This window comes from Calliphora vicina, chromosome 2, assembly GCF_958450345.1.
Source record: "Calliphora vicina chromosome 2, idCalVici1.1, whole genome shotgun sequence".
NCBI lineage: Eukaryota > Metazoa > Arthropoda > Insecta > Diptera > Calliphoridae > Calliphora > Calliphora vicina.
In genome coordinates, this window is record NC_088781.1 from 86787274 (window position 1) to 86859362 (window position 72089).

Below are 72089 nucleotides of genomic sequence, written 5' to 3' on the forward strand. Positions count from 1 at the left end.
TCTGTGATTGCATTCCATTTAATGCCGAGTGTTTTCGTACAGCTGGATTCATGCAAACGAAGAAAATCTTGATCATAAAGATCTTTTTTGGGTAAGTGGGAGAGTAACTGTGGATCGTTTGCTGTGATTTTCTTTAAAGGCAAACTAGCTGATTTTAATGTTTTGATAAGCTGACTCAGAAAAGAAGCAGAAAGAGCTTCTTCAATTGAGTAACCTCCAGAAAGAATGTCATCGACATAAGTTTCGGTGCGCAGAATTGACGCTGCTTTGGGGTATGCGGATTCGTAATCTGAAGCGAGCTGAAGAAGGGTCCGAATCGGCAAATAAGGGGCACAGTTTACTCCGAAAGTTACTGTTTTCAATTGGTAATCTTTTATAGGATTGTCAACTTGAGTTTGGAATAAAATCCTTTGAAAGGGTCTGTCATCAGGGTGCACAAGTATCTGTCGATACATTTTTTGTATATCGCCACTAAATACGTATTTGTATTTTCTCCAATTGAGAATAATGGTAATTAAATCATTATGGAGAGTGGGACCTGTGTAAAGTATATCATTGAGAGAAAATTGTAATTTCGACTTTCTTGAAGCGTTGAATACAACTCTCACTTTTGTCGTTTTGTGCTCTGGGCGAACAACTGCGTGGAGTGGTAAATAAAATGGGTTATATTTGCCTTGGGATACAATTTCATAAGGGAAAGTTTTTTCCATGTGGTCTAGGGTTATATATTCGTTAAGAAAATCTTTGTATTGAGACTGGAGTGTGGAGTCTTTTGATAGAGTTTTCTCCATTCTTGAATATTGGGCTAAGGCAACAAAACGAGACGAACCTAAGAAGACTTTTTCGGGAAATTCAGTTTTAAAAGGTAATCTTACGATGTATCTAACGTTTTCATTTCGTCTGGTTGTTTGGGCATAAAACTTTTCGCAAAAGTTATGTTCAACTGAGTTTGTTCGAGTCATAGGAATTTTTTCCTGTTCCCAAAACTTTTTCAATATATTATTTAGTTCGGAAACTTTGTTTGGGACAACTGAGGTTGTAAAAGACTGAATTGTCTGTGTTTTCATTGGACCACTAAGCACCCACCCAAATATTGTATTGTAGGCAGATGTTTGACCACATATGTTCTTTTTTATTCCTTCGATGTTGAGGAAGTGCTCATAGTCGTTGCCTAGAATTAGATCTATTTGGGAAGCTTTATTAAATGTTGGGTCTGCGAGATCTAATTCTGCGAGTTTAGTTGAGTTAGGAATTTCAAAGGAATGTGATGGTAGCCATTTAGTGACATTGGGCAATATAATGGCTTTAATGGGCACACGTAAATTGTGTTTCTTTGCATATAATGTGAATTCGCACTCTTTGCTTGCGGATTGTTTTTGTCCGCCAATGCCAACGATTTCATAATGAGATTTGCGATATGGGAGCTGTAGACGATTTCTGACCTTTTCGGTTAAGAATGTTCGTTGAGAACCTGGGTCAATTAACGCTCTGACGGTAAATAGTTGACCTTGATGGTCTATTTGTACTAATGCAGTACGTAAAAGAATATTTTCGTTGCTCATTGAGACATTAGACTGAATTTGCCTTGAAGTTGACGGGAGTTCATTTTGAGTCTTGTTTTGATCATATTGGGATATATTTGATAGTGTTTGATGAGAGACAATGTTGTTTTCGCTTGACATCTTGCTAGCTTGAGTGTCCTCATTTGCTTGAGGAGTATTTTGAAACTTTTGTTTCATGTGAAGCAAAGTGTGGTGTGATTGAAGGCAAGTGTTCTTACTTTTGCAATTTGCCTTGAGATGGTTTGAAGACAAACAGTTATTGCAAAATTTACTTTTGAATACATAATCGACTCTTTGTTGTACCGTAAATGTTCGAAATTTGGAACATATTCTCAAAGAGTGATTTTCGTTGCAGAGTTTGGGATGTGTAAGTTTGTATGTTAGGTTGTGCTGTATTTCTGATATTAAAGCAATCTTTTGAGGTTCTTATGCTTGTGAGACGTTCGACAGCCTCATATCTACCGACAAGAAATTGGGACATCTGAGACCACTTTGGGAGTTCACGAGGAGAGGATAAAGATTGCTCCCAAAGAGATAGAGTGATGTCAGGCAGTTTTGTGGAAATTAAGCGAATCAGGATAGGATCCCAGCTATCTACTTCTACACCGAGAGTTCTTAGAGTAGCTAGAGAATCATTAACTGACGACTGAATTCGTCTTATTGAGTTGCTATCTTCTGTAGTAGCGGTTGTAATATTAAAAAGAATTTTAATTTGCTTATCAACCAAAACGCGTTTATTTTCGTACCGAGTTTTTAGTGCGTTCCACGCAAGTTCAAAGTTTTCATGTGACAAAGTATAGCGTTTTACAATGTCTCCTGCTTCACCTTTAGTTTTATTTCGCAGGTGATAAAGTTTGGTGACGGGAGAGAGTTTAGTGTGATTAATGTACACGGCTGTGAACATGTCACGAAATGAGGGCCATTGCTCATAGCTACCTTTAAATACTTCGGTATCACAAGGGGGTAATTTAATGCAATTATTAGAGCTTTCAGAAACAATATTTTGGAGGGGTTGGAAGTAATGTGCGACCGCTTCTATTCCTTGAATTTGTGATGATTCATCTAATCTGAATGCTTTCTGTAAATCTAGCATTTGAGAGATACAAGTGTAGTATGCATCTACGCAGGCATCGAAATTAGTTTTAGCCTGTTCTTTAAATTCGGGTAAAGCTAAATCTTCGTGAGCCAACATTACATTTTCATAAGATGCTTCTACTTTGACCCATCTTGCATCTAAGTCCTTCAGTTTGACTTCCAGAAGTGACTCAGTTTGATCTTCAACAGCAGTTTTGTTGAATCTTTGGCAGAATTGAAGCAAATGGTCGCATTCAAAGACAAAACGTTCTTTAGGGGAAGGAGATGAGGTAGTCATTTTATGGTTACAATAGATAAAATTGTATCTTAAGAAACGATTTCAATATTAAAGGGTTGTGTAAAAGATTACTAGATTGTGTAATCTAGCATAAGTATATGAGTACTAGCACGGATTATTGTTTCTATATTCAGTAGAGTAGTGGAGGAGCTATATTGAGTTATAGCACTAAACGTTAATTGTCTTGCAAAAAGAATGAAATGAATATAGAACTTCTAATCGTTAGTTTTTGTTGAATTAGATTTAGATTAATCAAATTTTGTGAAAACTAATGAATGGAGAGGATGCTTAATGAGATTTTTGGTAGAGTAATAAATATTTATATAAGATTTTAATTTGAATTATAAAGTGGCGCGTTCAATTTTAAGATGATATGAGAGATATTACGTTCAAATAAATTAGTTTTTTTTTTAATTTGAATTAGCAAATATAAAATTTCAATAAAAAAAAATTCGTTGTTGATAACGAGAAAAATGTTGTTCAAATTTTTTAATAATTTTATTTTAATAAAATTTTTAAATTATTCGTTGTTTGGGGTTTATGATATATAATTTTAATTATAGGGATTTTAATTGAGAAACTGAATGGTAACCCTAACGATAATAAAGACACCAGATAAAATCAGTGTTGTCGATTATCAAGTGCATTCTAATAAAATGTTGATTGTGTTTTATTTATTTATCCTTGTGCAAATGAGATAAATAAATTTTGTTATAAACGGATTAAAGAGATTAATTTTTTAAAGAAAATATTAATTATTATATTTCCTTTTTAATTGTCGAAAAATTTAGGTAATATCCGTAGAAAGTTATTTAAATTTTGAAATTTTTGAGTAGTTTTCAAGAAAGAAAATAACACTACACTATGGCAACACTTTTGGTAGAATTTGTTGAGTGAAACTTAAAAATAATTTAAAAGTTTGGAATTCACTGTATAAATAATTTAATAGTTTGAAACTCACTGTTTAATTTGCTCTTGAAAAAATATTGTTGTTTCCCATCAGTCCGCAGGTTATTACACTTTAAAACACATCCAAATGCATACTATTATGTCAATAGGAAAACATAAAATAAAATTGGTTAAGAGCATACAACTAACATCCGATTCAGATGAGTCCTATTGCTATTCCATTGTAAAATGAAATACATATTAGAATTAAAGAACAAGACAAAATCGAACAAAATGTTGTCATCGTACTTGCATCTGAATTGGATGGCTAAGTAATGTAGTATCATATTGTTAATATAGTTTTGTTGTTTGTTTTGGTTCAGCCGTTGTCCCTTTATTTATTTTTTGCTGTTTCTTTGTTTTTTCTATTCTTTCAAAGAAAAATTTCATATTGTAAAGTGTTTTTGAAAGTACAAGCGGTTTAACAGTGATTGTGGCATTAAAAATAAATAATTAAATAAAATAAATAAGTATAAATTAAAACAAGTAAGAAAGTATGGTCGGTCAAGCCCGACCATATAATACCCTACACCAAGTAAATGAGTAAAAATATTTTTCTTTTAAAATATCAATAATTTATATTTTTGAGTGATTTTCGGAAGTTGGCCTTATATGGGAGCTATGACCAATTATGGACCGATCACCATAAAATTAGGTCGTGTTATTTATGTCTATATTAAAGTTAACTATGTTGAATTTTGTGTGTATACCAACATTTTTAAGCGATTTATGCACGTTAAAGTGATTTTCGGAAGCGGGTCTATGTGGGAGCTATGACTAATTATGGACCGATCGTAACAAAATTTGGTGACATGAATTTTGTATATATAAAACTTATTTGGAGCGAAATCTGTGTAGATATATAGATAAATTAAACTTTTATGACCGATAAAGTCCAATTTCGAGGGGACATTTGTATGGGGGCTAGGTGAAATAATGGACCGATTTCAGCCAGTTTCAATAGGCTTCGTCCTTGGGCCGAAAAAGTAATATGTACCAAATTTGATCGAAATATCTTCAAAATTGCGACCTGTACTCTGCGCACAAGGTTTACATGGACAGCCAGCCAGCCAACCAGACGGACGGACGGACAGATGGACATCGTTTAATCGACTCAGAAAGTGATTCTAAGTCGATCGGTATACTTTAAGGTGGGTGTTAGACTAATATTTTTGGGCGTTACAAACATCTGCACAAACGCATAATACCCTCCCCACTATGGTGGTGTAGGGTATAAATAGTAAGTGTTGTTGTGTGTTTTTCATATTAAAAGATTTCTTTTCGATTTCAGAAAGAGAAATTTAAGACGATTAAATGTCAGTGGACCCATCCGACCTTCGCTTACAATGTAAGTGGAGTTGGACCCATCCGACCTTCGCTTAAATTGTCGGTAGAGTTGGACCCATATGACGGCCTAGGCCATCGCTGTGGGAACTGAATACAGACTTTGGATTAGTCGCATCTACATTGTTATTGGTCTCAGTTGGAAGATGTATGGGGAAAAAAATCCGCTGGGTTGCTTTAAAATATTTGTATTTGCACTTTAAAGAGTTTTTAATACTTTTCTCTTGAGTTTTTAATTTCACACACTTGTTTTGCTTTGTAATTTAGGGGTTGATTTACAATTTAGAGAGATTTAACTTAACTTTTGATCTTGTTTAATTTTTTAAAGCAGTGGACTGTATATTTTTATAGTTTTCTATTATTTTCTTAAAGCGGCGGTTTGTTTTGTATAAATCAACACAAAAAAACTTTATTTTGATGTTAGTTTTAAAAGCACTGGATAAAGATTAGCAAACCAACAAATAAATGCAAATGCAAAACTAAACTAACCATTACACGCATTGATTATTAAAGAGAAACAAATCTTTGTTGCAGAAGAGACTTCACTCAGTATGTGTGTATGTAAATTGTTAGTTATGTTTAATATAACACTTTTTTTTAAAGAGAATGCAAACACAATGTACATGAATATGAAATATTTCTTTTTATTGTACTTGAAGAGATCAAAAATAAGATAAGTTTAAATTACACTTTTCTTTTGATGGTTGCTTTAATTTGCTCTTAAATATTTTAAATGAAATTCTTATGTGTTTTTAATGCAAAAAATTATGATGAATTTATGGTAAAGAAACTGAATATGTAGGGGAAATATCTTTACTTGGTTATCCAAAAAAACAAACTGTTTATTTCTCCTGATTTTGTATTTCTCTGATGATTTTGTAATTTGCTTTGAAGGTATAATAAAATATGTGAGCAAACAGCAGACAACTTAGCGGCTTTTTCTCTTCTTTATTTCTATTTTCTTCTTTCACTATTATATGTAGACTATGTATGCAATATTTTTGTATGTATAACAAAAAACTGTAACGGTTTTTTGATCGAGTGGCTTCTTTAGAAATATAAGATTTTGATGTAATTTTATTATTTTGGGTTATGAGATTTTAAATTTTTTTATTTTCACTAAATTTTTTTCTTTTAATCACGGACAGACTATTATGTACTTTTATTTAAAAAATTTGGTTTTTTCTGCACTTTTTTATTTATTTTACTTAATTTTTCCGGACTTTTTTGAAATTTTAGCACTTATAAATTTGTATGTTATATTTTTGCAAAATTTTTTCGGTTTTTTGTTGTTTTTCTATGAATTCGAATTTTAATATTTTACACGTTTGTTGTTGTAGGGTTTTTTTACTTTTTTGTATTATTTGGTAGGTACTTACTGTTTGTCTTTTGATATTTTACTGATTGTATGTGATTTCTTAATACATTCTTTACCTCATTGTGTGGTTTGTTTTTGGAGAGACAATTGTTTTTTCTGGATGCTGTTGATATTGTTGCTGTTTTGTTGTTAATCGCTTCTCTTCTTTAGTGTAGGCTCGATTGGACCATGAAAATAGTTAGAGTAACTATTTTATAAACTATATTGAATAGAGTGGCGAGAGGGGAGTTGAGTTATTAATAAAGGCCAATCTATAACAAAGATTATAATTATAATTACGGTCGTAATTATAATTATAGGGTTGAGAGAAATGAATAGATTGGGTTTAATTATTCTTTTCAATATTTAAATGGTGTAGCTCATCGGTTTTATTTTTTGTGGATGCTTCAGGTTTACAATTGTATTCGATTTTAGGTAATTAACGTTTTTAATTTATGTAAATTACAATTTATAATTCAAGGTTTTAAGGTTTTTGCAAGTTATAAAAAAGGTTTTAAGCTTGAATGCTAAAGATTAAAGTTTATGCTTGAATGATAAAAAAGGAAGTGAAGTTTGTATGCATGCTTATACCATGTTCACACGACGGCATTATTCGTCATTCATGCTCTCATTCGTCATTCAACCCCCAATTACGAACTGAATTACATGATTCGCCATACAAAATTTCAAGTGCGAATTACCTTGTTCGTACGTAATTCAGTTTGAATTACCTTATGAATTACGAACGAATGACTGTCATCTCTAATTTTTATCGATTATTTATGTATCAAAATCAGCTGTCCAAACAAAAATGTCAAAACAAAACCAAATAAAGAAAAAGATTTTTGTATTAAATAAATAAATTAAAAGAAATAAAAAGTCTGATTAAAGTTAAAGCCACGCAGCTCTGCCATTCTTTCAGCCCACACCTCTAATAAAGCCCGCTCGCTGCCCTGGTCCCATTTGCTTGCACTTTTTTTTTCCAATAATGAAAATAATAATTAAATTATATTTGTTTAATTAATAATGCTACAATTTTATGTTTTTACTTACCTTTATTATCCATTGCCAAATTACAAATTTAAAATTCGCACCAAACAAACAAAATAAACAAAAAAAACAAAACATGTAAACAGAAGAGAAAAAAACAAGAAGAAGAATAAATAAATGTCAAATTGAATTACGAATGTTGTCGTGTAAACAGGTTGATTCGCAATCGTAATTCAAAACGCGAATTAAGTAATTCAGACTGCCGTGGAAACATGGCATTAGTTTGTACGAAACCTCGGTTTTTGTACAAAATGGTTTTGTGCAAACTTTAGCGAGTACTAAATTGAGGTTTGACATTTCAGTAGTCTTAAAATTAACAATTGGTATCGATAAAAATTCTATTACAATATACAATTCAGTTTGCAATATAAATAAATTCAGTAGTAAATATAAAATTATGAAATAAAATGTATGTGTCTAAAAGTAGTTTAGACAGTCATCAATGTAAACATGACAAAATTTTCCTATAAACTTTCTCAAAATGTCATCCATTGCATTCTGGAAAATGCTTGGAGCATTCCTCAGACCAAATGGCAATCTAACGAATTCATACTTTCCGCTATTGACGGAAAATGCGGTCTTTCCTATGTCATCCTCTTTCATTAGGATTTGATGGAAACCCGACTCGAGATCTATAGTCGAAAAGTATTTTGATTTTCCTAAATTTGAAAGTATCACATTACAATCAGGTATTGGGTATCTATAGGGAATTGTTTGCAGATAAGGGGTACGGATATTGTTTACTCCACACCGGTTCATTATCTACTGTTTTTATTTCCGCCTTTATATCTGTTCTAAAAGTCAAATTCATGTTAATTCTTGAGTGCAACTTAGACACTCTCTCTTGTATATTTCTACGTAACTTTTCTAAGGTATTTAATTCATGACTAACATTTTGAGTTAGAACACTTTTATCATTGTCTTGAATATATTTTTCACTGATAACTTCATTTAAACAACTATATTGATATTTCTATTTAAAACATTTATTTGTATGCCTTCGGCTTCTTTTTCCACGACATTATTTTCAATGTCGCAATCTCCTAAAATTCACAAATTTATCATAATAGTTTCCGCAAGTTATGGTACCCTTATTAAAGTCCAATACTGTACTTGTTTTTCTCAAGAAATTGTATCCTATATGAACATCCGTTTCCAAATTTGAAATTTCATAAAATCTTTGATTTACACCTTGCATCATAATAATGTTGAATGACAGTATAACCATTAATGGTTCGTACTCTCTTACTTATAACTAATTCCCTTCTATTCAAAAGAACTCCGGGTCTGCAGTAGCAGCTAGTAGTGCCACTGTCAATTAGAACTGAGATCTTTCTGTCCTAATGATGCTGTCCTCTTGCTGTCCTAATGATGGGCAGCTTGGACCTATCTCTAAAAAAGTATCTTCGTTAAGATTGTTTATGCGTTGCGTTTTCTGATTTGGCTGATAGATTGTTTGAAAATGAGGGCGCTTGGGACCCTGTGGAAAAACTATGTCGGTTTTGTGAATTGTAAAAAGAATTAGGCCGTTTATTGTTATAATAATTCTGAGGAGGTCTGATATTGGCTGAACTACCCAATTCCATTGGTTCTGGCCTGGGCTCCGGATGCCGAGCGCTCATATAATTTATTTGCGAATTATTCTGATTTCGTCTTGGGAAACGTAGCGGGTTTGTGTATCTTTGATTGTTATTATTATATTGTCCCGCTCTATTAAATTGAGAAGCAAAATTCGCTCGAACGTTATTTGACTCCAGCTCTTGTGCTTTTGCCAATGCATTTGGTAAATCCTTCGGTGATAATGAAAAAAGAACATTAGCTAGTGGAGCATTCAGTCCTGTGATAAAAACTCTTAAAGCATATTGCCTATTTTTGTTATTTAGTTCCTTTGTCAATTCTGGCTCGGAACCATGACTCATTATCGTTTTGTTAATTAAAGCTGTAAGCTTTTTATTGACCTCATTATAATAATCAATGATTGACATAGAACCCTGTCTCATTACGCTTAATTCTTGTTCGACTATATGCAAAGGCCTCTTATCGGCATATGCGAAATCTAACCGACTAACAATTGCCTCTAAATTAAGAACCGTTCCATGATTCGTGAGAATATCATTTGCGTCATCAGCAATCTTATTTTTTGTACAACTTTATTGAGTTATTAACGGCTTCCCGCCAACTCACGTGAGAATTTTTCCCATCAAAATTTGGTAATGACTTAATTACGTCTAAAGTTTCCTCGCAGTGAATGCTATCGTTTATTTCCTGAGTCCGATACTCGGAAACTGTATTTACACATGACAAATTTGCTAATGGCCCTGACAATTCATCTATTTTTGCCTGCAATGGTCTTAAGTAGGATAGAATTAACCCAGTAACTTCACTCTGATTAGTAGCCATGTCAGTGGGTGGCCTCAAATTTCTAAATGATGCTATTAAATCGTTAATTTCACTTATTACATCTTTATTTTTTTCTGCCAGCTTGAACAATAAAAGCTTTATTAGTACAGAATATATAACCCTAATACAATAATCAATTTTAATATACAACTTAAATGTAATGATTGCCTTAGCTTTCTTAGCTGATGATTACTGTTGTTGTTGAAAAGAAAATCTTTGCGCCTTCCCAGCTTGGATGAGGTAAGTAACATCTACGGTTGAGTGTTGGATTTTTTTTATCTTGGCATTCACTTCACAATTGCTCGATTTCAGTAAGTTTTTATTATTTTTTATTTTAGATTTTTTACTTTTTGGCAAATGAGGTAATTTTTTTTTTCACTTTGCAGGGATATTTTTAAGCTCTTAATAATGTCATTGACATCTGTTTGCTTTCTCTACAAACAGACGTGAATTTTATTCGCTCCGCGATTTTATTAAAATTTTATTGTTTTTTAGTGCAAATAAAAATTTTAAAAATTAGCGATTGGACGCTTTGAAATTATATTTGTGTCTAGTGATAAATACAAAAAATTTGCAAAAGCAATTTTGTTTAAAAAAAGAAAAACAACTGGTTTAAAAAAAAATAATAAAAAGTGTTAATTCCTTTTGTTTGTTTTAAAAGAGCACATGAATTCTCATGATGAGAGGAGGCTCAGTATGAACGGCAGAAATGCCTACATATTTCTTAACGGGGAGAGTGATCAAAACAAAAAAAATAAATGACCCCAGCTACAACAAAAATTATTTAACCGCCAAACCAGCTGAGAGTGCACGCTCTTGTTCTCCCGTGATACAATTACACGAACAAAATAATACACAAACAATATCACCAACCAATTTATGTTTAGAACAAAGCATAAAAGAAAATATGAAAAATTTAAATACAACAACAACTATACCAGTTTTAAAAACACAGACAAATACTGTTAATAAACAAGCTTGTGATCCACTAACAAAAAATAGTGAGAGTTTGAATATTTTTAACACTAAACAAACCACAATTAATAATGATGGTAGACTGAAGGGCGCCATACCAAAAAAAAAGATAAGTACATTGAAATCACCAGTACTACCAGGTATGCTTAGATATGTAAGTATTAATAAAAGAAATTTAAGTCCCCAAAATAATGGAACGTCTGTCAAGAAACAGAAGATAGTTGATAATCCATTGATAGGCAATCGTTTCGCACTCTTGAGCGAGGATAATAATAAGAGTATAAAAGATGGTGCTTACGAAAAGAAATCATTAAAGCCACCACCAATATATATGCGTGAGTCCAGCTCGAATAATTTGGTCAAAACATTTGTTGAACTCATTGGAAAAAATAATTTCCATATTGTTCCAATAAGAAAAGGCGGTGTGCAAGAGACGAAAATAGTCGTATACACTGAGGATTTTTATAGAAAAATCTCTCAATACTTGAATGATAATAAAAGGAATTTTTATACCTATCAACTGAAAAGTAGTAAAGGGTTGACAGTTGTCATTAAGGGCATAGAGTCCAGTGTTGAGACTAATGATATCAAGGAGGCCCTGCAAGAATTGGGCTACGAAGTAAGAGCTGTAGTTAATATATTTAACAAAGATAAAATTCCTCAGCCAATGTTTAGAGTCGAGTTGGAGCCAGAAAAAAATAAATTGAGGGAAAATGAAACTCACCCAATTTACTCAACAGGATATCTGTTAAATCGTAGAATAACCATTGAGGAGCCTCTTAAAAGAAATCGTCCTGTCCAATGTTTCAATTGTCAAGAGTTTGGACATACTAAAAATTATTGTACCTTGCGAACAGTGTGTGTGGCATGCGGAGACCTTCATTCTTCATCACAATGTGATATCCTAAAGAATGGTCTCAGAAGAAAATGTGGTAACTGTGGTGGCGATCATTCAGCCAACTACCGCGGGTGCCCAGTTTATAAGGAGTTATTGAACAGATTGAGAGAGAGGCAAAAGCTAATAAGAGGGAAAACATCTGAAGTACCAGCCTACAAATTTGAAAACACCTATCCACCAGTCAATTCTGAGGTTCCGCTATTGAACAAGCAAGCAGCCTCAATAAAATTAAATTCACAATCCATTCAAATTGATCAGCCTAAGAATGTAGCAGGTTCTTATGCCAATGTTTTGAGAACGGGTTATCAGCAGCCTGGTGTTCCCCAAAATACGGGAGGGTTGGAAGCACTTATGCAAGCGCTTACCCAGAATATTACCTCTCTTAATCAAAATATGACAAATTTTATGTCATCCATGCAAAACACAATACAAGAGCTTTTAAGAGCGCAGAACCAAATGATACAAATCCTCTTAACAAAAAAATGAGTTATTTGAGACCATGTTTCTGGAATGCAAACGGTTTAAACCAACACAAATCAGAGATATCCCACTTCATGCAGAATAAAAACATCGACGTGCTATTGGTTTCGGAAACTCATCTTACCAATAGGTATAACTTTTATATTTCGGGTTATACATTCTACTGTACAAATCATCCTGATGGTAAGGCACATGGCGGCACTGGTATTTTAATTAGAAATCGTTTAAAACATTATCCCCTAGATGAATTCTCAAAAGACTATATGCAGGCGACATCCATTCATTTGGAAAGCTTTGCTGGAGATTTAAATATAAGCGCGATCTATTGCCCACCACGCTTTTCAATGACCAAGGAGAAGTTTGAAGAATTCTTTAGCACGCTAGGAGGTCGCTTTCTGGCATGTGGCGACTATAATGCCAAACACACTTACTGGGGCTCTCGACTAATGAATCCCAGAGGTAGACAGCTTTATAAAGCATTAGTTGATCGCAACAATGGCCTGGATATTGTGTCCCCTGTACAACCAACATACTGGCCTGCTGATCCTAAAAAAATTCCTGATCTCATAGACTTTGCCATAACAAAAAATATTAATCGAAATTCAATATCTACAGAAATGTCATATGATTTATCTTCTGATCATTCCCCAATTATAGTTTCTTATTACGGGAGGACTAACATTTCAAAATTTCATACTGAAACATATTACTTTAAAACAAATTGGCTTAAATATAAGAAATATATAAGCAGTCATATCCACACAGATCTTTGTATTCAGTGTGAGGAAGATGTAGATAAAAGTGTCAATGACTTTACGTCATTAATTGTATCGGCTCTAAATCATTCAAAGAGTCAAATATTTCCTAAAACTGATATGCACATTTCCAACTCAGATATTGAACGACTTCTTTTAGAAAAGAGAAAACTCAGAAGAGAATGGCAACAAAGTAGGTCACCTGCTGCAAAGCAGAGGCTGTCTGCTGCTAGTAAAAATCTGAAAAAAGCCCTTCAATTAGAGGAGGATCGCAGAAATAGAAATTACATTCAAAGTTTAACAAATACCAAACACACAAATTTTTCCCTTTGAAAGGCAACGAAAAATATCAAGCCACCGGTAGAGGGGCAAAGCCCTTTAAGGAAAGCTGACGGCACCTGGGCTCGCAGCACGGAGGAAAAGGCTAAAATATTTGCCGATCACTTAAGTACAGTCTTTCAACCAAACTCGCCAACTACTGTTTTTGAACTTGTAGAGCCACCTGTGTCAACATTATCTAATGATGACATATTAGATATAAGCCCAGAAGACATTAACGAAGTAATCAAGGATAATATAATATTAAAAAAATCACCTGGAAATGATTCTGTTACACCTACTATGATTAAAAACCTACCGAGTGTGGCAATAATTGTGCTGTCTACAATATTTAATGCGATCTTTAAACATGGAGTTTTTCCGACAAATTGGAAAACTTCTCAGAAAATAATGATACCAAAGCCAGATAAGGACTTGACCGTACCATCCTCCTATAGACCAATAAGCTTGCTTCCTTGCTTATCGAAACTGTTCGAAAAAGTGTTCCAAAAGAAAATCATACCATTATTACATGAGAAAAATATAATCCCAGTTCATCAATTTGGTTTCCGGGAACGCCACGGAACAATAGAACAAGTTAATCGTATAACCGGAGAGATAAGAAAATCCTTTGAATTAAAGAAATATTGTTCAGCTATATTTTTGGATGTCGCTCAAGCCTTCGACAAAGTATGGCACAAAGGACTGGTATATAAAATAAAATGTTTGCTGCCACCATCTACTCATAAACTATTGGAATCTTATCTATCGGACCGTATATTTACAGTTAAGTACAATGATTACGTGACAAGAGAATATAGGATTGGAGCAGGAGTACCACAAGGAAGTGTTCTTGGACCTACCCTCTATTTGATTTACACCTCTGATTTGCCTACGAGCGATGAATTCACTATTTCTACATTTGCTGATGACACCGCAATTATTAGCTCGCATGAAAACCCATATATAGCATCTAGTGTACTAGATGGCTACTTAAGATGTGTTGAAACATGGTTAAACAAATGGAGAATACGTGTAAATGAGTTAAAAAGCAAACATGTTACGTTCACACTGAGGAGGGGATGCTGTCCACCTGTCACACTTAACAATGTTAATATACCTCAGTCCGATTATGTTACATACCTTGGTATTCACTTAGATAGAAGACTTACATGGCGCCGTCATATAGAAACCAAGAGACTTCACATGAAGTTAAAAGCATCTAGCCTTCACTGGTTAATAAGTGACCAATCAAAGTTAAGCCTGGACTATAAAGTCACCCTGTATAAAATCATTTTAAAACCAATTTGGACATATGGAATCCAATTGTGGGGAACGGCCAGTAATTCCAGTATTGAGCTTATACAGAGGGCCCAGTCGAAAATTCTTAGGACCATGACGGGTGCACCATGGTACATAAGAAATGAAAACATCCACAGGGACTTGGAAGTGCCACTAGTGAAGGATGAGTTTAAGAAAGTCCGCGATAAATATATACTGAAACTGCAATCACACCCTAATCCGCTTGCTCGGCTTCTCGCACAGAGCCAAACCAGATCAAGGCTTTGTAGAGGAGATCTACCACCCCGCTAAGATGTGGTCCATCCATCAAACAATGCTCTCTTTAGAGAGCAATTAGTTTTAATTTTAGTTATAAGATTTAATCACTTATTGTTAGGCCTAATGATATAGGCAGATTCAATAAATAAATAAAAAGTTAAAAAAAAAAAAATAATGTTGAGGTATTTATCAAAGTTCACAGTAATTTTTTCGAATATTTTATACCCTTCACTCATAGGTTTCTCAGGGTTTTCGTTCACATATGATATTAACGTTATTTAAGTAAAATATTAATGTTATTTAAGTAAAAAGTCACTTAAATTTTAATTTAAAATTTTTCCTCATAATGATTGAGTTCACTTCTTCTCCTATTTGTTAGGATACTTTTGAAATCTCGTCGGGGCCTCCAATTAAATAATTTGGTTAACACATTTTTTTATTAATTATTTTATTTTTAATTAATATTTTGGTTTAACACAAATTTGCTTATGATTAATATTTACTTATATTTTAGTTTTTACATTATTTTTCTTGTCTTTAAAAAACCCGTCTTTTTTCATACTTAAGACATGACTGACTTAAAAACTAATTTTCCAAAACCTCAATTACTCAATCACCAATCAAAATTAAGCCTTGACTATAAAGTCATCCTGTATAAATGTGTTTTAAAACCAATCTGGACATATGGAATCCAATTGTGGGGAACGGCCAGTAATTCCAGTATTGAACTTTTACAGAGGGCCCAATCGAGAATTCTTAGAACAATGACAGGTGCACCTTGGTACATAAGAAATGAGAACATCCATAGAGACCAACAAGTACCGTTAGTTAAAGATGAATTCAATAATGTCCGTGAGAAATACATCATGAAATTGCGGAACCAACCGAACTCGCTTGCAAGACATCTCACGCAGACCCAAACAAGATCAAGGCTTCGTAGAGCCGATCTACCACCCCGCTAAGATGTGGCCCATATGAACATCAACGCTCCCGTCAGAGAGCATTTAGTTTTAATTTTAGTTATAAAATTTTATTACCTATTGTCAGGCCTAAGTAAGGCAGATTCGATAATTAAATAAACGTTAATAATAAATATAAAAAAAATATATTCCGGAGTCCTGGACCAGATGGACAGACTGGACTCAGCCAGTGGAGCACTGCTAGTGGACTCGGTGTGAATCCTGGGGAAACGGAGCTTGTGCTTTCCTCAAGAAGGTATAGTGCTAAGTATCTGGGAATTATTCTGGACTCTAAGCTATCCTGGAGTCCTGCAGAAGAGCCATTGGGAAGACCTGGCGAATTAGCCCTAGAAATGCGAAATGGATTTTCGACTTTTCCATCTGTTCTATATTCCCCATTTTCGGAATGAGATGTGTTTCAGGCTACATGATCAATGTAAAAGGGCGGTACACTGGGTGAAGTACTATAGGTTATTTGGTGTGAATATCCGAATCTGTACTGACAGTAACCCTGCTATCAAATCCTTATCTGGTGTCTACTCGACATCCAGACCTGTAGTTATTCTGGGTGTCGGGCCACTCTGGTGGACCTTTAAATATCGCGGATGAACGCGGATGAACGCGGATGATGAGATCGATCTTCTTGTCGGTTTTCCGCTATCCTGCTGTAAATCACTCATACAGCGTAAATTATTTGAGTCTGCTCAGCTCAGATGGTCTAACACTACGAATTGCTCGATATCGAGGCTCACTAGGCCCATTCATGACCATCATAGGTCAATGTCCCTCATGTGGCTATCACGGGCTAAGTTGCATGCTCTGATATCAGTACTTACTGGGCACTGCTTGAGACTGAACACTCCATATAACGACTTCTGTAGCAGTTGCCATGATGAAGACGATGAGGAAACTGTGGAACATCTCCTCTGTCTTTTCCCTGTAAAATTAATATCACAATATATAGTATATGTACAAGAACTTGTAATTGTAGAAATTTCAGTTTACAAGTACAAAAAGCTACAAGTGTTGTGAAAGTGTAGCTTTTTGCATTTGTAAACTACAATTTCTACAATTACAAGTTCTTGTACATATATATTGTGATATTAATTTTACAATTCTTATTTATTATTACTCAAAATGCTATAAAATATATATAGAAACGCAATACAACATATTTCAATAATATTTCTTACTTTTTATACCCAATTTATCGGAAAATGTGCGGGGACTGATAAAAATAAATACTTTTGCAATTATGGGTACTAATTTAGAATTGTCTATATATGTTTAGATTTCCAAAGTGGCTATTCCCAAAAGCAAAGAAAAACAAGTACGAAAGTATAGTCGTTCAAACTCGCCCATATCGAGCCCTTAGCGCCAAAATATCGTAAGCGACAAAACACAAATTTTACAGGAGAAGGTTTTTATTTTGAAATTTATACATAGAATTAAAAATGTTTTGATGAGATATATTATAATTTCGTTCAAGCTATTTATTGGCAGCAAACAAATTATAGTTAGTTCACATTGTGCATTAATTATGGCGTTTACGATATATTTTTTATATTAGGCTACTTTTATGGAAAAAACTTGTCGCTTACGATATTTATATTTCTCTTGTTTATTTTGATTTAAAGCGATAATAAGTTTAATTCTATATATATGTATTTATGTTTTGAATTTATTTATTTAAATTAAATATTAATGAATTCAAAAAAATATAAATTATTAAGTTAAAAATAGTTACATTTAGTAAGTAGATACATTAGAAGAGTTAAAATACATTTATCAAATTTCAGTGTCTATCAGCATCTTTGTAGCTTTATGCAAGCGTGTCCTCAATTTTATCATCACTTTTCATATTAATATGTTCCTGATAATATCTTTGAGAGATTACTTCTGTTTCACACAAATTCCTTAAGTCTCTAAATTTTTGAATATGAATGAAAATAGCACTGTAAATTCTCTGCGAGATATTATGTTTTCCCTAATTAAATTGCCACGTAAAAAACATAAGATAGACATGTTATATATCAGTGGATAGGGAATTTTTTCTATTTTTCAAAAATGTTTTTAGCTTTTGAAATTGAAAAATGCATGGAATACTTTTTTGAAAAATATGACAAAAAACAACAAAGATACAAAATTTTAAAATTGAAATTAAATTTTTATTTATGAAATTTTACAGTTATATAGATTTTTGTATTGAAAATGGAAAATTAAAACCAATTTCTAAATTTGTTATCGTGAATACCGCAATTCCTAAAAAAGTTTTGAAAATCCCAAAAATGAGATTTTTTTGTCTATAATTATTTATAAAATATTTAAGAACATATTGGGCCATTTAAAATGGGTTATTATATTTTGATATCGACTATGCGATTTGAGAATTTTTGCCCTAAATTTAAATTTTACATAAAAAATAGGCGTTTTTTGGGTGGACCTGGTCCTCTCGGTATCAAACATTTTCAAATTTTTTTCATTGGAAATATTTGATCAAAAAGTATAAATTCCTTATACATCTTCTTAGAAAATTTTTAAATAATTAAAAAAAAAATATTTAAAAATTAAATTCAAACTAGGCCTGTATTTTTAAAATTTTTTTTTTATTTGACACTTACATTTCTTGATAGTCCAAGAAAGGAAAATTAATGAAAATCTGGAAATATTTGGATCCGTTATTATCAAACAACTGGAGTAGAGTGGGTAAAAATGTTAAAATTTAATTTTCAAATGCGAATATCTCCTAATTGACGAGGAGATTCTACATGTGTAATTTTTTAGAAATCAGATCACAAACGAAGAAATGCGATCGTTTTAAAAATTTAACATACCCGAAGTGTGCTACTTTGGGGACCCCTGGTTGGCCCATGTGGCCCTTATTCAAAATTTAAACTTGAATACACTCTTTGCACATGTGAAATTTCATTCAACCCGGACTAACCATATAGAAGTTACAGATTTATTTCTTACTTTTTTTATATACCACTGTGTATCGCTTACGATAAAATTCGTTTACTGTAAAATGTAAATATTGACTTTCGATAAAATCCTACCCCCTATATTTTTGAAGTTATTATCAATTTTGATATTCTGAGAACACTAAAACATCAGTCTGTCCATAAAATTTTAATTTCAGCAATAAAAAAAATATTTAGAAAATGTCGCTTACGATAATTTGGCGCTAAGAGCTCGATATGCAGATAGTCTTCTTAACGCATTATTTCTCCGATTGTTTCAAAATTGGTGACATAGTAAGGATGCAGTAAAACACGGTAATGATATGGGGTTGCTTTATATGGTGCCACCTTAGATCAATGCAAAGAATCTATGAAATAATGGGTAAAGAAAACGATCTGCGTATTTTGCAGACTCATCATACCGACTTTGTAGTCTCATCATCACAATTTTGTTTATAAAAGAGGAAATCCTGCAGAAGAAGAAATTTTTCAATAGGATGCGACCCAATGTACACGTCAAAAATCGTAAAGAATGGTATTCCTAGAAAAATTTCTTATTAATGCAGTTATCAGCTCAATGTCCTGAGTTCAATCCTATTGAGAATTTTTAGTGAATCGTGAATTGGCGGTTGAAATAATACCGATTAACTCCTACCAATTTGTACGAGCTTTAACAGCGGATTGAGCACGAGAGAGAGAGTATTCCAAATAAAGTTAATGAAAAATTGATAGAAAATATGCCAACGCGTGTAAAATTTTATTTACGTAATAACGGATTTTGAAAATTTTTTTAAAAAATGCAATTCTTCCCTAAAGTTATAGTGTGGTGCAAAATTGAGTACATGCGAGTTATTTTAGTTTTGTCTGTTTTTTTATTTAGAACTGGATGTTTTTAGTTTTGAATTGTAATTCATTTTGTTACATATTAAACATAAAATAAATGACAGAAAAAATTTTTCAATTTGCTTTATTAGTTTAAAAATTTGTGTTTTGTCGCTTACTATATTTTGGCGCTAAGGGCTCGATATGAACTACTGGATAGTATGAACACACAAATTTTTACATTGGAAACTCTAAAGAGTGGACATCGCCTACCTCTATAGAGTGAACTTTATTTTTTTTTTTTTGCAAAAAAATATAAAATTAAAAGTTTTTATTTGTTATTTTTTGTCTACAGGCAGTTTTGACTCTCATTAGTATTTTTTATACCACTTAAACTAAGTTTCATTATTTTTTTACACACATTTTTTATACAACGCCGTTATTTCTGTTTTGGTTTTTCTGATATTTTTGACTTTTTTTTGACCCTACTATTTGTATGGCTATATAAACCCAAAAAAATCTTACTATAAAAGTTTAGCAAGAAATAATTAAAGATATGGATAATGGAGTGGGAGTTACAGTTCTAGCAAATAAATTTGGTGTAGCAAAGTCTTCAATATGTTGCATTAAAAAAATACAAAGTGGAATTCTATGCCACAATAAAAGTGCTATAATAAAAAAAAAATTGCGAAAAGCGAAATGTCCCAGCGTCGAAAAAATGCTCCATAATTGACTTTTAAAGCAGCGATGTAAAAAATTAATTGTCAGTGGAGAAATGCTTAAGGCAAAATCAAAAAAAAAAATACACGAGCAGTTACACGATCAGGAGGTTTCAATGCAAGCGCAGGCTGGCTTCAAGGGTATAAAGCAGCAACTCAAGCTGTTCAAATTTTAAAAAGCCATTGACTGGGCTGAGAGCATTACTAAAGATTATGAAAATATCTTAGTTTTACAAATTTCGTGATTTAGCAGTACAAAAAGCCAAAAGTACATCTACAAAAGTACATGCAACCATTAACGATTTATTTGTTCCTTTATAAAAATATAATAAAATGTACATACATTTTTGACATAAAATTTTATGATTTTTTATTATTTTTTTCAGTCTCGATAAAGTGAATTTATTGGATATAGAGAACAGTAAGTAGCCCGTTTCTGTATTTCTCGAATCGAAAAACTTTCCGCATGAAACGATTGAATTGCAACAAAAACAGTGTAAAATTAAACAAAATATGTTTTTTCTCGCGCAAGTGTTTCTGTATCTTGAGTTTGCGAGAATTATCTTTTATTTAATTAATTTTCCAGTAATTATTGGAAGGATGTGAGAAAAAGTGTTTCTGTAACAATATTTTGCGAAAAGTTTCTCACAAGAACTGTCAAAACAAGTCACATTTGAAATTGGTGTGAGAAAAACCAAATTTTAAAAAATATAGATATTTTTAACTTCGTATGTATAAATATGGAACCCAAATCAGCCGAAAATGTAAGTAGCACAGAGTTTGAATAAAATAATTATATATACACATGTAAGTACACAAAAATGTGTTTCTAAATTATTTTTTTAAATTCAGCAGTTTTAAGCGCCACACTTTACTTTTTGTTTTATATTTAAATGATGACAATCAATAACACACAATTGTTATATTTTGGCATTTTAAATTTTTTTACCCTTTCACTGTTTAGGTTTTATTATAATTTCTTTCTTTCGTTGACGTTTGTCTTGCATTTGACACTTAATTACTGGAAATATTCCAGTAAGAACAGAATCTGTGTTGTCTGTTTTCGCATTCAAATACAGAAACACTTTTTTCTCGCACATCGAGAAACGATGGAATATTTTGTTTCACACTTCATGTGAGAAATTTTCCGATGCGAGAAATACAGAAACGAGCTACAGGCCTTGCATTAATTAGTTCACTCTATCCCAATGTATCATATTTAGCAAAACAAATTTCGCCTTAAAAAAACACGAGTTAGGGCCTTTCTATATTAAGGTAAACAAATGCTAATTAATATTAAAATTTTGGGATTTTGTGTTTATTTTAACTAATTTTTATTAAAAAATAGTTAAAAATCAAATATTATTTCAATTTTTCATTCACTTGTTAGTCCCATTTTACAATGCAGAAATTGAAAGGCAGACATTTTTCTCATTCTCTTTTGAACTTGCCTAAACTTTTTACAACTGCAAAATTAATAGACAGACAGAAATTTGTCGTTTCCTTTTTTCGTTGTTGGTGCGTATGCATATTTACATTGTCAAATGCATTTAAATTGATGTGAGCAAAATGATATAAAGCAACAACATGAAAATTGCGAAAAGTGGAAAAGAGATACAAAAAATGTCTAGTACAGATCGTGTACTACACACTCTGCCTCTTCAACCCCTCGCCAACAAACTTCGTCTGTCTGCCTTTCAATTTCTGCATTGTAAAAGGGGACTTACTTGTAAAGTTTTTTTGAGGGTCTCCGTCGATCCTAAGCTTTTTTCTACAATTCTACAAGTTTACAAGTGCAAATTTAGTTTTGTGAAACAAAACCACTTTCATGGCTTGTAGACTTGTGACTTGTAAAATTCACTTGTAGCTACTAAAGGGCTGCACAAGCACATTCATATTAGGGTTCTATATAGAGTTGTCAAACCGGTTTTCGAAAACCCGTTTTTTTCGGTTTATTTAAACCGGTTTTTACACAAGGACGGTTTTCGAATTATTCGACAAACCGGTTTTTTTGTCTCGAATTATTCGACAAAATCGAATATTTATTAAAATTAATTTTAAGATTTTATGCTATTACTTTTAATAATTATCTATTCCCCTTTTTTTAATTTTGAACAAATTTTAATACAAAAATGTTATATTTAAATTAACAATCCAATGTAAATTTAATAGATAGAAGTCAGAAAACATATCGTGCAAAAAATAATCAGATGGCTTTTTAACGTCACCTGTAATAAATTCGCCTTGTTATACCGTATGCAGTAAAACACGGTAATGATATGGGGTTGCTTTATATGGTGCCACCTTAGATCAATGCAAAGAATCTATGAAATAATGGGTAAAGAAAACGATCTGCGTATTTTGCAGACTCATCATACCGACTTTGTAGTCTCATCATCACAATTTTGTTTATAAAAGAGGAAATCCTGCAGAAGAAGAAATTTTTCAATAGGATGCGACCCAATGTACACGTCAAAAATCGTAAAGAATGGTATTCCTAGAAAAATTTCTTATTAATGCAGTTATCAGCTCAATGTCCTGAGTTCAATCCTATTGAGAATTTTTAGTGAATTGGCGGTTGAAATAATACCGATTAACTCCTACCAATTTGTACGAGCTTTAACAGCGGATTGAGCACGAGAGACAGAGTATTCCAAATAAAGTTAATGAAAAATTGATAGAAAATATGCCAACGCGTGTAAAATTTTATTTACGTAATAACGGATTTTGAAATTTTTTTTAAAAAATGCAATTCTTCCCTAAAGTTATAGTGTGGTGCAAAATTGAGTACATGCGAGTTATTTTAGTTTTGTCTGTTTTTTTATTTAGAACTGGATGTTTTTAGTTTTGAATTGTAATTCATTTTGTTACATATTAAACATAAAATAAATGACAGAAAAAATTTTTCAATTTGCTTTATTAGTTTAAAAATTTGTGTTTTGTCGCTTACGATATTTTGGCGCTAAGGGCTCGATATGAACTACTGGATAGTATGAACACACAAATTTTTACATTGGAAACTCTAAAGAGTGGACATCGCCTACCTCTATAGAGTGAACTTTATTTTTTTTTTTTGCAAAAAAATATAAAATTAAAAGTTTTTATTTGTTATTTTTTGTCTACAGGCAGTTTTGACTCTCATTAGTATTTTTTATACCACTTAAACTAAGTTTCATTATTTTTTTACACACATTTTTTATACAACGCCGTTATTTCTGTTTTGGTTTTTCTGATATTTTTGACTTTTTTTTGACCCTACTATTTGTATGGCTATATAAACCCAAAAAAATCTTACTATAAAAGTTTAGCAAGAAATAATTAAAGATATGGATAATGGAGTGGGAGTTACAGTTCTAGCAAATAAATTTGGTGTAGCAAAGTCTTCAATATGTTGCATTAAAAAAATACAAAGTGGAATTCTATGCCACAATAAAAGTGCTATAAATAAAAAAAAAAAATGCGAAAAGCGAAATGTCCCAGCGTCGAAAAAATGCTCCATAATTGACTTTTAAAGCAGCGATGTAAAAAATTAATTGTCAGTGGAGAAATGCTTAAGGCAAAATCAAAAAAAAAAATACACGAGCAGTTACACGATCAGGAGGTTTCAATGCAAGCGCAGGCTGGCTTCAAGGTATAAAGCAGCAACTCAAGCTGTTCAAATTTTAAAAAGCCATTGACTGGGCTGAGAGCATTACTAAAGATTATGAAAATATCTTAGTTTTACAAATTTCGTGATTTAGCAGTACAAAAAGCCAAAAGTACATGTACAAAAATTAACGATTTATTTGTTCCTTTATAAAAATATAATAAAATGTACATACATTTTTGACATAAAATTTTATGATTTTTTATTATTTTTTTCAGTCTCGATAAAGTGAATTTATTGGATATAGAGAACAGTAAGTAGCCCGTTTCTGTATTTCTCGAATCGAAAAACTTTCCGCATGAAACGATTGAATTGCAACAAAAACAGTGTAAAATTAAACAAAATATGTTTTTTCTCGCACAAGTGTTTCTGTATCTTGAGTTTGCGAGAATTATCTTTCATTTAATTAATTTTCCAGTAATTATTGGAAGGATGTGAGAAAAAGTGTTTCTGTAACAATATTTGGCGAAAAGTTTCTCACAAGAACTGTCAAAACAAGTCACATTTGAAATTGGTATGAGAAAAACCAAATTTTAAAAAATATAGATATTTTTAACTTCGTTTAACCCAAATCAGCCGAAAATGTAAGTAGCACAGAGTTTGAATAAAATAATAATATATATACAGTGGTGGCCAGGAATTTAAGACAAACATTGTTTGCTAAATTCCACGTGATTGTCAATTATTTTTTCAAATATTTCCTCAAATATGTATGCATGAGGACTGTTTTAACACACAATTGTGTTTTATTCGACTGTGTCAATTCATACATATTCACCACGAACACATAAAATTTTTCTACAACTTTACCAAAAAATTTTTTTTAAATAAACATATTTTCTCACATTTATATCATTATATTTTTATTATTATAAAATATTCGGACCAAATTTCGTATTTTTAGTTCCATTAGTTTCGGTCATATCATGTTATTAACAGCGGATGTTCTCTGAGGTGGGTCAACGTATTTCCACATATCTTTGTCCATATATGTTTTACCGACTTTTCCAAACATTATTCAGAAACTAGAAACATTAATAATAAATTTCATACCCTTAGAGGTCCTTTTATTTTGGCTCTATCGCACTTAAAATTCAGTTGATGAAAAAAATTCAAGTATTTGTCTTAAATTGGTGGCCACCACTGTACATGTAAGTACACAAAAATGTGTTTCTAAATTATTTTTTTAAATTCAGCAGTTTTAAGCGCCACACTTTACTTTTTTTTTTATATTTAAATGATGACAATCAATAACACACAATTGTTATATTTTGGCATTTTAAATTTTTTTTACGCTTTCACTGTTTAGGTTTTATTATAATTTCTTTCGTTGACGTTTGTCTTGCATTTGACACTTAATTACTGGAAATATTCCAGTAAGAACAGAATCTATGTTGTCTGTTTTCGCATTCAAATACAGAAACACTTTTTTCTCGCACATCGAGAAACGATGGAATATTTTGTTTCACACTTCATGTGAGAAATTTTCCGATGCGAGAAATACAGAAACGAGCTACAGGCCTTGCATTAATTAGTTCACTCTATCCCAATGTATCATATTTAGCAAAACAAATTTCGCCTTAAAAAAACACGAGTTAGGGCCTTTCTATATTAAGGTAAACAAATGCTAATTAATATTAAAATTTTGGGATTTTGTGTTTATTTTAACTAATTTTTATTAAAAAATAGTTAAAAATCAAATATTATTTCAATTTTTCATTCACTTGTTAGTCCCATTTTACAATGCAGAAATTGAAAGGCAGACATTTTTCTCATTCTCTTTTGAACTTGCCTAAACTTTTTACAACTGCAAAATTAATAGACAGACAGAAATTTGTCGTTTCCTTTTTTCGTTGTTGGTGCGTATGCATATTTACATTGTCAAATGCATTTAAATTGATGTGAGCAAAATGATATAAAGCAACAACATGAAAATTGCGAAAAGTGGAAAAGAGATACAAAAAATGTCTAGTACAGATCGTGTACTACACACTCTGCCTCTTCAACCCCTCGCCAACAAACTTCGTCTGTCTGCCTTTCAATTTCTGCATTGTAAAAGGGGACTTACTTGTAAAGTTTTTCTGAGGGTCTCCGTCGATCCTAAGCTTTTTTCTACAATTCTACAAGTTTACAAGTGCAAATTTAGTTTTGTGAAACAAAACCACTTTCATGGCTTGTAGACTTGTGACTTGTAAAATTCACTTGTAGCTACTAAAGGGCTGCACAAGCACATTCATATTAGGGTTCTATATAGAGTTGTCAAACCGGTTTTCGAATTATTCGAAAACCCGTTTTTTCCGGTTTATTTAAACCGGTTTTTACACAAGGACGGTTTTCGAATTATTCGACAAACCGGTTTTTTTGTCTCGAATTATTCGACAAAATCGAATATTTATTAAAATTAATTTTAAGATTTTATGCTATTACTTTTAAAAATTATCTATTCCCCTTTTTTTAATTTTGAACAAATTTTAATACAAAAATGTTATATTTAAATTAACAATCCAATCTAAATTTAATAGATAGAAGTCAGAAAACATATCGTGCAAAAAATAATCAGATGGCTTTTTAACGTCACCTGTAATAAATTCGCCTTGTTATACCGTATGCAGTAACACTTTGTAATAGACTTTTTGGTCAGAACTAAATGAAAGTTCATCAAGCTCTGATTTAGAATATATTGAAAGTGACTCGCTAAATTAGAAGCTCAGCTCAGTTTTACAATAAAACTGAAAATCTACACAAAAGAACTATTTTGAAACAACGAACAACAAGCTTTTAATTATTTGGAAAAATTTACAAAAATATCGAATTAATACCTCAATTCTGTTCGACAATTGTTTCGTCTTGTCTGAGGAAGAAAAGTAGTCGATGTTATGATTCAGTAAGACAATATATTTTATTCGTCTGGGTTACGTGGTTTGTGTCTACGATATTATTTTTTGTAAATTTATAAATTTTTGTTCTACTTTTTTATTAAATTTATACATTTTAATTGTTTGGCAATAATGTTTTTATGAAATTTGACAAATTGAAAAATTAATTATTAATAAAAAATTGTTCAATTGTTGACGAAAAATGGAAGATAAACATATTCTCCGGTTTAGTGGAATTTATAAGTTCCATTGGATGTTATGTAGTGGTCTCTTCTTGCAGTGGTACATGTTCCTGTTTTTGTGAACATTTTGTCAGTCCTTTCGAAGTCTCTATACTCCATTCTACCCTTCTTTGCCTAATTTTTGTTGGGCAAATTCTTGGAAGATGTTTGTGAATCTCTCGTGTTAGTTTGTGGAGGAACACAATGTCTTTCATCACGTAGCTTCTTTATATATTATTTACTTAAAGTACCTGGGACTGTTTTCTCTGTGTTTGGGGCCAATATCGTTGGGGTAGTCCTCTTTAGAACAGAATTTCTTATTCTGTCCGACTGATGATATATAGATAAATAGATAAATGGATAAAAAGAAAAATGGATAAATAGAAAAATAGATAAATAGATGAATAGATAAATAGAAAAATATATAAATATATAAATAGATGAATAGATAAATAGATAAATAGATGAATAGATAAATAGATGAATAGATAAATAGATAAATAGATGAATAGATAAATAGAAAACAGATGAATAGATAAATAGAAAAATAGATGAATAGATAAATAGATTCATAGATAAATATATAAATAGATAGATAAATTAGTTTTATGGCGCAATTGTTTTCTTTCAACTTGAAGAATGTCCGTTTTTGAAACAAAACCAACAAAAGAAAAACTACTCTAGAAGACTACAAAATTGTTTTCGTCTGTTTTGATATTTAAAATCGTCCACAATATTTTACTGAATCAAATATTTTACGTTATTAAGTGCCGTAATGCTAGACAACAACCATTATTGTTTTATAGAATTCAAAACCAATAACTCAAATGTGAAAAGAAGAAAATTCGTCTAACAGAATTGGGGCATAAATCTTTTATACATTCCAATTTTAACAGTTAATCCATGTCTCTTCTTTAATAAAAAATAATTTAAGGAAAAAAATATAATTTATTATTATTATATAACAAGTAAGAGTGCTATATTCGGCTATGCCGAATCTTATATACCCTTCACCTTTGTTGTGGATGCATTATTATTTTTTATAATTAGTATATATGTATGTACATTGCCCACTTTCAGCGTACAGCATCCTAAATTTATCAAGAACACAAAAAACAACAACAACGCCAAACGAAACAAAACACCAAAAGAAAAAACAAAAACAAAATACGCAAGGCAATGAAACCAACACACATCCAAACATACGTTTAATTGTATAAAAAACAACAACAACGCCAAAAGAAAGAAAACACAAAAAAAAACAAAATACGCAAAGCATGCACATCCAAACATACGTTTTGTTGCTTTTTTGTCAAAACAAAACCACATACTTAAAGCAAAAAAACCAACAACAACCAAACATACGTTTAGTTGTATAAAAAACAACAACAACGCCAAAAGAAACAAAACAAAAAAAAAACAAAATACGCTAAGCATGCACATCCAAACATACGTTTTGTTTTTGTCATAGCATGCAATACATTGTGTTTTTTGATGAAATTTTTTGAGATTGTCTCGGATTTTTGCTCATATCTCCGTTATTTATGGACGGATTTTGCTGATTTTAAATAGCAAAATTCTCGAAAGTATGTCTGACAGAATTGTCCCGGAGATATTTGGGGCCTTCAGAAAATTGATTTCAACAGACAGACAGACATGGCTTAATCGACTCCGCTATCTATAAGGATATATACTTTATAGGGTCGGAAAATTATATTGTGGAAATTACAAACGGAATGACAAACTTATATATACCCTTCTCACGAAGGTGAAGGGTATAATAATATAATAATTCTGTGTAATTTGACCGAACGATTTTTTAATTTGTTTCAATAAAAAAAATAATTTAATATACCTCAATTCTTAAATTGACAAAGATGGCTAAAAACCGGTTATTCGAACCGGTTTTTGATAAACAAAACCGAAAACCAGTTTTTAAAAATTACGCTTTTTCGAATTATTCGAAAACCGGTTTTTAGAATATGTCGAATATTTGACAACTCTAGTTCGAACAAATTTTTCAAAAAACTGTTTTTTGAAAAATCACAATCACTTTGGGGAAAAATGGTTATTTGTGCCAAAATTTGGAAAACGGGCTGTGATAGGGGATGGTCTTGGCTACATTCCAAGTTTTTCCATACCAAGTTTTTTCCTGTACGGATAGGCGTTCGAACAAATTTTTCAAAAAACTGTTTTTTGAAAAATCACTCAAACTATTTGGGGACATATAGGGCAAAAATGGTAATTTGTGCCAAAATTTGGAAAACGGGGCGTGATTGTCGATGGTCTTGGCTATATTCCCACATACTTGGTTTTATCCTATACGGATAGGTGTTCGAACAACTTTTTCAAAACACTATTTTTTGAAAAATCACTCAAACGACTTTTCGGCCTATTGGTTAAAAATGGTAATTTGTGCCAAAATTTAGAAAACGGGGCGTGATAGAGGAAGGTCTTGGCCATAGAGAATAGACATAGAGCGGAAACTCTGCTGTCAAAGACCTAACTCATTTGTCAGAAACCTAAGTGGTGAGAATGTATTAGTAGAAAAAACCATAGAGAATAGACATAGAGCGGAAACTCTCCTGTCAAAGACCTAACTCAGTTGTCAGAAACCTAAGTGGTGAGAATGTATTAGTAGAAAAAACTATGTGAAAACAAAACTCGTATGTGTGATAATTTTGAGTAATTTTATTGCTTGAGTTTTTTTCTAATTTCCGCTCTATGTTTCTCTATGGTCTTGGCTACATCCCCTTAAGAAAATCAACTGATTTAACTGACTTTCTTAAGAAAATCTTTTTGTACATCAGATTTTCTTAAAAAAATATTTTTGAAAATCTTGAAATTAGAAAACTTTTACATGAAATAGTTTTGAGTGATTTTTCAAAAAACAGTTTTTTGAAAAATGTTTTCGAACACCTATCCGTACAGGAAAAAACCAAGTATGGGGGAATGTAGCCAAGACCATCCTCTATCACGCCCCGTTTTCCAAATTTTGGCACAAATAACCATTTTTAGCCAATAGGCCAAAAAGTCGTTTGAGTGATTTTTCAAAAAACTGATTTTTTAAAAATTAGTTCGTACACCTATCCTTACAGGATAAAACCAAGTATGGGGGAATGTAGCCAAGAGCATCCCCTATCACGCCCCGTTTTTCCAAATTTTGGCACAAACAACCATTTTTGCCTTATATGTCCCCAAATAGTTTGAGTGATATTTCAAAAAATAGTTTTTTGAAAAATTTGTTCGAACACATATCCATACAGGATAAAACCAAGTATGGGGAAATGTAGCCAAAACCATCCCCTATCACGCCCCGTTTTCGAAATTTTGGCACAAACAACCATTTTTGCCCTATAAGTCCCCAAATAGTTTGAGTGATTTTTCAAAAAATTGTTTTTTGAAAAATTTGTTCGAACACCTATCCGTACTGGACAAAACCTGGTATGGGGGAATGTAGCCAAGACCTTCGTCTATCACGCCCCGTTTTCCAAATTTTGGAACAAGGCCCCATTTTTAAACAATAGGCTAAAAATTGGTTTGAGTGATTTTTTTGTATAAACGTTATTATTTGCTTTTGAAGCATATATAACATGGGTGTTTTTTAACACACAATTTTTTTTAATATATAAATTAAAAATGTAATTTATTTAATTTTTTATTATCATTGTAAATAAATTAAAAATTTAGTTAAGTGACTGTAAAGTTTGTTAGAAAATGTATAAAAGTTTGTTATGCCATGTTTCTATGGCAGTCTGAATTACTTAATTCGCGTTTTGAATTACGATTGCGAATCAACCTGTTTACACGACAACATTCGTAATTCAGTTTGACATTTATTTATTTCATCTTCTTGTTTTTTTTCTTCTGTTGACATGTTTTGTTTTTTTGTTTATTTTGTTTGTTTGGTGCGAATTTTAAATTTGTAATTTGGCAATGGATAAAAAAGGTAAGTAAAAACATAAAATTGTAGCATTATTAAATAAACAAATATAATTTAATTATTATTTTCATTATTAGAAAAAAGAAAAAGTGCAAGCAAGTGGGACCAGGGCAGCGAGCGGTCTTTATTAGAGGTGTGGGCTGAAAGAATGGCAGAGCTGCTACTTCTACAAATGAATTTAACTTTAATCAGACTTTTTATTTCATTTAATTTATTTATTTAATACAAAAATCTTTTTCTTTATTTTGTTTTGTTTTGACATTTTTGTTTGGACAGCTGATTTTGATACATAAATAATCGATACAAATTAGAGATGACAGTCATTCGTTCGTAATTCATAAGGTAATTCAAACTGAATTACGTACGAACAAGGTAATTCGCACTTGAAATTTTGTTTGGCGAATCATGTAATTCAGTTCGTAATTGGGGGTTGAATGACGAATGAGAGTGTGAATGACGAATAATGCCGTCGTGTGAACATGGTATTAGAGGCCGAAAATCCTCTCCCATTCACAAAAATGAATAAGATCAGGCATTCATTGTTAATTGATATGTATATCGTTCGCTATCGAAAAACAGCACATAAGTACTTAATTCGCATATTCAAACTTGGCAGCACATAAAATTCAGTCTGTAAAACTGAAACCACTCAATTCTCTGCTGCCAATTATTCTCAGAGAGTATTTTTTATTTACTCTCTTCAAAATGAGTGAAAACAAAAAAATTTTTCAAAAAGTTTGTTATTTTCACGGGTATTTATTTTTCTATGGGTACTGCAACACGTTCAATATATATTGACCGCTATCCAGCAATACTGCTTGCTACACGTTCAATAAATATCGCGATACTGGATCGCGGTCAATATATATTGAACGTGTAGCAGTGCCCTATATTCATACATATTTAATTTGTTTAAGTACCAAAAGTAAAAAAAAACAAAGAAATTAGTGAAAAAAATCATTCAACACAAAATAAAAATCAGTTTTTTATAGAACTTCTCGTGTTGAAAATTTTGTATTTGTGACGAACGTTTTCTCCACCTAAAGCAATCAGCAATCGCTGTGCTGTTGTTCTGCCGACGTTATTGGTTGTGTTTAGCAATAAAAATTGCTACGTGGAGACATAGGCTTAGGTGGAGAAAACGAGGGTTAGGTGGAGAAATACAAAATTTTCAACGCGAGAAGTTCTATGAAAAACTGATGTGTACTTTGCTTATATTTTGTGTTGAATGATTTTTTCACTAATTACTTTGTTTTTTACTTTTGGTGCTTAAATAAATTAAATATGTATGAATTAAACGCAATGACAACTGAACTGACAGCTTATTGCTTAGCAATAATTGCTCAGGCAATCAGTAAAGCAAACATTGCGCAATGGATTGCTACTTATGGCAATTTTCTACACTCGCAAATTTCATTGACGCAATCAAATTCGACAATTGTAGCAATAAATATTGCTACGTGGAGACGTGGGGTTATACAAATCCAATGTCTGTCAGGTCTACATATAAGCATTTTTTTTTTCGAAAATCCCCCTTATGGGCGGCCCACTAGCTGTCTTGAAATAGTTTTTGTCGCTACTTGGGATTTTTCGGCCATAGTGCATTGATTTGAGAAAAATTATATGAAGCAACAACATGAAAATTGCGAAAAGTGGAAAAGAGAATCAAAAAATGCCTAGTAGCCCTTTTTCTAATGCAGAAATTGAAAGGAAGACAGACGAAGTTTGATGGCGAGGGGTTGAAGATGTAAAGTGTATAGTACACGATTATCTCTACTAGACATTTTTTGTTTCTCTTTTCCACTCTTCGCAATTTTCATGTTGTTGCTTCGTATCGTTTTTCTCACATCTATGTTTAAATGCTTTTGGCCAAAGTCTATTAATAAGGTCTGTGCAACTCTACAACAATTCAAAAACAAAAAGAATAACAGAAATTTTGGTTGTTTAAAACCAAGGCAAATTTATTTACAGGTATACGGGATTCACACGATGACTTTTTAGTCATGCAATTTTAACAATTCTCTTTTGAACTTATCTTCTTTTTGGTTTTGCAATTTAAAAACACAAAAAAAGAAAAAATTCAAAGTTGAAAAATTATGAGGGCACTTACATTATGACTTTAAGTCATGACTTAAAATCATGTTTTTTGTACTAACAAATTGTGACGTCTAAACAAAAGCAAGTTTTCTGTTTTTCAATACTTTTTTAGATATTCTGATTTGAGCTCTTTTCTGATTGGTTGTTGATACGGTTTGATGCCAAAAAAAAAGTCAAACATGGTTGACAAAAAAAGACATGTATGGGGATTTTCGTAGGGGTTTTAAAAGAAAAACAAAAAAAAAGACATGACTTTAAATCAAAATGCAAATGTCACCTATGTTGAACATTATTTCTTAAAAAAAAATTGGAACTATTACGCAATATATGTGCAAATAAATGTTTCTGTAGTCAGAAAATGAACATATGGTGTGGGCAATAGAAACATCCTCCTGGGATGTCATCGGAGGAGTCTTTTGGCACAATTTCTTGGACTTGAACAACTGCTACAACAACAATAGAATTTGACATTTGAGTATATAATTTATCCAAGTGTAATGCGCGTGGAGACATCATGTAAGTATATTACCCTATGTCTCCACGTAGCAATATTTATTGCTGCAATTGTCAAATTTGATTGCGTCAATGAAATTTGCGAGTGTAGACCGCAAATTGCCATATGTAGCAATCCATTGCGCAATGATTGCTCTGCTGATTGTCTGAGCAATTATTGCTAAGCAATAAGCTGTCAGTTCAGTTGTCATTAAAGTAAAATTTCTTCTTTCTATGATTCGATGCGATTAATTCATCCATATTTAATTTATTTAAGAACCAAAACATACAAAAAAACAAAGAAATTAGTGAAAAAATCATTTAACGTAAAATAAACCACAGTTTTTCATAGAACTTCTCGCTTTGAAAATGTTGTATTTGTGACGAACGTTTTCTCCACCTAAAGCAATCAGCAATTACTCTGCTGTTGCTCTGCCGACGTTATTGCTTGAGCTTAGCAATAAAAATTGCTACGTGGAGACCTAGGGTTAGTTTCTTGGGAATTTAACATTATTTGGGTGATATGATACGAAAAAGTCTGGCAACCATGCTAAATGTCGAACAGAAGGTTGAAAAATATACAATACAATAAATTCAAAATACACAATAAAGTAAAGCTGTTAATATTATTATATTGCCAATATGAAGATGAAATTAATTGATAGTGTCGTTCGGAGCTTTAAGGTCGCTAAAGTATTTAGAGAGAACACAGACAAGATCAACGCCATCGACTTTTCACCAAATGGAGAGCATTTAATTTCCTGCAGCGAGGACGATCAAATTGTTATATATGATTGCGAAAAAGGAACACAATCGCGAACTGTAAACTCCAAAAAGTATGGCGTAGATTTAATACATTTTACACATGCGAATAACACCGCTATACATAGCTCTACTAAAGTAGACGACACAATAAGATATTTAAGTTTACATGATAATAAATACTTACGATACTTTCCTGGTCACACCAAAAAGGTAATATCATTGTGTATATCTCCTGTGGAAGACACATTTCTGTCGGGTTCTCTAGATAAGACTCTTCGATTATGGGATCTCAGATCTCCGAATTGCCAAGGATTAATGCACTTGTCTGGACGTCCCGTCGCAGCTTATGATCCCGAAGGACTGATATTTGCAGCTGGAGTAAATTCTGAAAGTATTAAATTATACGATCTTCGTTCCTTTGATAAAGGACCTTTCGTAACATTTAAACTTAATCAAGAGAAAGAATGTGATTGGACTGGATTAAAATTTTCGCGTGATGGTAAAACTATACTTATTAGTACTAATGGTTCAATAATTCGTCTTGTAGATGCTTTCCATGGAACACCTTTGCAGACATTTACGGGTTATCCAAACACAAAGGGAATTCCAATTGAAGCTAGTTTTAGTCCGGATTCTCAATTTATATTCTCCGGCAGTACAGATGGCCGCGTTCATGTATGGAATGCTGATACCGGATATAAAGTATGTGTTCTAAATGGTGACCATCCTGGCCCCGTCCAATGCGTCCAATTTAATCCCAAATATATGTTACTAGCCTCTGCCTGTACCAACATGGCGTTTTGGTTACCTACATCCGATGAAGGTTTATAAATAATTTTTAATTTCATGTAAGAAATAGTATACATAAATAATTTCCTAATCTTAGAAAAAAAATTTAAAAAAAAATAATCATGTTGTTTTATTGTTTAACATTTCAATTCAGTTTAATTTTTTCATTATGAAATGTATTGGGAAAAATGCATAAATTAAGATAATGTGTTGATATAGTATATTAATTACTTGTTGACCGCCCCGGCTTCGCCCGGTAGCATTTACCAATATTAGTTCTTCAAGTTTCTCCAACCCAAATAACCCTTCCTGTTATTTATTTGCTAATAAAATATCTTAATTTATACAGCATACTTTCGGGAGTTTTTTTTATTACAGTTGACTGGACTCACAAAAAATGTCCGAGTTTTATCCGGAATTTTTGAATTTTTTTCTTTACAAACCATCTCCTGAAAATTTCGAATCGAACAAAAAAATCAGCCAAATCGCTCCAGCCGTTCTCACGTGATGCCATTACATACATGGACCATTTCATTTTTATATATATAGAAGATGAGGGAACTCATTTAAGTCTCTGAATGACCCAAGTTTTCTTACATTTTGTTCGTGAGTAGCACTTTGCTCTAATAGTTTAGGATTTATAGACCTTTTTCCGATTTTAATAATAATGTTGTATGAAACTCCTTGAAAATCTGATGTTATAAAAATTTGTCTGAAAATGGATCCATTGAGTGATATTTTGTAATGAGGTTTAATCAGATAACCTGGCCAAAAAGCAAACATAAATTTAATAAACTAAGTATGCAGCTCGAAAAACAAATTCTCTATCATATTGTGAATTTCAAGACTAAGTTGAGATTTATACTTTATACGCTGTCAAAGTCAGAAATGTGAACAATATTAAATGCGGGAGTCCCGTTTGAATTTTCAACCGTTAAGACGTGTTTTTGCATCGTACCAATTTTTTTCATATAAAATTAATATAATTCGGACAAGCATCTTGTTACTGTAATTTAATTTCGAAGCCAATATCATGGTATACCCGGTTATTGATTATGGAGACGCTGGAGATGGGAAAAGTTTCCCATTACCCAGGAAGAGGAGATACACGCATTTCATGCGGGAATATGAGGCGATTTTACAACCCCACGAGGGCCGTAATTCATTACCAGTTGTGAAAGTGTCCAAACTTATTTTCTCTATAACCAACGATATCGAGATATTTTTTATATCCAAGAGGAAGTTACGAATCAAGAGCAGGGATAGAGAAGTGATTAATGAATTGGTCAGCAATGAAACAGTCATTAAGGATTATAAGGTACAAATTCCTCTAGAAATGTGCGAGACAAAGGCAGTTATACAAATCCCCTCTGAGCCAGAATACACGGAGAAATATATATTTGATAATTTGTAGATAAAACATTTCCCAGAATACGGTCTCTTAGCTGAGACCATTGAACTGGGTGAAATAAGGCGCTTTACAAAACCTGACACTACTGGTAACAGACAGGACATTGACCTTGTAATGATATCATTTACGGGGTGTATGCTTCCGTCTCATGTTACACTGGACAATATTATATATCCCGTAAGGCCATTTGTTGAGCGGGTCTCACAATGTGGGAAATGCTGGAGATATGGTCACTCTGAGAAAGTATGCCGCAGGCTCAAGAGGATCTGCTATCGTTGTGGTTTGGTACACGAGGGCAACTGTGTTGCATCTCCGAAGTGTGTAAACTGTGGAGACCCTCATGATGCCAGGTTTTATGATTGTGGAGTTAGAGTCCGCCTAAGAAGAAAAGCCAAGGATAAGGCCAATGAAAGGGCACCAAGAAAATATGATTCTATTGGGAAAAATCCGACGACTCAAACATTCCTTCTTAATGATACTGAATTTCCATTACTGACAGACAAACGCAAAAAAATCGAGGTGAACAAACGCAAAAATAGAAAACGCAAAAATGCCGACAAGATTTTAACTCAAGTCAGCGCAGTTGGTTTGACAGATAGTCAAACGGCGATTTTTTCAGAACACGAAGACTCCGAATTTGAGATGTCAACTATGGAGATACAGACTGAAACGACAACGTCCTCTGTACAGATACAACAGTTGCCCACAGAGGTGCTAACAATTACACAACCTAATATACCCCCCAAGCGGGACATTACAAACCCACTTGACTCAAAGCAGAATGAAGATGACAAGATAACTATAAACACAAGCTATGATGAATTTGAAAAATTTCAGCAGTCTACCCAGACAATCAGTTATAATAAGGATCGAATAAATCTGGAAGATGAAAATTATTCAGATTAATATCACTAGCATAAGAAACAAGAAAAGCCAATTATCTCAGTTTTTAAGGGATAATGACATAGACATTGCATTGATATCGGAGACGTTTTTAAGACCAGAACATAAGTTTGAAATATCTGGATATGATATAATCCGAAATGACAGGGTCACCACCACTTTCGGGGGTGGCGTAGCAATTGTTTTGAAGAAGTCTATGTTATTTAATGAGCCCAAAATAAACTTGAGAAATGATAAGATAGAAATTGTTGCTTGTGAAATAGACTCCCATATAGGGAAGATAGTTATTTTGTCAACTTATATACCTCCATCTGCATCTTATAACAAGAATGATCTCGACAATATATTACAAAAATATGATTCTAACTCTCACTTATTACTCTGCGGTGATTTTAATGCTCATCATCGGATTTGAGGTAACCGTAATACCGATGATAAGGGCACACATGTCATTGAATTCATTGAGGACAACAACATGGTCCTACTTAATGATGGCTCAAGCACATTTTTCGGCTGTTCGAACCCTACAGCGATAGATTTGTCAATATGTTCGCCTTCTCTTGCTATGGTAGCCTCATGGACAACTTTGAACGAGTGCCTAGGGAGCTCCCACTGTATGATAAGTATGGATTTCCAACTAAGAAATATAATAAGACCCAAGATCTCATATGGCGTGCCTAAAAACATACATGAGAAGTTACTTAATGAGAAGGTCAGGGAGATAATAAATGATGAGAGATTCACTAACGTTCAGAATGATGAAAAATTTGACGTTTTTTCAGACCTATTTTACAACACATTTAGAACAAAGACCAAGTCGAAAAAATATCCTGAAAACCCTTGGTGGAATACAACATGCAACAAGGCTAAGGCTGGCCAGATAAAGGCTCTGGCGCAATTAAGAAGGAAACCTACTAGGGAAAATTTTGAAAAACTTATCTCCAAGAGAAAAGAATATTTTTATACGATAAGAAAGGAAAAATATATTGGATGGAAGACAACGTGCGAGAACATAAATTCGGATTTATCACCTACCGAACTTTGGAACACAATAAGGAAATTTAGACGCATGAACATTCCCAAGCCTCCTACTTTATCACCTACTTGTATGAACCAATTTTGTGGCAATCTGACGGGTCCTATAGGTCCTGTTAATGACATCACCAATCTTTACGACCCACAGACACTTATGGAGGAATTATTCTCCATCGAGGAACTCGAATTGGCGATATCAAATTCTAAAGACACCTCCGCTGGATTGGATGGTATAAGACATGGTCATATGAAAAAATTTAAAGCGGACATTAAACACACACTCTTGGAAATGTACAACAATGTATGGACGAATGGTAAGATACCGAGAACATGGATGAAATACAAGATCATACCTCTCCACAAAAGGGGCAAACCGCCTGACGACCCACAAGCCTATAGATCCGTGGCACTTATATCCTGTCTACGAAAAGTTTTTGAGAAGATGATACAACACCGAATAAATCACCAACTGGAGACGAAAAATAAACTAAGCATTTATCAAACTGGCTTTCGACAAGGCAAATCCACATATGACAACGCAATCACATTATGGTCTGCAGCCCAACTCGCTCGAAAGAAAGGTATGTTTCTGGTCGCTGTTTTCTTGGACATTAAGAATGCATTCGAAGGTGTGAACATAGACATACTCATCGGAAAGTACAGAATATTAGGGGTAAGTGAACACATTTGTAGCATAATTCACAAAATGTTTCAATACAAACATCTGATACTGGAGACGTCGGAAGGTGACATCAACCGGATATCATTCACCGGTACCCCTCAGGGATCTGTATTAAGCCCACTTAGTTTCAATGTATACATCAATGACGTGTTTGAAAATCAGGATGTAGAGATTTTAGGATACGCTGATGATTTAGTCATGTTTTACATGGATACATCAGTAATATCGGCTACCACGAAACTACAAAATGCAATCGATATCTTAAACGACAAATTAAGAAATGTTCAACTCACACTTTCACCACAAAAATCAAAGGCCATGATATTTTCTCCAACAAATAGAAGAACACAACTTTTTTATCCCGAAATGAGAATCGAGAATTCTGCAATAGAATACGTTGATTCTTTTAATTTGCTCGGTTTTACATTTGAATCGAATTTGAAACTAAGGGAACATGTTGAAAAGGTCAAGAAAAGTTGCTTTCATTTTTTGAACATACTTCGGGCTCTATGTGGTGTGTCATGGGGTTCTGATCCTCAAAATCTCCTGACCCTATATTTTGGGGTAATAAGGCCGAAAATGGAATATATGGCTCCACTCATGCTAGACTGTCCTGGTAAGGAACTCATAAAGTTACAGCGGATACAATATAAGGCAATAAGAATAGCTCTAGGGGCCATGATTTCAACACATGTGCTAGCACTGGAACAGGAAGCTTCGGCTATGCCAATTCCTGAAAGATTTTCCTTTCTTGCTGATGGATATATTAATCGTTTAGTATCAGAAGAAAATCATCCGGCGGGTAAATATATATGTCAATACAATCAGAGTTACTCTTCACGACCAACACTGTTTGAGAAATTCTACCACAAGTCAACAGTACACCGAATATCGAGACATGATAGATTGTTAAAATTTCAGTTACCTGTAGGAGTCAGTTATATCAGGCCGAATGTTACATATTTAGATATCAAGAAATCTACTGCTGAAATCGTCGATATACGGAGAAAATATCTAACATTAATCGACGGCAGATGGAAACTATTCAAACGAATTTTCACAGATGGTTCGAAAACGTCAGATAGAACAAGTTGTGCATTTTGTTTCCCATATATGGACATAGAAGCATCATTCTCGCTGAACAACAACTGTCCGATATTCACAGCTGAGGCTATGGCTGTCTTAGAGTCGCTCCTGTTTTTGAAAATTAATGATGTCGGAAGATATCTCATAATATCAGACAGCAAATCTGTCTTACAAGCCATTGAACATTTTAGCAACAATAGAACTCTCGATTACATTTGGAGAATTAGAAACGAACTATATGAGCTCAGCCAAACCGGTTTTACAATACACTTCCTGTGGATACCTAGTCAATCTGATATCTCTGGTAACGAACATGTCGATAGTGTGGCTGTCAATCACATGGACTCAGATAATTATCCACCAGTCTCTCAATTTGACTTAAGATCTATGGACATGAGGAATTCAATCACGACATGGCAGACGAAATGGGATACCAGCCCCAACGGAAGACACCTATACGCACTAAATGGAACAGTAAATCACATACCTTGGTTTTTTAACCGACGCCTTCCAAGGGATATAATAACAATGATATGCAGAATGAGATTCGGCCACATACGAACCAGACAACATCTATTTAAAGTAAACATTATCGGTTCAGAAATGTGTGATTGCGGTATGATTCAGTCTATAGATCACCTAACTTTTGGTTGCCATAATGTAAATGCTGATCGACGTAATTCCCTGAAACGACAACTACAAAACCTGAATGTACATCAACTCAAGATTGAAGAAATACTGAAGATTGACGATACCAAAATCTACAAAATATTATATAAATTCTATCGTGACGAGAAATTGTTAATATGAACCAGACAATTGGCAAATCAACGACAATAAAATGATATATCAACACCAACGTACGAATACCAACAGAATATTGTATTACACATTAATTGATGAAAACCCCCCAAAAGTGGCAACATAGACTTAGTGTCTCGCGTCACTTTTTATGACACATTATTTCATGTGTCAAAGAAGAAGAAGAAGAATATTAAATGCGTTTTTATCAAGTTTGGCAATCGAAGCGAATCGGTATTAAGTTTATTATTATTTCGGTATTAAAATTACATCGGTATCTATGTACATTAGAGTGACAGCCGATTTTTTCTTTTAGATTTCACAGAGTGCCGGGTGGAATATTTTGACCCTAGTAGGGTATTCAATCGATTAACCGTTAATCGGTTAACCGATTAATTTTGGTCGGTTAACTGGTCGAATAATTTAAAATTGACGATTTTCAAATAACAAATAAACCGATTAATTTTTGTCGATTAACCGATTAACCGAAATTTAATTTTTTTGGCACTTTATATAGAAATATAGTTTTAAACATCTTAACTAGTGAACATTACCTTCTAGAAATAGTTTTTTGAAGTACAGTACGAAAACCGAAACTAAGGAAATTTGAAATGACCTTTTTTCTAGAATGTTCTATGATGAACTTTATCCTAATGAGTCGGAGGACGACATGATAATAGACGAAACTGAAGACATTACTGAAACGAGTCTATTATCAGAACTTAACGAAACTATTAAAGTATTCAAAACCTAACAAATCCAAAAAAGGACTCCAATGGTATGATGGAGGATTTCATATGCTTAGAAAAAATCAAAAAAAGAACTGAAAAATTGGATATTCTTTATCATGCCTTATTTTCGATTTCTCCAACATCTACAATTAGTGAGAGAGTTCTATTAAAACAAAAATTTAAGTTTCAAAGGAAAGCATTTAAATTATATTATTTTTTAAACGATTATTTAAGATCTCCCTAAAATCCAAAAAAAACATTTGTATATTTTATTTATTGCTTTGTTATGTTTGTTTTTCATATTTTTGTTCCTTTTATTAACAAAATTTTCTTTTCAATATAAAATTAAAATTATTCGGTTAATCGAATAATTTAAAATTAACCGATTATTAACCGATTAAATCTAAACCCCGATTAATTATTTGCTCGATTAACCGATTAAACCAGAAACCCGATTAATTGAATACCCTAGACACTACCCAGCAAAAAAAAACATGCAAAGATGTAGTAAATGCATGGGTGCCACTGATAATGAACTGGTTCATTTTTAGGTGAAACATGCATGATTTTAACATTAGTCATTGGCGAGCATGGGTTCGTATTGAGCGAAACTGTCTAACATTAAAACGATTGCTTAAAACCAATGAAAGTTCAGTGAATAAACTATAGTTTAATTACTGAACTTTCATAGGTTTTTCATTGATCTGCAACATTACCTCAAATGAGTGCTTTAAACCAATGAAAGAGGCATGATTCTAATACTTATTTTCATTGGTGCACAATATTAATTTTAATATGCATTCTTAAAAAAATACATGAAAATTGTTATAATTTAAAAAGTTTGTATTATTTTAAAGTTATCTTATTTATTAAATATATATATATCAGTCGGTATACAAAAAATAAAAAGTAATGAATTCAGTTTAACATCAAAGTAAAAGTAAATTAACAAAAAATAAATAATAACCAATAAAACGAACTTATAAATTTATCAACAAGTTATGTTTTTCGAAAAAATCGTTTTCAGCAGCCGAAGATGTGTTAACCTTCGACGAACTTTTCTTTTCTTTGCAGAATCTATTTTTTGTTAATTTTAAAGCGTCTCTAATGTCTGCTTTAAACGACTTGTCAGTACTGCCCTCGCAATATGTTCCGGCTGTAATGAAAAAGTAATATGTATTAGAAATATATATACATATTTAATAGATAAATTAAATACTTACCAAATAATACATGCATAAATTTTGGAAAATTTAAAAGACGCAATTTGTTGTGCGTCCCATCCAAATTAAATAAATTTAAAATTTCCGGGTTTATGACCTCTCGCAAGCCTTTTTTTAGACCACGTTGTCCACAAATTGCTCTTACTGATGCAATCTATGTGAAAATATAAAAAATATATATTTTTATTTAAAACTCATAAAAAAATCATATATTAAAATATATTACTTTGACCCCTTTCACACTAGGCAATTTAGTTGCGCAAGTCTCTTGCCCAACAACAAAACAGCATGTAAAATTTTCTTCTCCTTAACCCGACAATACCTCTGGCATCTACAAACACATATTCTTTTTCGTTTTCGTAACCTACAACTAACAGACAAAAACATTTGTAAAATTCTTCGTCCACAAAATCTTTTAATAACACTATTCCTGTCTAGAGAACAACTTGGCGAAACTCGATATACTTCCACCTATTAATTCCGACAAATCTTGGGTAAAATGTTGTTCCTGATTATCACGGATTTCTTCACATTGCGAAGATGAAGGTTCTTCATGAGATTTTGTTGGCGACGAAATGGTATTTAATATACTCCCAATTCTTTTTTTTTTTTCATTTTGAACATTTCGTTTGAATGTTCATTTGCTACTCATTTTTACTTACCTATAACGTTTTTTTACAAATATGTATTTAATTTTTAATATTTTTCACTTTCAAAATTTCTGAAAATTTCAAGAATATTACAGTTAGTATTTTTTTTTGTTTTAATAAACACTACAGCTGGCATAATGAGTGTATCAACATTAAATTTTCAAAAAGCTCAAAAATTTTCAAAAACTTAAAATTTATAACAGTAAGAAAATTGGGCTCATTCGCCTAAATATGGACAAAAAATTAGTTTTTCTTGAAAATCGCAAAATTTAAATCGCAGGTACGGAAAAACTGTAAGAGGTATTGACATAATTTTTTCAGATTTTTATTCCCTATTTTGATCTCAATAAACCCCAATGTGATGATCGAAAAAATCTGAAATTTGTTTAACAAAATTTTTAAAAATTTGAAAATGGAGTTTTGAAACAGCCGTTAAAAAAATTATTTTTTTTGCCATACCTGCGAATAGGTTAACGGTATCCTACGAAGACAAAAATTCATATACAAGTAAATATGGACATATTTTAAGTAAACATGAGCTTTTATTTTAATTTTTCTCAAAATATCTTAATTTTTTTCCTAAATTGTTTGTTCAAGTGACCTGAAGCACGTTAATGTCTGGCGAATTTGTAATAACTTTAAAATTTTTTAATCAAATTTTGTCATTTATATCTCATTACAACGATAATTACGTACATATTTCGATTCTTTTGTATTCAATTGCAAAAGTATTTATTTAGTAGCAAAATTTTTTCAAAAACTGAAAAATTTGCATTTTTCTTTAATTTTGGCGATAATACAGTTTTTGGGTTATTTTGAACCAAAGGAGATACAGGGTTAATTTCCAAACATTTTTTTTAGTGTAATATTCATTAATATAAATAAATCTACATATTTCTAGAAAACAATGCAGAAAGTTAACGAGTTTCACCTATTTATTCCATATTAACAGTAAAATTTTGCATATATCTGAACTTTGACCTCGATGCGCGTCCAGAAATCGTTGCCCGATTTGGCTCAAATTTTCAGCACTTAACATTTAGGCCTAGTGTCACAATATTCCACCCGGCACTCTTCAAAATTTTAACAAACATTTTTTTCCATACAACTGATTGTCACTCTAATGTACATATGTATATATAATTTTTTAGTATGTCCCATGGCAGAACAAGCAAGGTACAATTATTAGAAAGTACGTTCTCAATTATACATTCCCTATAACGTCAAACAAAAGAAAATTAAAAAAAAACAAAACGAAATGTCTAAGACAAAAATAAATTAATTAAACAAATTTTTGTGTATTTATTTTTTTTCGAGAAATATTGAATTCAAATTAAATTTTTTCCAAATAAATATGTGTTAGTTTTAATATAACGTGCAAAACATTGCGAAAACAAAATAAAAAGTGATGAGAGTAAATGCGTTATTTGACGTTGTAGGGGTAAATATTGAAAACTCTCCCTAATAATTGTACCTGGTTGGTTCTACCATGGTATGTCCGGATGTTTGTATGTACAGTGACTCTCACTAATATTCGGTATTTTTATTCGAGTTATTAAAAGTCAACCAAATTAATAGAAAATAATAAAAAACCGGTGATATTATTTTTTTTATTCATAAGACATATTAAGAAATAAAAAAAAACTTATTTCAGAATTCTGAATATTGAAGAAACAACATAAATGACAACAAAAACAAAAAAAATAATTCGTTTTTTTTAGCACATACGTATAACACAATTGTTTAAATACAAATTTATAAAACTAATTTAATATCTGGTTTTTAATAACCTCAGAAAGACTATTTGGCATGTTATAAATAATCTTCCTGCTGCCTTTTTTATACCCTTCACCTTCGTGAGAAGGGTATATATAAGTTTGTCATTCCGTTTGTAATTTCTACATTTTTCATTTCCGACCCTATAAAGTATATATATTCTGGATCCTTATAGATAGCGGAGTCGATTAAGCCATGTCTGTCTGTCTGTCTGTCTGTCTGTCTGTCTGTCTGTCTGTCTGTCTGTCTGTCTGTCTGTCTGTCTGTCTGTCTGTCTGTCTGTCTGTCTGTCTGTCTGTCTGTCTGTCTGTCTGTCTGTCTGTCTGTCTGTCTGTCTGTCTGTCTGTCTGTCTGTCTGTCTGTCTGTCTGTCTGTCTGTCTGTCTGTCTGTCTGTCTGTCTGTCTGTCTGTCTGTCTGTCTGTCTGTCTGTCTGTCTGTCTGTATGTCCGTCTGTCTGTCTGTCTGTTGAAATCAGTTTTCTGAAGACCCCAGATATCTTCGGGATCCAAATCTTCAATAATTCTGTCAGACATGCTTTCGAGAATTTTGCTATTTAAAATCAGCAAAATCGGTCCACAAATGGCTGAGATATGAGGAAAAAACCAAGACAACCTCGATTTTTGACCTATTATATCTGGATTACTAAGACATTAATATAGACAATATGGATATCTAATGATAGATATTTCAAAGACATTTGCAACGACGTATATAAGACCATAGTAAGTTGGACCTACAACGGGTCAAAATCGGGAAAAAAAATTTTAACCCGAATTTTTTTTTCCAAAAAAAAAAATTTAAAAAACAAAAAAAAAAAATTTTAAATTTAAAAAAAAAAAATTTTAAATTTAAAAAAAAAAAATTTAAAATAACAATCGAAAAAATTTATTTTCAAAAAATTAAAAAAACAACTGGAAAACAAATTAAATTTTGTTTACCTAAAAATATTTAAAATTTTGAAGTATAATTTGGTGAAGGGTATATAAGATTCGGCACAGCCGAATATAGCACTCTTACTTGTTTTGAGTTAGTTTTTAGAAGAAACGGGATTTCCGCGGTCTAAATAGTCCCATAAATTTTCTATGGGATTCATGTCTGGGGACTGAGCAGGCGTATTATTCACTTTTGGACAATTATAAAGCAACCACTGACGAACAACGTGGGTTTTATACTTATGTAGGTTCGCTGTCCTGATACAATTCAAAAGTTCTTGCAATTCCCAATTTTTCTGCAGATTGTTTCAAATTATCTCTCAAAATGTTCAAACAAACATCCTTGTTCATAATGCCTTAGACAAATACCAGTTTCTCACTGATATGCAGCCCCAAACCATTACATTTCCTCCATGTTTAACTATTGGAATAATATTTTTTTAGTAGTTTTTCCATCACTTCCAAGTAAGTTAAATTAGCTTTCATCGAGAAAATTACGTCTTCCCACCAATTTACATATTTTTTTATATGCTCCTTAGTAAATTTTAACCAGTTGTTCAACGGACGTATTGCCCGAAAAAATCCATTAAATTCACAAAGTCTTTCTTCTTTAACGACCGTATTGAACCATTATTTTTTAATGGCGTTACTTATTGTTGCTTCTGAAACTGTCTTTCCAAATTCCGCCTTAACTTCAGTAACAATTTTGGGGGCATTTATGCGTGGGTTAGATCTGATTTTTCTAACAAAACGGAGCCCTTCCATCTCGGTAAGCTTTTTTGGCTGCCCAGTTTGCTTTTTAAAATCAATTCCATCCTGGTTTTTATATCTTCGGATAATGTCACCGACAGTATTTGGCTTCATATTCAATATTTCAGCAATATATTTATATTTTTTTCCTTTTTTGTAATGAAAATCACTAATTTTATTTGCTCTAACGAGGTATTTTTTTCCTTATGGACCCCCCGCGGCTTTTATAAAAAAACTTGAGAATGAGAAAGTTTATTCAGCTAATATCAGGGGCCTATTTCACTAAACTACAAGTTACAATCACAAGTCTAATTCTTAGAAGTGATGATATATTCTGTTTCATTAAAATTTTCACAACACTTGTAAGTTAGGTTAGGTTCCATGGGCTGCTGCTCCTCAAGCAGCTCACTTGGGTCCATTCAGATCTGATACCATTTTGATACCCAAGTTGTAGACATCAGGGTATTTACAATACTTCCGTTGCCACCAAATTAAACGAGAAAGATTCTCGGATGAAGGAGTAGATTCGTCTAAGATTCAACCTCGATAGCTCGTCCAAGCATGATAGGAATGGAAATCCGAGGATGCGTTCCCTCAGGTTTGTAAGAGCCGGACATTGGCAGAAAAGGTGATACACAGTCTCTTCCTCATTATGACAGCTTGTACAGTAATCATTGTACCGTAGGCCGAATCTTCTAGCATGTGTCCCGATTAAATAGTGTCCTGTAATAAAGGAGACAATTAGCCTTATTTGTTCACGACAGTATTCTACAAGTAGATTCGTCCTATTGGCATCATATACGGGCCAAGTCGACCTCGTTGTAACACAGGAAGGTTCATTAGTCCACCTGTTTTGTGCAGTCTCATACAGTTTCTGCTGAACAGCCATCTTGCATTTAACAAGGGAAATACCAGAAAAGGGGTCGATCGCCTCCTCACTCATCATCGCACCCCTTTTGGCCAGATCATCTGCTATACAATTACCCTGATTTCCATCGTGTCCAGGGACCCATATAAGCGTTATCCTAGAATGTCTCGCTATCTCATTTAGGGATACCCGGCATTCCTCGGTTAACCTAGATGTCGTAAAGACACCAGCTATTTCGTTAACGGCAGCCTTGATGTCAGTAAATATACATATATCACCAGATATTCGATAATACCTCAGCCAGTTGGATGCGCGTTTAATGGAAGTAATTTCCGCCTGAAGAGCAGTACAGAAGTTAGGTAGCCTAAAGTAGGATCACAACACTTGTAGCTTTTTGCACTTGTAAACTACAATTTCTACAATTACAAGTTCTTGTACATATATATTGTGATATTAATTTTACAATTCGTATTTATTATTAATCAAAATGCTAAAATATCCTATAAAAACGCAATATAACATATTTCAATAATATTTCTTTGCAATTATGGGTACTAATTTAGAATCGTCTATATATCGACGAAATTATCGTATGTTACATTTTTACATAGTTAAATATTATAACGATATTCGCTATATTTATGGAAATATTACTAAGTTAACTTTATCGTATGCGAAATTTTATTTACTAAATCGGTTATTGTATCGAATTTAAAATTTGGTTTTTGTAACATTAGATAATTTCGCGCAAAGGGGTCGATATGTTTAGATTTTTATAGTACCCAAAAGCAAAAAAAAAAACAAGTAGGTCCCCCTTTTACAATGCAGAAATTAAAAGGCAGACATACGAAGTTTGTGGGCGAGGGGTTCAGGAGGTAGAGTGCAAGGCATATTTAACCAGGTGGCAGCGTAACACCAGCTGACTATTTTTTGCTCTACTCGTGTTTTGCCTTGTGAAATGTCAAAAGCTTGTTTACAAACATTTTTAAATTTGTTATAAGATTAAAAAGATTATTTTATATTTAAAAAAGTGAGTATTTGTCACCACTTTATGTGCATAAAATATTAAATAGTTTTTGTGAATTATTTTTTGACAGTTTATACGGTTTTACACAAACAAAAATAACTATTGATCTTGTAGTTTTGTAACAACGCTGCCGCCTTGTTAATAAATCTTGGTAGAGTGTGTATTACACAGGTTTAGGTTAGTTCAAAAGAGAATGAGAAAAATGTCTTCCTCTCAATTTCTGCATTGTAAAAGGGGACTAAGAAAGTATGGTCGGTCAAGTACACCAAGTAAATGAGCAAACAAATTTTCTTTTAAAATATAATAACTTAATTCGTGAGTGATTTTCGGAAGTGGGCCTTATATGGGAGTAGACTTGCCAACCGTCCAGTTTTCGTCGGGACAGACCAGTTTAAGAGGCGAAAGTCCCGTGTCCCGCCGATACTATGAACGGGACGCCATTTGTCCCGTTTTGAAAAAAAAAACATAACTTTTTCCTTAATTACCACAAAAAATTGGAAATACCAAAGTGCCGGACTTAAATATTCACACAGCATACAGATTTATCCAAAGTAAATTAATAAAGTAGCGACAGTACTACAACAAATACAACATTTACAAAAACCACAAGCAATTTTGTTTTTGGTTTAAGGTCTGAGCTGTCAAAGTTGCCTGTTGTTGTTTTTGCTTTTGGGCTTGTTGTATTTTTCGCCACAACAACCACAAGTGAATTGACAGTTCAGACTGAATAAAAAAAATAGTCAGCTGTTCTACTGAGTCTACTTTATTAATTTACTTTGGATTTATCTTTAATCTTTCATATTTTTTAAACGAAGGCCACAACTTTCGTACGGGATTCAAAAAAATATTTATTTACATATAACTTATTGAAATATCTGGAAAAACTAAACATATATTTTCACATTTCAGAAAAAAAAATTAACTAATGTTTTGAAGTTCGATTTTTAAGGGACAAAAATATTCACACAGTTTCTAATTTTTAATAGGAAAATAGTTTTTTTTTAATAGTTTGATATTTTGTGGAGTAGCCTATCTTTTTAATGACTTCTTTTAATCGTCTTGGCATTGAATCGACCCATTTTTAGTGACGTCAGCTCCAATATTTTGTCATTCTTGTAACAGGACTTCTTTAAGTTTAGTCTTACTAATAATATGGAGCTTTCCTCCACGTTCGCCCAAGTTATCCTACAGATGTTCTATGGGATTCATGTCAGGTGATTGCGGAGGAGTCGGGAGAATGTGGGAACATGATACACTATCCATATTCGAACGTCATGGGCTGTGTGTTTGGGGTCATTGTACTGTTGAAAATAGAAATGTTCCCAAGCTTTAACTTTAGAGCGCATTGTAGTAGGTTTTCTTTTAAAATATTAAGGTACACTGTTTTGTCCATTGAACCGACGATGAAAACTAAGTTTCCTTTATCAGATGCAGCCAGTGATGTTATACGTAGGGAAAAATCCCTAATCGTAGGGATTTTCTGCTAAAAAAATGGCCGTAGGGAAAAAATGACAGATTTGTTGAAATCATTAAAATGTAGGGACTTTTCAATAATGTGGGAGAAATATATTAATTTCGCATCCCTTTTGTTATCTGTGACTACATACTAATAAAATTCTTGATTCGGCAATATTACAAAATATCAAATGTCTTTGAATGATCGCTTGCCGCCATTTCAGCTTTGATTTTATAGTAGATTTGTAAAATATTGTTTTTTATATTTATATGTATATAATATAATACATATATTCAGCAGAATGAACTCTTCGTATTTTTCAGACTCCTCGACACGCTTTGAGGAAACCAAAAAGTACCACAAACAAAAAGACCAGTGAATTTTTTGATTTTTTTAAGATCATAAAAATCATTATATTCCGACTTAAATCTTCTTTTTTCAGGACTGAATCTATTATTCAACTCAATCTGCATCAAACCGAAACTTTTAAAATTTAATCGATTGATAGATTTTAGGATTTTCATTATCTTAAAAAAAATCAAATAATTTTTGGTGTTTAATCACTTTTGAGGCTCACGTATGTACGTTTGTATGTTTTGAGTTACAAAAAAAAATTTATTTTGATAGATATCCAACTCGCATCCCACTAAACGACCAAAAAGCTATTCGAGGAAAATACCAAGGCTTTCTTTTCAGAAAAAAAGTCAAAAAAGTTTTTGATTTTGCAAAAAAATATTTTTTTTTTTTAATTTTTTTTCGAAAGATTGAAGAAATAGTTCTAAATTATTTAGGACAAATTTTGCTATGAACAATAGGTAATAAGTTACAGGGATGAGAAATAACACCTGTATGGCCAAAATGTCAAATTTTCAGAGAGTTCTTGAGCGATATTGTTGAAAAATTGTTTCTAAACTACTATCCTATAGGACTAACCTTGGTTTCAAAAGTTGGTATACCCCCATATATATATATAAAATACATCAAACACAAAGGGTATTATTTGCATTGATATACGAATTATCATTTGAAAGTTGTAGGGATTTTTGTAGAGACAATCTTTTGAGCGCGTAGGGAAAAATAGGGATTTTTTTCGGGCTACGTAAAGACTTCTTAAAAAAGTATATAACATCACTGGATGCAGCCATACAACCCCACAACATGACCACTTCTCCACCATGTTTGACAGTGTTTACCACATTGTTCTTTTCCAATTCAGTGTTTGGCCTTCTCCAAACTGTCACTCTGCCGTCGGATTAAAAAATATTATTGAAAAATATTATCTAAGAATAGTATTCCGTTTCAGAAATCTTCAGATTTATTTTTGTAAGATTGTTTGTAAGTAGTTTTCAATCGGACGGCAGAGTAACAGTTTGGAGAAGGCCAAACACTGAATTGGAAAAGAACAATGTAGTAAACACTGCCAAACATGGTGGAGAAGAGGCAATGTTGTGGGGTTGTATGGCTGCATCTGATAAAGGAAACTTAGTTTTCATCGTCGGTTCAATGGACAACACAGTGTACCTTAATATTTTAAAAGAAAACCTACTACAATGCGCTCTAAAGTTAAAGCTTGGGAACATTTCTATTTTCAACAGTACAATGACCCCAAACACACAGCCCATGACGTCCGAATATGGATAGTGTATCATGTTACCCACATTCTCCCGACTCCTCCGCAATCACCTGACATGAATCCCATAGAACATCTGTGGGATAACTTGGGCAACGGAGAGGAAAGCTCTATATTATTAGTAAGACTAAACTTAAAGAAGTCCTGTTACAAGAATGAAAAAATATTGGAGCTGACGTCACCAAAAATGGGTCGATTCAATGCCAAGACGATTAAAAGAAGTCATTAAAAAGATAGGCTACTCCACAAAATATCAAACTATTAAAAAAAACTATTTTCCTATTAAAAATTAGAAACTGTGTGAATATTTTTGTCTCCTTAAAATCGAACTTCAAAACTTTAGTTAATTTTTTTTTCTGAAATGTGCCAATTTATGTTTAGTTTTTCCATATATTTCAATAAGTTATATGTAAATAAATATTTTTTTGAAACCCGTACGAAAGTTGTGGCCCTCGTTTCAAAAATATGGAACATTAAAGACAAATCTGTATGCTGTGTGAATATTTAAGTCCGGCACTGTATATCAAGGATGCATTATTTTCTGAAATATATGTAGTTTTTATTATTATTGCTACGAAATTGTACTTGAATTCAAATATAACGATTTTAAGGGCTGATTTAAAAGTAGCATAATGCTTTCAAATAACAGTGCTGTAATAGCAAACTGTAACATATCTGTGGGCATTATTAAATAAAAGCTTTCAGTTGACCCAAGGCGTATTTAACAAGGTGACAGCAGTGGCGAATTGAAATAAATACAGGCGAATTCACTTATTTTTTATATATGGAGTTTGACATAATGGCGTTCCGGCGAATATTTTTTATATATATAGTTTGACATTATCGCGTGCTAGATCTGTAATCAGCTGTTCTCGTGAGGTCACCTTATTAGATTCGCCTTGAGTTGCCCATTGATCGTAAGTTGGAAACGCTGTTTGAATTCGAATATTCAGTTAAAGAACATTGTAGAAAGTACACCACAGATGGCGTATGATCTAGAATATTCGAACTTTGACAGTTAAAGAGCAATCTAGAGTGCAGATGGCAGTGTTATAAATAGTGACAGAGGTTGCAGTAGTGAGTGAGTTTATCAGAGACGCTTTTCGAATAAACATCAACTGAGTGCCTTAAAGTGTGTTGTATTTTTCAATTGAATTCGTGTACATTATAAAGTGTGTCTTTATTTCTGCGAATTTATAAACGTATATAAAAAAACACTGAGTGACTATTTAATTCTGTTGTACATTTTAAATAAATAAAGAGTTGTTACAATTTTCAAACTACTAAACGGCTTTTATTTGCAATCAAAAGTATCCGGTTTATTTAAAGGAAATAAACCAAACGTTTTGAAACGTTAGGTGGGACGTTTCAGAAGTGGGATTGCAAATTAATAAGCAAGAAGTTTGAAGAACTAAAATTTTAACAACTCAAGAAAGAACTGAGTAAGATGGAGTTACCAACAGCAGGTAATAAGGCGGAATTGCAGAAGAGGTTCATAGATCAATTTAAGCGCCGTGATATTGACATCGGTGCTTACGAATTCGATTATAAGGAAGAAATGGAAGTTTCTACCCGTACAACAACAAGCAGCATGGATTTAAGCACAATTTAAAGAAGTCAAAGAAGAATTTCAAGAAAATTCTAAAGTAAACAACGAGAAACTTCTTGCTGAAGTTAAAGAAGAAAATAAAATAATGGAAATGAAATTTCAAGAAACTTCTAGAGTCAACAACGAGAAACTTCTTGCCGACAATGAGAAACTTCGTGCTGAGGTTAAAGCTGAAGTCAAAGAAACTATCAAACACTTAGCTGAAATGGAAGCGAAACTTCAAGAATCCTCTAGAGCTACAGATGAAAAAAATCAGGAAGGTTATTAACAGCAGAGTGAATGTCGTTGACAAAAAGGTGTCCGAATTAGAGAGCGGCCTAGAAAAACAATCCCAAGATGTTGATAATAAATTTCACGATCTGGAAATGAAAATTAATAATCTTCAATGCCAAGACGGACCGGTGCGAATTATTTCAGAAACATCGAGTAGAATAAAGGCAGCACACCATTTAATGTTTTCAATTTCCAGTTTGATACAGTTGCCAAGAGAAATGTATGGAGTAATGAAGAAAGAGCTATAGAATTGATTTTGGCCTTGAAAGGGAACGCAGCAATAGTTCTTGAAAGCGTACCAGTAAGTAACAGTAATAGCTATGATAACATAATGGATGCTCTACAACGTAAGTATGGTGGAGAACACATGAAAGAAATATACCGAATGGAATTGCGTGGTAGAGTACAAAAACCTAATGAGACGCTACAAGACTTTGCGGCAGAAATCGAACGTTTGATGCAGCTTACATATCCAGACGAAAACCATCCGTTATTGGACTATTTCAAGATTGAGGCATTTGTGAATGGGCTTCGTGACCCTGACATGCGGTTTATGCCACACGGAAGTCAACATTTGCGGGTATGTTGCAATCTAAACTGTTTTATATGCTTATTTTTCGCTTCAGCTGCTTCCTCCAATAATTCACTATTGACACTACTACATGCTTGCTTACTTCAGCTCCATGGATCAGATTTTTATGTACCGATGCAAAAATAAGACGGTGCATAGAGGGATTTTGGTATCAAAAAGACAATTGTTCAAACACTTAATTTATGAAATGTACACTTATATATGAAATGTACACTTATAGTTTTAAGAAAAAATTTATTTTATTTTTTGAAAATTGAACTAAAGTCCATGAAAGGGTGTTAAGCAAAAATTTACTTATATAAAAATTATGGGGAAACCATAAACCTTTAAGAAGATATGCCCAAATCTGTAAGACTCTAATTATTATTGTATTTTTGATTTTCCATGGAGAAAAAAAATGTAGCCCCGCAAGCTCTTTTTTTAATAAAATGAAAGGTGGGAGTGTCTTGTTTCGATTAAAAAAAAGAATAGTTTTCGGAACAGGATGAAAACTTAACATTTTTTGTCGAATAATAAACGAAATATACAAAAAATTCTTATCTATGTATGGGTTTCGTGGGCGGTGGGCATGACCGATTTTATTGAAACTCGACATGCGTTCCTTTTTGGTTTCAATATGTATGTACCAAATTTCTAGACTTTTGCTTGGATATAAACAATTTTATGCGAAAAAATCAATTTGGATTGTATGGGCGGTATGCGGTGGGTATGGCCGATTTTAATAAAACTTAGCATACGTTCTTCTTTTGTTTCAGAAAATATATGTACCAAATTTCTAGACTTTTACTTGAATAGGAAAAATTTTATGCGAACAAATCTATTTGGATTGTATGGGCAGTGGGCGTTGGACGTGGTCGATTTTGATAAAATTTTATTTGTTTCTTAGTTTGGTCCATATAATTATCTGTGCCAAATGAGCTCTACAACCACTCCTTATAATTTTAGCAAAAAAATGTATGAAGCCATCCCTCTGTGGGGCGGGTTAGTATATTACAGATTACACGCCCATCCGCAACTAACTTCAGCACTTTTATTATATTAAGAATCAGATTAATACAATGAAAAAAAACCTATGGGGGAATCTTGGGGGAACACAACTAAAAAATTAAGTAAACATAATGAAGTTTTACAAAAAAAGTAACAAACATATAGGTTAACTAAAACATTAATTTCACAAAAATTACAACACAAGTTAGTTTTTATTATTTTCTAAACATAAAATAAATACCTTTAACTTCAAAATCCATTGAAAATAATTTAATTTTGTAGACTACAGCAATTGCAAGACCGTTTTGAAGTGCACTTTTGCTTTGAATTATTCTTCCAGCGTTCAGCTGCGCTTTGCAAATGAATATTTGCTCATGCTTTCAATTTTATTTTTAAAAAGTCCCGTTAGATTTCCAGTAAAAACCGGTTTGCTATTAAAAAGATTGGATATTTAAGAGACAATTTTTTTGCATTTTGTCTAAATATTTTGTGATCGTTTTATTTATTTTTGGCCTATGGGCGGAACCACTGTGCGTTGGTTTAATTCCTTTAAATAAACCGGATACTTTTGATTGCAAATAAAAGCCGTTTAGTAAGTTAAAAATTGTAACAACTGTTTATTTATTTAAAATGTACAACAACAGAATTAAATAGTCACTCAATGTTTTATTTTATACACGTTTATAAATTCTCAGAAATACAGACACACTTTATAATGTAGACGAATTCACTTGAAAAACACAGCACTCTTTAAGGCACTCAGTTGATGTTTATTCGAAAAGCGTCTCTGATCAACTCACTCACGACTGCACCCTCTGCCACTATTTATAACACTGCATTGCCATCTAGAAAGCTCTATTTCTACAATGCACAGTGGTTTAGAAACTTTTTTTTTTACCGAATTGGTATCTCGGGAACTATTGGAGATATTATTACAAAATTTCACATGGTTAGAGCTGAGATATTTTTGAGTTGAATTACATTTGTTCAGCTTCCTAGGGGTAATACGGGCCAGTTTGTGCCCCCTCAAAGTTGGTTACCTCGGGTCTCAAAATTTTTAAAAAAATCCCCAAAAATTCATTTATGATCCGAAATTTAAAATATAAATAGTCCTTGAGAAGATCTACAAAAAATACGCTTACATGTGTAGGTTATATCCTTCAGTTGAAGAGATATTTAGGTTTATTTATTTTTTTTTTTTAATTTTGCTCGATTTTTTTTTGTTTTTTAGATATGGCGGCCCTACGGAGGGTCGAATTTTTTTTCAAAATATCAGCTATATTGGCAATAAAATTCTAAATAAAATAAGAAAAACTTGGTAACAGTTATCTCGTCCGTGTAAAAAGTTACACGCATCCACAGTTGGAACATGTAAAATGGGCCTAATTTTTTACGATTTTTCCTAAAAAAGTCCCTATATTTTTTCTTTTGTAGAAAAAAATTTTCTTTGGGACTATATACAATTTTTATATGTTCCGGAAAGAAAACTTAATGCAAAAGCATGTAAAGTAAAATTGGGCTCACTTAAGCGGACATAGTATCCCCCAGACCTATCCAAACTTGGACAATTTTAAAAAAAATATTTAGAAAGTTGTTTTACTATCACACGGTAAATAGCGTCACAGTAGGCACTTTTCTAAAAAAACTCAGTTTTTGGAACACATTTTCCCCGTTTTAGGAATTTCGGTATTTGAAAATAAAAAATGTCATTAATTTAAGGACATTTTGATCTAAATTAGTTCCCAATTTTGTTATATCTTTAACCGTTAAAATTTTACATTAAATCAAATTTTATATTTTTCTTCATGGAAAATCACCATATTATAATTTTTTTAGTTTTTAAGGTAATTTTAAGGTAATTAATTAAATTCTTTAATTTTATTAAAATATGAATCTACAAGTCCTAAGGTTTTTACCTAAAAAATACTTATATAAAAAGCATATATCTACTACTCAGAAGCTCCACAAACCTTGCCGCCTTTGAAAAATTTGAACGTTTTTTCATATATTGCATGCAAAATGTGTATACTTACATATTAAAAGTAACTAATGAATTCAAACGTAACTGACCTTAAAGAAAAGTTGGTATAATGCATTTTTCGCAGTAAAAACAAATAATATTTATTTTCGTGTAGGTTAATCTTCATTTAGATATATATTATTTGAACATTTTTATCCTTATATTGTAGACCATAATATAGTATTTGGGCCAGTGTGTATTATATGTAAATTGTTTTTGCAGAGAAAGTTTTTTTAGTTTTTAAGGTAAATGAAGTCCCAAAATTTTATAAAATTATTTAATTTTACTAAAATATCAATCCTCAGGTCATAATGTTTTCAACAGTATCAAATACTTATATAAAAAGCCTTTATTTACTCCTCAGAAGTTCCACAAACCTTGCCCGCTTTGACAAATTTGTACGTTTTTTCATATAATGCGTGCAAAAATCTGTTACACTAAAATTTCTGTTAAGTCAGTACGTGTTTGAATTCAAAATTTACATTTGATATGTTAATAACATTTTGTACGCATTATATGAAAAAATGTACAAATTTGTCAAAGGCGGCAAGGTTTGTGGAGCTTCTGAGTAGTAGATATATGCTTTTTATATAAGTATTTGATATTGGTAAAAACCTTAGGACTTGTAGATTCATATTTTAATAAAATTAAAGAATTTAATTAATTTTTTGAACGTCGTTTACTCCATGAAGAAAAATATAAAATTTGATTTAATGTAAAATTTTAACGGTTAAAGATATCATAACAAAATTGGGAACTAATTTAGATCCAAATGTCCTTAAATTAATGACATTATAATTTTTGACATTTTTTATTTTCAACTACCGAAATTCCTAAAACGGGGAAAATGTGTTCCAAAAACTGAGTTTTTTTAGAAAAGTGCCTACTGTGACGCTATTTACCATGTGATAGTAAAACAACTTTCTAAGTATGTAAACAACATATAGGGTTATACAAATACTTTTTCGAGGATCGGTGCTTTGCCTTTTTAGAATTTTTTACTGAAACCTAAATATTTTTTTTAAAATTTTCCAAGTTTGGATAGGTCTGGGGGATACTGTGTCCGCTTAAGTGAGCCCAATTTTACTTTACATGCTTTTGCATTAAGTTTTCTTTCCGGAACATATAAAAATTGTATATAGTCCCAAAGAAAATTTGTTTCTACAAAAGAAAAAATGTAGGGACTTTTTTAGGAAAAATCGTAAAAAATTACGCCCATTTTACATATTCCAACTTTGGATGCGTGTAACTTTTTACACGGACGAGATAACTGTTACCAAGTTTTTTTTTTATTTTATTTAGAATTTTATTGCCAATATAGCTGATATTTTGAAAAAAAAATTCGACCCTCCGTAGGGCCGCCATATCTAAAAAACAAAAAAAAATCGAGCAAAATTAAAAAAAAAATAAATAAATAAACCTAAATATCTCTTCAACTGAAGGAGATAACCTACACATGTAAGCGTATTTTTTGTAGATCTTCTCAAGGACTATTTATATTTTAAATTTCGGATCATAAATGAATTTTTGGGGATTGTTTTAAAAATGAAATTCATAAATGAATTTTTGGGGATTTTTTTAAAAATTTTGAGACCCGAGGTGACCAACTTTGAGGGGGCACAAACTGGCCTGTATTACCCCTAGGAAGCTGAGCAAATGTAATTCAACTCAAAAACACCTCAGCTCTAACCATGTGAAATTTTGTAATAATATCTCCAATTGTTCCCGAGATACCGAATTATTTCCAAAAAAAAAGTTTCTAAACCACTGAGCAATGTTCTTTAACTGAATATTCGAATATACGGTCGCAGCAAACAGCGTTGCCATACTTACGATCAATGGTCAACTGAAAGCTTTTATTCAATGTTAATAATGCCCACAGTAGTGTTTATAAAAAACCGACTTTTTAAAAAACCGGTTTGTCGGTTAACCGAAAATTGGCCTTTTTTAGAAAACCGGTTTTTCGGTTAACCAACATCGAAAAAACCGGTTAAACCGGTTAACCGTGATATATATGTAGAAAACATTAAATGTCCAATAAAGTATACACAACTTTGAAATTTTTAGTTTTTAGTAGCCAGGAATAATGGTTAATATATTATTATTATTATTATTATTATTATTAACGAGGCCTCAAGCACTTCGACCCGTAGGATCTTTTGTGCAGCCTTAGAGTTTCATCATGTCAGATTTAGGCTGTGTATAAAGCCAATTATCCTATTAGATGAGAGATCAATTACATCCACTGGGGCCATAAAGGCCCTTCCGAACCATCTTGTTCTGCGTATTGCCAGCATTGGGCAGTCGCATAGAATGTGTTCAGAAGTTTCAGCTTGAAGTTCACAAAACCTACACTGTTCATTCGCAGCATTACCTAAGGTAAATTGGTGATACCTAAAGCCACAGTGTCCTGTGAATAATCCAGTAAGTAGTCTCAATTCACCCTTTCCGAGCGATAGCAACAATTTAGATCTACGTTTGGATAAAGTAATAAACCTTTTAGACTGTCTAAGTCCTGGTAGGTTGTTCCAAAATCGGGAAAATTCCGATTCGACCCAAGAACGAATTCGTTCCATAGTGTATCCACGTGGGATGCCAAAGAACGGTTCAGGGCCTATAAATGGGCGCCGGGCACCTCTATTGGCCAAACAATCAGCACGTTCATTGCCAGCATGGCCTTCATGACCCGGTACCCAGCACAAGGTAAGTTCATTGTGTGTGCCGAGTTCATTCAATGATGTCCAGCAGTCCATAACAACACCCGATCTTACCTCATATGAAGATAAGGCTCTGAGAGCAGCTTGGCTATCGGACATAACAAATATCTTATTATTCCTAACTCTCCGTCTCAAGCATTCGTTAGAGCATATAAGGATGGCGTAAATTTCCGCCTGAAATATAGATGGGAATGTACCCATTGGGATACCTCTTTGAAAATTTGGCCCATATATACCAGCCCCAGTGTCACCATTTGCCTGTTTGGAACCATCGGTAAACCACACTTGATCGGCATTATTCTGCCACCATGTTTGGTTTAACCACTCATCCCTTTCAGGTATAAGGACCCTAAAATTCCCATTTAACACCAGAGTCGTTGGCATATAGTCCGATACTGCAATACTGGGATCATTCCCAAAGATACCCAGTATGCTCATGTGCCCTACCAGGTCACCCGGCATTAAGCGCGATATCTCCGGTAATCTGGATGCACTCCTATAGGCCTCCTCCATTACTGATAAATGTAAGGGTGGGATGTGTAGGATTGCACCCAGAGCATGAGTGGGACAGGTCCTCATGGACCCAGTAATAGAAATACAGATAAGCCGATAGACCTTATCAAGTAGCGATCTTGCTGTTACCTGTTCCACTTTTTTCCACCATGCCAAAGCAGCATATGTTATTATTGGTCTAATAATAAAAGACCAATATATCATCTTCGGTCTTAACCCCCACGTTTTACCAAAAAGTCGCTGGCAGGCATATATTGCCCTAGTGGCTCTTTTGATAGTGTTGGATAAGTGAGAATTCCAATTGAGAGAACTATCAAGTGTGACCCCAAGATATTTCACCTCCTTAGAAAATCCTATAGATGAGCCATTCAGTGTAGGCTCTATGAGTCTGATAACTCTTCGTCTTGTAAATGGTACAAGAATTGTCTTAGATGGGTTGATGGTTAACCCCCTATCCAAGCACCACTTGGTGGTAATATTTAGAGCAGTCTGCATCCTATCCGATATCGTTACGTCATCCCACCCAGTAACTGAAATTACTAAGTCGTCGGCGTAGCCATATGTACGGAAACCTAAGTTGTTAAGTTCCTCCAGTAGTTCATCTATAACCAGAGTCCATAATAGAGGCGATAGTACACCACCTTGTGGACATCCCCTGGTTGCCCGTATGGTTTTCGATGACCCTCCTAAGTCCAACTTAATAACCCTTGATGACAGCATCTCCAAAATCCATTTCCTTATAATTTGCGGAACTCCTTTTCTATACAGTGCTAAATCAATAGCACCATATGACGTATTGTCGAAGGCTCCCTGAATGTCAATAAACGCACAGAGCGATATGTAATTGGCATCTATGGCCTTCTCGATTAGCGTCGTTACTTGATGAATGGCAGTCACCGTAGATTTACCAGGTTGATAGGCAAACTGGAAACGGTGTATTGGCTTCATCAAGAGATAGGTATCTCTTATATAACTATCGAGTAGTTTCTCCATCGTTTTTAGGAAAAACGAGCTGAGACTAATTGGTCTATACGACTTTGGCAGTTGTTCAGATTTTCCCCCAGCCTTAGGTATAAATACCACTTTAACCTCGCGCCAAGTCGTTGGCACATGACAAGCCATTAGACTTGATTTGAAGATTCTCGATAGTTGAGGAACAATAATGTCACCTCCTTGTTGTAGAAAGCATGGAAAGATTCCATCTGTTCCTGGGGATTTATATGGACTAAATTTAGATAACGCCCATTTTACCCGCTCTTTACTAAAGATCCTGCCTGTCAACCTGCGATTGCTATTGGATATTGAGGGAACCCATGTGTAAGTCGCAGTTGCACTGAAAGGCAATGATCCTGGAAAGTGAGTATCCAGGAGAAGTTTACAGGTCTCCTCCAGAGACTCAGTGTACGTACCATCTGGACGTTTCAGCATACAAAGACCATTGGTATGATCCCGAGATAAGGTCTTTTGTAGCCGAGTGGTTTCCGGGAGATTATCAATTTTCTCGCAGTAGCTACGCCACGTTGATCTTTTTGATCTCCTGATTTCCGTATTGTATTCACTGAGAGCCGTTTTGTAGGTGATCCAGTCACCTGTGGGTTTGGCTCTGTTGAATAGACGTCTTGCCTTAGCCTTTAGTTTATCAAGACCATTGTGCCACCAGGGTACATCCCTTTTCGGCCTCCTTGACTTTAACTGAGAACTAGATTCGAAAGCAATACGAATGTTCGAACTTAATTCACTAGCCTCAAAATCAATATCCGTCTTACTAAACATTGAGTTCCTATTAGAATTCTCAGTGTTACCTAAGTGAAAGCGAAATAGTTCCCAGTTCGTATTTTTGGGATTACGAAATTTCGCTTCGTACGTCAAAGATCTTTCAATATCGAACATTATATATAGATGATCGGACATAGAAACATCATCAGAGACGTGCCAGTTCCTTATGGCATATGATAGGTTATTACTAGATAATGTGAGATCCAAAACCTCCTGTCTAATACTATTCCTAAAGGTGGGTTCATCGCCCTTGTTTGCTATATATATATTGTAATTGCAAATGAATTCTAATAATGACTCACCCCGTTTGTTGATATCACTGCTTCCCCAAACCGTATGATGAGCATTGGCATTGCAGCAAATAATCCATCCCAGATTTCTATTTTGGCAATACTCTACCAGTTTAGAGACCTCTGATGAAGGCGCTATTGTATCATCACCTGGCAAGTAGGCAGAGGCAATGACCACTTCGTGTTCGCCTGCTATCGATGGAATGTTTGCCCGTATCGCCACCAGATCCCCATGTAGGAATTCTGAAATAGTTAAAAATGTTAGATCCTTCCTGACAAGCATTGCCGCTCTGGGCCTTGTCGCATTTGAATCATAAATGAGCTTACCATGATCACAATGGAGTCCCTTAATTACCCCTGAGTTGATCCATGGTTCCTGGATAAAGCTTATATCCAGAAGTTCATTGATGAACTTACGGCATAGCAAATTAGACGCTGCCTTGGCGTGGTGTAAGTTCACCTGTAGGCACTTCAAGTGCCTCTTGGCTTTTTGTTTGCTAGCGGTCGGAAACATTAGTGTTTCCTGGACCGCGCTGCCATCTTTCTGCCGCGGTTTGTGCTGTTAAGAGCTGCTTCCTCTGCAGAGGCACTGGCGCCCTTTCGTGGTCTGTTTCCAGAGCTACTCTTCGCTGAGTTGAATTTTGGCTTAGTCACAGAATAAGTTATACCTTTCCTCGAACTGGTTGGTTCATCAGAGGACCTTTTGTGGGCAATATTGTCCTTTAGGTCATGATGAACCACTCCCGTTGAGTAGGGTACATCCTTCTTCAGCGTAGCAGGCTTGGTGATTGTACCAGAACAAGAAGGTTGGTCTAATTGCATTTTTGGGCACTTAGTGTCCTTTACGCTAGACGCTAGCTGACTTGTTCTGTCACTCACTTTTGCCTTCATGGGTAAATCTTTCGCCACGTGCTGGCGATTAGTAGGCCTCAAGTGCACTGTACCATACCCATAGCCAATGTTATATTCCTTAGCCTTTAGTTTGGAGGCTGATTTAGGGTCAATTGCAAATGTGATTTCAGCAATACTGCCCTTGCTGACCCGATTCAAGACCTTCCAATATTCTACCGTTAGGTCATCATTCTGGCCTTCGATAAGTGATAGAATTCGGTTGGTGGGTATATCAGGAGCTTCGGGAAAATATCCAACAAATTTCTCCGTCCGTGGAACATCATCCTCTGATACAACCTTTAGTACCGCTTCCTTCCAAGGTTTCAGTGTGGGAACATGATTCTTGATCCACTGTGCTGAATCGTTTCCCTTGCAGTTAAACACAAGCCAGCCTGGTTTAAATGTGCAGCCTGCAAATTGTGGTTTTATCGAGCCTTTTTTCAGCTCCACAATTTTGTCCAGGACTGCTGCTTGTATGAGCTTTAGCTTGTCATCAGACCAAATTGTTATCGGAAAATCTGATGGAATCACCCCTAACCGTACAATTTGAGCTACATCCTTGTACGAAGGTAGGCTTTAGGCACAATATTCTAGCCTCCTCGATGTTCATGCCTTGCTCCACATAAAGCTTTAGACGTTTGCGTGCAGCCCCACATAGTTTTGGTCTATCGTTGACGCCTTTTGTCTGTTGCACCGTGGCAACTGTCTTGGATGATGTAGAGGGTTGCGTGTTAGGCGTTAACTCCAATAACGCATCTTCTTCATCCGTTGGGATGGTTACCACAGTAGATTCGGGACATAAGTCCCCCAACACTAAGGTATCATCCAATTCTTCGATCTTCGAGTTAGGCACGGTAGAGCCTTCAACAGATTCAGTAAGGTCCATAGCGACCTGTTCTGATTTGGTTTCTTTTTCATACATGTTTAATTGTTTGTCCATCTGTAATTAAAGATATATATTATTAATGGGGAGAACAAAGAACATCATGCAACAGAGCCCCTTGTCGCAGATGGGCATAAAATACAACCGGACAATGCCCTTGTCCGGAGGCCACCGTTTGAAGACACACTAACGTAGTGCCATTCATTCCATGGACACGGTGCGGATAACATCCGGAATTACGGGTTTTTATCGAGCGTCCGCTCTAGATCCGCCATGTTCAGCTATAACAACAGAGACACCTCGTGTAGGGTGCGGTTCTACACCGCGCATGGACGGTCATTGGATACCGAAGAGGCTTAGGCATCATCATCAGATTAGCTATATTGCGCATTTCGGACCCTACAGCCACCGCTGCTTGCCTCCAAATATTAAATATACAAAAGTGCAAAGTCCATTCCATTTTGTAAAAATTTCAAAATTATTATCTCAGTCAAATGGAATTGAGTATAAATATTTTACTAAATATATAATACTTGTTTTAATTATTGTTTTTTTCATTAAATTTCAACCAAAAAATGTAAAATTAATTAAATATTTAATAATTTTGATATTTATTATCACCTCGAATTTTTGATATGAAACAGAAAATGTTACAAGTCCCAAAAAAGGACCTATAAGATGCAAACGCGCTTCTTCTTAGCTGTGATTATTTGTTATTATAAATCATACCAAATAACTAATAAAACTCCATTATCAGATTTCAAATCATGGATTTCAATATTTCTGAATAGGACTTTGTACACTAAGCTAACGAAATGATTAATAAAGTAAAATTTTAAGAACAAAACACACGAATGAAGTCAAATTTATTGAAAGAAGGTATGTACATTAAATTCAATTTAACGTTTCGTAAAATCATCACAAAATTTATAATGAATCATTATTAAAATTTAGTTTAACTTCTAGAATTATGCGGAATTTAATTTTTAATAGTTTCAATATGTGCAATTTATTCTGAAAAAGTTTTTCAGTAAACTCATCATCCTCTACTATTTAGAATAATTGTAATTCTTAAAAATATTAATCTAAAGAGGTTTGTATTGTAAATCAGCAGTATAGGTTTCAAATCAGACCGAATGTTTGATATAATGTGTACACAATGAATATAAAAAATGCACAAAAACATTAGATTTAATAATTTAAGTCTCAAATTTTAAAAACCGGTTAACCGAGTGATAAAAACCGAATAAACCGGTTAACCGAAAATCAACATTTTAAATTAACCGGTTCGCAAAAAACCGAGATTTCAAAGAAAAACCGGTTTTTCGGTTAACCGGTTATCCGGTTTATAAACACTAGCCCACAGATATGTTAAAGATTGGGAACTGCTATTTGAAAGCATTATGCAACTTTAAATCAGCCGTTAAAATCGTTATATTTGAATTCAAGTACAATTTCGTAATAATATTAAAGTTTATCAGTATTATTTTGTAGGTCCTATTTCTTCTAAATCATTAAATACAAACAAATAAAAAGTGGATTTGAATTAGAGGAATGGAACATCATGATAATTTTCATATATAATTATAGAACATAACTAACAACATAGAGGTTGTGCATAGTATATGGGTGAGTCAAGGATCGTAGAAATAGAGACAAACGACAAAACTATGATTAAAATCGAATAAAATAAATACAAGTGGAATTCATCATACCGCAATTTTTTATTGCTTACCACTTGGAAGCAGGTTTGTGGGTGTTTTCATTATAGTTTTTCTTTTCTCGTATAAATTTGATAATTCACCTAAGAATCGCCTTTTTCGAAGTACATTAAAAATGCTGTTTTTCTTAAGTGCTTTGAGAGAAGCTCAATTTTTACTGAATTAACACATAAAAGATTAATTTCTACTTCTACTTCACGACTGCCAAATATGATCTGTCAATACTAATGTTTATAAAAATGGCGGCAAAACAAAGTAGTATACCTTCCCAGCGGACACCCTGTACATTTTCTTTCTGTTGGCTGTACTTTGTCAGCCTGACCACTAAAGCCGAAAAGTCAATATTAAATTTATAAATTTTACGATTATCTTAAATTTCGTACCATAAAACTTATTTCAAATAGTATTTGTTTTAAATTTTATTATTATTTACTTTTATTGAACATTTGTTTCAATTATTTAAATTGAAAGTATTTTTTACAATATTATGAGAGCCTCAAACCTAGACCTGTTGTCAAAAATCTTATGTGAATAGGCTTTAATTTATTGATACACAGTACTACATAATTTAACACAGCTCCGCTTTCTCAACTGCGTGAGTTACGTCACTCTAAATCATACATTTCGTTCTTTAGAATCTAAGTATGTTCATTAGACTAATTACGGTTTATTTTTGATTTTTGGATCTTAAAAGGTATATATGTATGTATTTAAATAAGGCTTAGATATTGGAAATTTAATTTTGCCAATTATTATTTTAAAAAAAATCACATCACTTTGTAAATATTACCATAAAAATTCATGAAAAACAAGATCAATTTATACAAAAAAATGTATGAAAGTGAGATTTTATTTTAAGAATTTTACGTGTCTCCTCTTAGTATCGAACCCGGTCTGTTTGGATACCATGCAGGCTAAACGCTGTTTATAAAATTATTTTTATTTTCAAAATGAGTTTTTCAACAATTCACCATTAGTTGAATTCCATTGGTGGTGAAAATAGTTTGCTCAGTATAGACAAAAACCTTAACCCTTATTTGGTATATTTTATGACAAATAGTAAATTTCTTAAATACGTGAGTCGTAACTTATTGATATAGTTTTCTAGATTCTATACGATTTATTCTCAGTAACTGATCTTAGTAACATTAAAGTTATAATCTAAACATGTTCATATATCAGGAACAAATTTGATGTATGAGGTTCTTAATTATAATGATATGCAATTTTTGATTTTTCGAAATTAACGATCATATGGACGTAAATGTGATTGATTACATACGTTTTTATATGTACCCACAAATGGGTACATAATTGTATTTTTTTATCTTAATTATTGATTTCCCTGATTTATGAACTTAGTAACATAGAAATAGAAGGGGCAATATTTTGAACATTGGCCATTTAAATTCTATTTAAGTTTCATAAACTACCATATGTTTATGACAGCTGACTTTTGTTGTTTGGTTTTTTTTTTCACTCTACTGTAGCGCTGTATTTTTTACAGCGTCTTGCAAAAACTACAATTCCGATGCGTGGCAATTGGAGCTTCATTTGTGCATTTTCCTACCAACAATTTTATTGTTTAATAAACTTTTTTTCTTATTGGGCAAAATGTATCAATTTTTGTTTTGGTTGACCAGCTGTTTTTAGCAAAACAGCTGGTATTTAGTAGTGCTGATATTTAGTAGTGCTAACATACTTTTATCTTATTTAAATAAGAAAAACTAGAATGTATTTTGTTGTTGCCAGAGATAGGTTTTTGATAACAGACTTACGTTTTTGACAATTACGTCTCGTCTCTATGTTACCCTATGGTTATGTATTTTAAGTAATTCTTTTCTACAATATTATACTCTGAAAGTTTTACTAAAATCGGAAAACGTTAACCCTTAAATCGTCTAAGCCAAAGGTCTAATATTTCAATATTTGGAATTTCTAATGGAAAGATAGCGAAATGTTATATATATTATATAGCACTGAAAAACTCAAACTGTATTTAAATACATATCTACCTAAGTTTAGTATGGTTATAGCTAAAAGGGACTTAATATTTTTATCTGAGACTGATTTATTATATTAATAAACTTATCAGAATTAAAGTGCTCATCTATATTCCAGAGGATGATTAATGATCTACTTTTGTTTTTTTTTTTAATTAACCAACCTGAAAACATTAAATATATCTGAAAGAATGGAATTTACAAGAAACTACTTATTTATACATTTTCTTTGATATAACTTTTAAATTCTTCAAATCAGTGTACTTAGGAATGAATTAGAAAATGGGCTTACATTTCCTGAACCTAAATTTTTTAAAATATGTCCTCTAATGGAAGTGAAACAAGAATGGCTGTATTTCTAAATTTTCAAAATTGATTGGTCTAGAAACATTTGAAGAGCCACAAAAGGTACTTTTTGAAATTTAAAAAATTTTGGGAAATTGATTTTTTCTAGATGATTTTAATCCAAATATTATAAAAATACCAAAATATAAATTTGTAAAAAAATTCGAAAAAGTTCTGCGGCTCCTCATTTGTATTTATAATACTTTTTGTAATAACAAGCTAACCCATTTTTCGCCAACCGGTGATTATAATTATCGTCACTTTAACTATTCATAACTGATAAATAAAAAGTTTTTTATTCAATATAATTTAGTTATCAATTATTTAGGTTCTTAATTCATTATTATATACTCATTTTAGTTCCTTTAGCAACATAAACTATTTATATTGGGGCTTTTAGAAATTAGCAAATAAAAGTCATAAAAATACAAGGAAATAAAGTAACCAAAATAGAGTTGTGTAGCTCATGAATGACCTAGTTCAATTGAGCTATTCACTCAACTGAGCGATGTGAATCATTCATCATACTGAGCGTTTTCAGCTCAGCACTGAGCGTATTCAACTTATCGGTTTTGTTTTATGCTCATGTTTCTTTCAGTACTCATCAAGGCGAATTTATACAAGGTGCTGGTAGTTCTACAAAAACAACAAATGGTCTTAACAAATGTCAAAAAACAGAAATTAAAAATTAAACAAATAATTTATGTTAATTAGCTTATAATATGTAGATATTGAAGTATAAAAACAAGCTTTGACAGTTGTTAGAACCAAACAAGCGAAAAAACAGTAATCAGCTGATTGACTGACTCCACCTTGTATAAATTCGCCTTGGTACTCATGAAAGAGCTGCACAAGCACATTCATTTGTCATCTTCAATGTTTCACATGTTTCACTTTACTCGTCAATTCTGTAACATTCTTTCGCTCACTGACATTGAAAAGTGAGTGAGTATTGTGTCCTACAAAAATAAAACGATCATTCGAATGTAGGTTTGTTATGTATATATATGATCGTATGCTGCCGCGTATATATTTTTGTTTCACGAATTATTAGAGTTATTCAAATTGTTTTTATTTTCATGATGGAATTTTTATATGTGTGCTATTGAATGAGTGTGAATTTATTTATGGTATGGTGATGTAGAATGAAATAAAGAAAGAGTATTGCTGCAGTTTGTAAGTAAATTTCATAAAATAATAATGAAAAAGGGAAATACATAATTGTTATTGTTAAAATAATAATAATAATAATAATTGTAATTGAAAGTATGTACTTAGTAAAAAAAATACTATTTCAAAAATACATTAGTGGGATTATATCTAACAAAACACATAATTAAAAAAATACAAAGTACTGATATTCTTTTTTACTATACTGCTACATCAACAGAATATTTGTCCTATCGTGGGTTTTTCGCTGTTTTTTGGAATTACAGTTTAGAATTTCTGAATTTAAGGAATAAGATTTATAAAATCTTATTCCTTAAATTCAGAAATTCTATTTATATATTGTTATATCATAAAATAATTAAGTTAATGTTGAAAATATACAAATTGTATCACAAAACTATTTTTCTTTCGTATTTTTAGTAGAAATTTTCTTGATCATATATATATATATAAGTTGTAAAAGTCAGGTAAAAAATATATATTTGCCAATTGATAACTAACATTATGTAAATGGGAAAACACTAGGGTATTCAATCGATTAACCGTTAATCGGTTAACCGATTTTCAAATAACAAATAAACCGATTAATTTGTGTCGATTAACCGATTAACCGAAAATCCTTTTTTTGCACTTAAAAAAATGCTTTTGTATTTATTTATCCGTTTCAATTCAAATACAAATTTCAAATTAAAATTAGATATTTTTTGAACATCCTATAAACATGATTAGTGAGTTTTATAACAACTGGCACATTTTGTGTTACTCATTTCAAAAAACACGGATTTTGAGTTATGACGTTGTTGCAGCAAGTAGGCGATATGTATACAAAAATGATCTGAAATACCTTTGCTGTTTTTTTACACAAAATTCGTTATTGTATTTACAATTTAAAATTAAAATAGAAATTATTCGGTTAATCGAATAATTTTAAATTAACCGATTATTAACCGAATAAATCTAAACCTCGATTAATTATTTGCTCGATTAACCGATTAAACCAGAAACCCGATTAATTGAATACCCTAGAAAACACCCAAAAAATTGCAACAATATTCATTTTGGTTTAGTTATTGTCACATTTTTATTTTGGATCACAATTATCAGATCAGCAAAATATTTTTCCTTTTTCAAATTCCAGTTAATATCTTGAGTTTTTTGGTAATTTTATTATTTTGTGTTAAAAGAATACCTTATAGTTAGTGAATATTTTGCTTAACAAATATTGTCTAAACATTTGGTTAGCATCGGAAATTAGAAATAATAAAAAATTAACTCTTTTTTCCGCAAAAATATTAGTTTAAATAAAATACAATTTTATTTTTTAAAATTTTAATCAATTATTTCACGCATAAATCTCTAATTGTCAAAAGACTGTGTGTTTTTACAACTAACAACAGAAATAATTGATTTAATTCACTACAAACAATTCTCAAAATGAAATGGTCATAATACAACATACTGAGCTAATGAGCTAAAAGAGCAACCTAGTTCATTTCAGTGAGCTGAGCTGAAAAGAGCGGTCACTTCACTGAGCTAATAAACCCAACTCTGCACAGTGGGGGATCTGAAAAAAAAGTGGAAATAAATCTGTAACTTCTAAATGAATAGCCCGATTTTAATAAAATTTCCCATGGCTATAGAGGAGGTGTCGATAAGTTTAAGTTTTGAATTTGGGCTTAAACAACCAAGGGGGGGGCGAGCCACAATGCCCCAAAGTGGGGCACCTCGGGTATATCAAAAATTTAAAATGATGCCAAATTTTTGTTTGCGATCCGATTTGAAAGATTTTTATATATATGGAATATACTAGACGATATCTACAAAAAACATTGCTTTAGCCATATATTATCTCTTATAGTTTACGAGTTATTCGCATTTGAAAAGTAAAATTTTATTTTTTTTGCCTACCTTGGTCTGTCATTTTGCTAATAATGGATCCAATTCTTTCCCGATTTTCTTGAAGTATATTTTTTTAAATTAACAACAAATTTATTAATAATCTTAAGAAAGAATTGTTAAAAAAGTCGTT

At 32.6% G+C, this 72089-nt stretch overlaps 1 protein-coding gene across 1 annotated transcript; it reads left to right on the top strand.

Annotated features, from left to right (window-relative positions):
- Nucleotides 1-34352: 34352 nt before the first annotated feature.
- Nucleotides 34353-35428, top strand: Wdr82 (WD repeat domain 82). Its single transcript, XM_065501094.1, has one exon. The coding sequence runs from the start codon at nucleotides 34397-34399 to the stop codon at nucleotides 35348-35350; it is 954 nt and encodes a 317-aa protein (XP_065357166.1). The 5' UTR covers nucleotides 34353-34396; the 3' UTR covers nucleotides 35351-35428.
- The last annotated feature ends 36661 nt before the right edge of the window (nucleotides 35429-72089 follow it).

Bases quoted from the DNA above. Each gene is read 5' to 3' on its own strand.
- Wdr82 (XM_065501094.1), top strand. From the start codon at position 34,397: ATGAAGATGAAATTAATTGATAGTGTCGTTCGGAGCTTTAAGGTCGCT.